Raw genomic sequence first — 67,722 nt, forward strand, 5'->3', positions numbered from 1 at the left:
GTTTTTCGCCAAAATGAGCGATTATTTTGCCAATAAGTAAGCCCTACTGGAGTAGACTACGTTAGCCAATCATAGCTGCTTATTTTCGAGGAGTAGTAGCAACGTCCTAAAAAATAAAAAATTGTTTTTGTTAAATGTTTTTTTTTTCTTAACTGTACACCATTAATGAAGTAACTTAACTTGATCCGTAACGATTGTATCAAAAGAATTGCTTCATTTTGTTTATCGCCAAATAGGGCGATAAACAAAAGAATCTAGCAACTTTTTTCAAAATATGGCGGCTGGATTTCGCTGTATTTAACGGACGGTGACAAATTGAAAACAATAACAATGAGGGTGATGCCAACTTAAAGAAAAAAATGTTTCCTTGTTGCTCTCAGCCGCATTTAAATTAATTTTTTTTTAAATGTGTATACTGTTATCAGATACATGCATTAGCTAGCCAAAGTACAGTTATGCATCTATTTAATTTCAACTTTTAAATGCATGAAAGGAAATAATGGGAAATACTCATATCCGATTCCAGCTTATCACTAAAATCTCAATATTAACATTACTCACCGCTTTCATTTCCTCTCTTTGTAGATGAAAACATGTATATTTAAAGAAGGTTTTGATTCACAATGATTTTACTGTCATGATTTTACCAAATTTTAATTATTTGTTTATTTTTTTTCTCTACGAAACTGGGGTGCATTCGGAAACGCGGATCGGTCGCCTCGGTGCAACCGCAAGCGTTCGGAAACGCTTGCGGTGGAAACCGGTGACGTCACTTAACCGCGTTCGGAAACGCTGCGGTTGTTCTCTGGCGGTCGACTTGGTAGCAACCTGTGGCACCGCTGTCTGGAAGCGGTTAGCGAGATCACAAACGTCACAAAGTCTGTGCTGGCCAATCCGGTCGTGTTTCATGTTTTGATCGTAACGCACGTGACTTGCCTATTATGAAAGTTACGCTTTGATTGGAGTGTCGTTTGCTGCTGAACTAGAACTACCGCGGTTTAACCACCAGCGTTCGGAAACACAGCTGTTCTACCGGCATTCCTAGAGAAATTCCAAATACGTCATAACCACACCGGACTAACCACGCGGTGTAACCGGTGGATCGTTTCCGAACGCAGCCCTGATTTCGAAGTTGCCAGCCATGCAAAAATAACTCTAAAATATGGCTATTGGGCTGTATTATTGTGTTTATGTTTCACGTGCAGATCTCGCCGCGTAAGTTATATTTCCATTTGTGAAAAATATAGCAAATCTGAAATTTAAGATTTATTCCAATTACCATTGTCTGGGGAAAATTACCAAAGCTATGCTTATAACTGAATAGAAGTCCATTGATGCTTATACTATTGCATTTACTTTTCAAATTTAACTTCAAGTGTCAAACATACGCAGGTGTCAATTTTGAAAAAAAAAAAAAACGTATAAAAGGAAGGAACAATGCAAATAAAACTATTATCCATCATGTAAAACTTTACAGTTATGTTGTCAAATGCGTTGTCAAAATCCTTTAACAATATTCGAACTTCTCTAGGGGAGTGCTTTCTGAATTTGAAACATTCAGAATGAAGCAATGAAAATCATGAGAACAACAATTTCTTTTCAGCTACTTAACCATACTTTCTATGTAATAATTAGTATGAAATGCCGCATTTAAATTTTTGTTCTTGTATGAACATGAGATATAATGTGTTCGCTTAAAGTCGTTTCCATTGTTATCGTTCATTTCTGCATTAAAAAAAAAGCTTTATTTTAACTTCTTGTCTTCATGCTGATATTTTTATCGTTCATTATAAAAGTTTAAAATCATCGATATTTTAATCATCTGTTCAATAGGTACATCTGTTAAAATGAAACATTTTCAATTTTTTTTAAAGCTTTATTACCGATCATTTGTTGCAAAATTTTGTATTTATTTGAAGTTTTAAGTTGAAAACAAATCGTGTTTTGTTTTCAACCTTTCAAATTAGATGGAGCTGAAGTGGTTCTTGTTGAATGAAATTCTTTTGACAACTGTAAAAGCACTTATTTTTGTGAAAATGATGAGATTTGGTTATTTTGCGAGCTGAAAATTTCGCAAATTTTATCTGAACAGAGCTGAAAGCTAAAGAAAAAAGTACTTCTCTCATTTTTGTGATAATGATGCATTCGGGAAAATTTCTGCCTCGCCAAAATGTGTGCTTTTACAGTATAACTGAATTGTTATATTGCCAATTTCAGCTCAAAGCATGTAATTTTTCCTTTTGCCCTTCCAGTACTTTGGTCTTACAGATTACCAAAGTCTTACAGGTTTACAGTACTTTGGTATTATTTAACAGGTGTATATAAAGTTTAAGGTATTGGATTATAAATGGCAAGATCATTTATTGAATCTTTTTGTACAATCACAGTGCTTCTAATTTGGGACATGCCTATATCCTGAAATTAATTTCCTCTCGGCAATGGTAGTTATCTGTATGTTCTTCAAGGAAAGTTCCAAAGTTTTGTTCAAGCCACACCAATTCATATTTCAGAGTTACTGAAAATGTTTTCTAATTATCATTCAACAAACTGAACTCTGTCTTCAAGAACAACATTTTTTGTAGAAGGCTGTAGACCATCTCACAGTTGTTGGCCATCGGCGCCCATAAGGGGGGTAAGTGGGGGCTCAAGCCCCCTCCCCCCTTAGAAATTAGAAATTCCTTGCTTTAATTACTTTTTTCTTTGCAAAAATTTAAAAAACATTTCTTCTCCAGCCAATAATGAATAAGTTATTAAATATTTTAAATTTTATCAACTCTAATCTGTACTGAAATCGGTTTCCATCAGAAAAATATCCAGATAATCCATAGGGAAAATTTCTGAGCCCCCCTTAAAATTTTGCATATGGGCACTCATAGTTGTTAGCACTCTTCAAACTACAAAAACCAAATTATATTTTAAATCCAGTTCTTGCAAAATTGCGATCAAACAACATGCTTCTTTCAAAACAATCGTTTCTACAATGCCTGATTTTGGCAACCTTAATTTTTCTTTTTTCAAATAGGTTTTGAAGTGAATACGTCCACTGATGAAAGTCAACAATCTTGAACTGAATTTTAAAAACTTAACTTGAAAATGTTACAGCTTTTTACTACGAACTTAGAAATCTCCGAAACTGACTGCAAATTTATACAACACACTTGAAATTTGATTTTCTGTGGACACTTTTCTGATATGTGTTCACCTAATATATTCAACTTTTAAGTTGTATTAAAAGTAATTTTATCTTCTATTAGTAAATAAATATTTTTTGAAATACAGTCAACTCCTGATTATTGGCGGTCGAATAATCTGCAGTTCTTTTCACATTTTTAAAAATTTATCTAACGGTCACTAAATGTTTTTTTAAACTTATGATTGTGTTGTTCGTTTTTAGCTTTTACATATGATATGTGTATTTTTTGCACTTAATGTTAGTAGATGAAATGTAGCAATGTTTTCAGCTATAGGGCACTTCCACCTTTACAGACGTAACAATCGAACTTGAAATACACATAATTTCAATTTGGTTTCATTAAAAGCTACAAAAATTTTTTCCGTTGTATAGTTTGGTATTATTTATGCTAGCAAAAATTTGGGTGCAGATTGCTTGATAACAAAAAGTAACAAAAAATTAAAACTGCCAGTTACGGACATAACGCACAAATGAGCAAAAATGTATACATTGTCATACAATTGTCAATATTCCTGTGAATTATTCATAGATTTCTAAGATTTTCTTTTAAATACTTTTTCTAGAGATTTCAAGCTTTTTAAAATCATAAAGTTTCCATGGATTTTGTGTGTAAAATTTATGATAGAAATTAATATATTTGTTGCCAACATAACAAAAAAGTTACGGACATAAGTGTCTGATATGCTAATTGTACAAAGTAAATAAAAGCTTAGATATACTAATAATTCTTATTAAGAGAGTGCAATGGTATAAATTAACACATTATTTTCACACTTGAAGTTATACCTTAATAGTTTTAAAAGATTTGGGGAGGTAGGGGCAGGGCTCCCAGCATATACCACCCATGTAAATACAGTAGAGTCTCGAAAATCCCAGTCTTGAAAGTTCGAGGTTCCACTTAATTCAATTAATTCGCAACTCCAACGAACTGTAGGGAGCACTGAAGTCACTGTCTAATGGCGGAATTGAAAACTAAAACAAACGCACATGGTAACGAAGAAAATGCTAAAAGTGTTGTGATTTTTGTTCGTACGTATGATTTTTTCGCTTTATTCTTTTTAAATTAATTTTCAAAGTCTTGTGGATATTCTGGCCCACGTAGAAAGAAATGAGAATTCAAGAAGCATTACTAAACGTCAAAGATTAATGCAAACTACGTAGTTCGTAGTTCTAAGCAGCTATTTCCATGATGTTGAATTCGATATTTATCAATTCTTGATAAAACTAAATAATAATTGTGGCCTGACAAGAACACCAATTAATGCTAGAAAATTCAATATGACATTACAAATTATTATCGAAAGAAGATGATACTTCTTTGCCTTGCTTGGCTAGCGCTTATTTGTTTTCCATTTGTAGCCGAGTTATTTCTCTCGAATTCCCGAATCGGTTCATTTAAAAATTTTCTGTTTCGATTTTTCTAATTTCTGAGTTACGATTTAATTGTGTCATGTTATGCAAATCATCAACAAAATTCTCACGGATATATGGTGGTAGTTTTCTTTTCAGTTGATTGACCATTATTTCTTTTCACTTATCGAATTCTGTAATCTTACAACCATTTTATTCCACTCATGATAAAAATTAAAAATGGTTTAACTAAAAACGCGAAATCTCGCCAAGGCTACTTTGCTCGCACAATACCAAAATTATAACCCTAAACAAATTTGGCGAAACCTTTCAGCTGAGAATAAAAGGAATAAAGTAAATTCTTTCTAGGTTAAACATTTTTCATTTTGTTCTACGATAATAAATCCAAGAAAATATTTTGCATACTGTCCATTCCAACTAAATGCTGCTGTAAAATATGATTAGTTAAATTAATTTAAGATTAAAAAAAACTCATATTCTTACAAATTCATACAAAACAATAAAAAATTTTACCTGGTATAACGTTATCCAATTTTGTTAATCCAGAGTTTTCTTGTTTACGCGTCCACCATTTAATACTTTTTTGAAAGAAATAAGGAAAACTAACATTATTTTGAGAAGCTCGAGAATATTCTTAGGGGACGAATTAATTTCTGTAGCTGAAAGCAAACTAAGACACATCGATTGCGTTAATAAATACTCAGAACAAACTGCCTGTGTTTACGTCAACAGACACACATGGAACTAAAACGTGGCAATGTTTTAGTTCCATCGGCAGTTTTGTAAATCACCGCAAGGTAGCGTATTCGAGCGCTGGAGTTCCGAATTAGTTCATTTATAATTTAAGTAAATTTTCTTAGTTCTATTAAAATTGATTTTCATTAAAACCTGAAAACAGAAATAGTTTGCAATTGTAAAACTTATTTACCACCCATATTAAATAATAAAAATACATTGAGAGGTTAATTTCAACAACACTCCCTAGGTGGCATGAAATATTAATAGACTGCAAGAAATGGATTAAGAGATGCCTCGGACATAAGATCTTGATACGTAAAATTAACTTTGATTTGCCGCAAAGAACATTTTAACATTTGTTTTGCAATATCAGATTGTAATCAAAAACGGAGGAGCACAACTTGACTCCACGGGAGTTTCATACACGGAATTTAAACCTTACTTCAGCTAACCGTTTTTGTGTTACAAACGCACGCACATTGATACAATCGTCATGACATAACTTGTCGAAATGGATCTGGGCACTGCCAAAATGCACATTTAGGTTGCCTTGCACACATAAATATGTACAAATAGCGAGAAAAACTTGAAATTAAAATTCGTTTAGACGCAATTAAAAGGAAATTAATGTTGAAATTTAAGGGATAAATTTTTCGGGAAGACAATAGTTCTTTTTCTTTTTACAAGTTAGTAAATGGTGCTCCTCATGACATTCGGATGGTGTACATTTTTAATCTGAAAGAATTTTCCGGATAATCCGATCTTTCAATAATCAGAGGTGAGGTGAGCCCCAATTACCTCGGATTTTCAAGACTCTACTGTAAATAAAAATATGTAAAAAATAAATTGGTGCATCATAAGAAGTAAAATTATCCAAGGGGAAATTAAGCAAAAGAAATGTGGAATTATTCAGTTACAAATAAATTTTTAAGATCAACATGGGGGGGGGGGGGGGCTTTTTACATGCCTAACTCTAGTAAAGTTGTTTTTTCCTTGAATCTGTGACTTGAATCTAGTTTAATTTTTAGTACTTTTAACTCTTAATCTAATGATATGCTTTTTAATTTAAGTTTTAAAACTATAAAATATTCAATGTATCAATGAAACAGTAATCTGAATATTAATTTTTTGTGGAGAGTAAATAACAATAAAGTAACTCAGAGTAACTTTGGTTTAAACCATGAAACAGGGCAAATTCATATCTATAAGTTAATTTTTAAATAAGAAGTAATATCAATTTGACTATGATAAATTGCCAAAGGAACAAAAAAGGATTTATTTTAATATTCATTTTTTTAGGAAGTAATGACAACTTTTGCTGAATTTTTGTTTCGGACATAACATTAAACTTCATTTTTTTTTTAAAATTTAAATTTCCTAATTTTATTTTGCAAAAAAAAAAAAATAAATAAAAATAAAATAAATGCATGTTATTATAGTATCATGTTTATAGTTTAAACTCTACTGCAATTAATTTTGTTAATTTTTATTTTGCTATTAGAAATAAGCGTTTGAAAATGTGGTATTTTTTTCTGATTGTTTTGAAGACCCGAATATCATACCTCCAACTTGGAAAAAAATTTATTATTTAACTTTTATTAAAAAAACAATGCAATATTCTGAAAGTACACATTTTAAGCTTTATAATGATATATAATATAGCAACATAGCTGCAATATGAAATTTTGACCTACTTTTTCACTTTTCATAGAATTGCCCTATAATTTAAATGTATGTACATGTGTTATTCATATTTTTTCTTTCTTCTATATCTAATATATATGATCTTTCTTCTATATCATTATATCATATAATATACTTATGCATGCCTGCTATTCCCCAGGAAGTAACTGGCGGAATCAAACAAAATTTGGTCCATATGTTGCCCCTAGCAGGTACAGATGCTGATTCAATTTTGGCGTCAATAGCTCAAATGGGGGTTGAGTTATAGAACGTTTTTTGTTGTCAATTGTGTGTCAAGAAATAATGAACGGGATCAAACAGAAATTTATCGACAAGTAGCCCTTAGAGGGTATAGGAGCTGATTCTATTTTAGAATCAACAGCTGAAAAGGGGATGGCATAATTGAACGTTTTTTTTTCTCCATTGTGAGTGCCATATCTCAAGAAGTAATGCTGCATTCTGGATGAAATTTGGAATAAATGTGAATCCATATGTAAACAAGCGTATGTTTACTTTTGGCGCCAATCGCTCCATGGAGGGCTGATTTTTTTTTGTGTGTGTGAATAAAAATAGCTTTATCAATGCAACAATAAGAAAGATAAATCATAACAGGCTGTCGTCTGCATATTTCTTGTGATTTTAATTGTATCGGAAATGTTATCTCGATTTAAAATTTTTAACTGTTGCCATCTTGTGCTTGTTTACAAATAAATGTCTAATTATTTTAAGCAAGGCTTTTTAATTTATATTCAATTTTCATTCTTTGCTTTGCTTTTAAAATAAATCGGGAATTGGGAAGATCATCAAGTTTTGGCGTCAGTGATTTTGTTTTTGTTGGGAATATTGCTTCCTCGTCATGCATGGGGAGGGATCAGAATTATAAGAAAGATATAGAAGAAAGTTTCGTGGTGGCCAACAACATTCTAGTTTAGCTATTGTATACAGTAGTATTGTTTTTCACCTATTTGTCGGATTATCTCCGGTTACCGTGCCACCCTATACCGTGGATAATCAGAGGTTTACTGTACCTTTTCTTCCAATACCGTAATGGGCAAAACATTATTGCAGCAGATATCAATACATACAATATCAACCTCTGGTCAGACATAAATGGTAATTCAACGTTAAAATGCCCATGGAAAGAAAATGGAGACATGTGAGGAATTTGTAATATAAACTTATTTTTTCAAAAATGCAATCTTCTTAATTCTTTTAAAGATTAGTGTAGATATATGTACTCATAAAAAAATAATTTAGTTTGGTACTGTCACTTTTTGGTTCTTCATGTTAGGAAACTCAATCAACAAGTGAAACATTTTGATTTTTTTAAATTAAAATTTGCACAACTATAACTTTGGAAATGCTGAATTTAAATTTTGCGTGATAACTTCTTTTAAGTAATTTTTGTGCTTATATCTTTAGGCATGAATCTTGGCAAGAAGAATTTTCAATGCTTCCAGTTGTCTGAATGATATCAAAATGTCTCATCGGGTAATTTTTTTAGAATTCTTTTTTTTTTTTTTTTTGGTACATTTAGGGTTAAGGTTGCTATTTTGTCCACTTTTTTATAAAAAGTCCAGGACACTGGAAGAAATTGGACAAAAATGGATGGAATGAAAAATCAACTGATTATCCATACATAAATTTATTATTATGGTGTAATAAAATTAGAATATAATTCTGATACATTATATATTATGAATTAATCATTTAATTAAAATAAAATGATTGTTAACTTTAGAATTTAGTAAATTCAAAAACAATTTTAATTACTCATTGGTGCTACTAGTTTTAGATCACAATTTACTAAAACGTGATAAAATTTAACAATGTGAATAAGCTATTAGGTGTGATTACACTGTTAAATATTACAATAGTAGAAATTAAACTCAATGGAAAAGTCAAATGAAATGATTGGAGACAGGTATGCAAAACGAAGATTTATAGCCTAAAAACATTTTACTGTTATATTTTTCGAGTTTTTATTGATGTCGCCCCATAGTAAAATATTTATGTACTCAGCATGTTTTTATGGATACGTTAATGTCATACAAATTACTATTTTAGTAGGGTTGTGGATATTCAGAACATTGTACCAGAAGAGACTAAAATGAACAAGGGGGTAGATAGATTTAATATGACCATTAATCTTCATTGTAGACTAATAAATTGACTACGAACAGCCTAGCTGGGTACAGAGCCTGTCGCTGATCATCACATTTGTATTACAAGAACAGATTCATGTCAACATTTCATTTATTAATATCAAGTAGTTTCTGTTTTATTTATTTATTTATTTATTTATTTATTTTTTAATATGATTTTTAATGTTTTGAGACTCCAACCTTTAAAACCTATTTATTTCTATTTCTATAAATACATTTATTATGGGCAATACACCTCCACATCACAGATCAACATCTTAAAATGTACAGCTGATGTGTTGGTTTTTATAAATGCTCTTACATGCATAAAACTTTTTAACACTCATTTGATTTATATACACACTTGCATAAACTTCAACTGATCTTAGTTTTTTAATTTTCACTTTGAAATATTTTTCAATTAATTGTTTATATACATATTTATGCATCCTAATTTTATATTAAAATATTACTTGAATATGAAGAATCTGTATAATTAATTTCAAACTTCAAATTTTTAGCTAAAAACTTTCAGTTAACTGAAAAAGTGGATAAAATGACATTTTGTCTGGGACGGTATAAATAGGACAACCCTGTTTAGAATAAAGTAGTCATATTTTGTCCCCGTGCCCATTTTTGTCCCTCTTAATTTCCCTTACTCTTGGCGTCGCCACCGGTGATTTTTTTTTGGGTGTAGTCAAGAACACTCTTTATTTGTGGAAGTTTCATGAGTCTAGTCTGCAGTGTTTGCTATTTGGGAACACTTATTCTGATTTTTAAAAACTTGATTTGCTGTAATACAATCAGTAGTAGAAAGTAAAAAAATAGTTTTGTAAATGAATTAAGGACAATTTAATATCTATGTGGAACTGCTATGGAACTTTATACCCTTTTGTTTCTGAACTCTTTTATTAGTAAGACCGAATACCCCCGAACATCATTTTGACTGAACTTGGCACTTTAAGCTTGGTTGGGATATCATTAATTTTTGAAAAACTATATCAAGGATTATGTTCTTATTTAATCACTTAAATGGAAAATTACATACAAACACATGATTTCCTTTTTTTTCTTTTATGGTTCCCGGGTTTTTCTTTATTAGTAATGTATATTTCGTAAACTGGGAGCTTGGTGCAATAGCCAAATTTTGAGCAGTAATCATTTGTGTCTACCACTATCAGCAAGGTCGAAATACATTAGCTCTTGGTCTTTAATTTCCACAAATTTGGCGACAATTAGGAAAACTGCTAAGATTTCCAGTTCCAATAACTATTTTTCCTTGCAATTTAAGTTTTAAACTGTTATTAAGTTTTGATTTTTTTTTTTTGGATAACCAACTATCACTTAGTTTCGAGATGAAATTTTCCTACTTGTCACTGGCTAAATTTAACATGTTGAGAAAATCACCCATATACATTTTTTTGTTGATACTCAGTGTATTTGTTGTTTTATTATAAGACCAGAAACATAAATAGCAACCGTAGAAATTATAAACCCTGGTGCATTTGAGTAAGTGTGATTCATTGGTTAAATTTTTTAATTGAACAACTGTAATATACCAGGCTCACCAAACTTTTGTGTGGGTAATGATGCAATAAAGAGTAAAAAAAGCATAACAAACCAACGGGTGTGCACAGAAATTTTGGGGCCTGTCACAAACGACTTTATAGGCCCCCCCCCCTTTATTCCTCTATATTGTTTACCCTGTGTCCCTACATATATATCGCCCCTCATTATAAACATTTCAGACCCCCTTCTGGCTTGGGCGCTGGCCAACAGATGTCCCTTCTCCCTCCCTGTGCATGTTCCTGCAAACTTTAGATATGCCCATTACTTACTTAGTCCGGTAGTTGAATTGTATCTTTGTTTAGTTTAGAATTTGAAATAAAATCCAATAAATGTTAATACTGATTTTCTTTAGGGTTGGCAACCTGGAACTGAAGTTGTTGCGAGATACAGCTTCAAAGGAAGTTCTGATGAAGATTTGGGATTTCAGAAAGGCGACATAATGACGATAGTAACTCCCACAGAGGTTTGTGATCATTAAACTGTTATCTTTTTAAGCATTTTGCTGCCATAAATGTGTAAATTTAAATATATTTTTAAATTTTTTTTAGCTTCCTTATAGTTTCCAAAATTTGCACTGTCTTGGGAAAATTTTACTTTAACCGTAAACACTGTAGTTCGTGCGCATACCTTCGAATTACCTCATCCATAATTTTGGTACAATTGGTTCAGGGAGTAGGTAGCTAGGGCTTCATATCTAGGGGAAGTTATGTTTGGACCACCCTGTACCAATTAATGTGCCTGTTGTCCCATAATTTCAACTTTTTCAAAGGGGTGTCAAGAGTAGTGGATTCAATGCATTTGTATTTAAAAAAAGAAAAACCATGGCCACATACATATAAATTTACATAATTTCTCAAATCTATAGGCTGGGAGGGATAATTGCCTCTTTTTGACTCTCTCCCTCCCCCCCCCCTAAATGATGGGCCTGTGTGCATGATTACTATAACATTTACAAGTGTTTTAAAAGTACTTTAAATAGTAATTACAAATTTGTATTTTAGGACCCTAATTGGTATCGAGCACGACATGTTGATTGTCGTGAAGGTCTTATTCCTGCCAACTATATACAAAAGAGATCTGAAGTGAAACTGAATGCAATGCCGTGAGTATCTTCATTCTTACTATCTGGCAGTTTGATTTTAGTATTAAGATAAAGATAACTTAGTGTGATGAGTTGTGTCAATATTTGCTTCATAATATTACAACTAAAACACATTTTTAATAGTCATAAAGTTTAATCAAGGACAGATCCAGAAATTTTTCAAGGGAGGGGTGATTGATTTTTATTACTTACTTTTTACTATGTATGCTGATTTAAAAATATTGATCACAAATGTTTTGGATTTTAATTCAGAAACAGTTCCAGGATAGGGTCCCAAACCCAACCCTTCTTCTCCCAACATCAATGAAACTCATCTAAATTTCCTTTTTTAACTTCAATTTCGAAAAATTACCAGTGGAGAATCTCTCGAGGGAGGGGAGATTCCCCTCCCTTGTATCTGTCCCTGAGTTTAATCAACTACAGTCATGTATGTCGTTTACAATGTATTTCTATTTGCATTGCTCTGCACTTTTAGCTGATGCTTTTTTAGAAGTAGAATTCAGTTAAATATAGTACCAAAATTGTATTATGTGTGTTTTTGTGCAGATGGTTTCATGGAAAGATTACTCGAGACGAAGCAGAAGCTCTCCTCCAGCCCAGAGAAGATGGCCTTTTTTTAGTTAGAGAAAGTACAAATTTCCCTGGAGACTATACGTTATGTGTATGTTATAAGAACAAAGTTGAACACTACAGAGTAATATACAAAGAAAATAAATTGACCATTGATGAAGAGGAGTATTTTGAGAATTTATCAAGATTAGTTGAGGTATTGTATTTTTATTATTCTGTTTAACATAATAACTGTATCAACAGAAAGCTCAACGCAATAAATGTATCAACAGTTTTCATGAAAAGTTACTTGCTTTGAAGTTTAAGATTAAGAAATCACTATCATAGTTATGTGAACAATATAAAATTGATTTTAAAAGTCAAGTTTAAATGCTTTGCAATATTCAAAAACATCTGGTCAAAAGACCTGGCACGAAACATTTATCCTAAAGTGTGGAATATAGCTTATGTTTTATTGGTGTGTGAAAAGTTGATGAAAGCATTTGTTTCTGATCTTCAATCTACACTGTGTTTCCTTTAATGAAACAAAAGTTTTGTACAATGCTTGTTGAAAATGGATATTTCACTGTACTGGTGTTTTCCATAATGAGTTTTTCTGCATTTGGTATTTTGTAATAAAATTACTTTAACAAACATTTTGAATACCTTCAGAAATAGTGAAACTTCAATAAGTAGTCGACCGTTTAAGTGGTCACTCCGCTTAAGTCGTCATTTTCCTTTGGTCCCGACAAGGTCTCATTCACAGTAATGTAAAATGATCCTCTTTTACTGGTCACCAAATTTAATTTTACCCCGGTTAACTAATCACTCAAAAATTGTTTTCTAAAATTCTCTTTTCTTATCGAATCTTAGAAAATAGCGTTAGACTTATTTGAAATGCTGTGTTATAGTCATTTTTCCTTGAAATCTCGGTTCTCACTTCTGGTCATTCAAAGCATACTTCTTGCTGCAATTCTGTCTAGTACTAATCATATGAATCAAATGCCACCCAGCAAGAAAGACAAAATAAAACCTGGAAAACGTTTGTCAGTATTTAACATTCGTTAAAGGTACAACAGACGCAGAATTTAAAGCTTGAAGCACGTTAAAAGACAGATTTATTTTCAGTAAGCAACAACTTCATCTGTCAACACTGATGGATTGTTTTAATGAACAGTAAGTACATTAAAATGAGTTATTATCATTAAGTAATGTATAAGTAACAGAAAATAAAACTAGGTAACTATAATAAGTGTTTTTCCTTCTATTTAAAGTTTCCACTAATTTATAGACATGGATTACCCAAGCTTTTTGTTTTTCTCACTGAATTCTACAGCTATTCATGAAAGTACTAGTGAGAAGTTTTTTTTTCCCTTCCTTATATCCCACTTCACATAAGTAGTCACTCCGCATAAGTGGTCAAAATGTTTTGGTCCCTCGAGTGACGACTTAACGAGGTTTTACTGTATTTGATATTGTTAATTTGTTTTTGTAAACTACTTGTTCCATACCTGAATGGTATGCTTTTTATATTTTTTTTCTTTCAGTTTGTATAAAAAATGATTTTACTTTTACTTTCTTTTCCTTGCAAAATTCGAGTTTTCTCTTCGTCCATTTCTAACCCTCATGCAACCTGTTTTTTACATCTGTAATTTTTCTGGAGATCAGTAGCTATTCAAATAAGGGTAAATTTTCGTTCTTAAACATTCAAAATAATTTAGCAGGCTTCCTACAATTAAGTTTAGATATGTTTGATTTTTTATTATTCAATATTTGAGCCTAGAAATTACTCACTTTTTAATTAAAAGCACTTTTAATGTGTTTTCAATTAGAACACTGAAATGTCATTGGATAGATGACCCCAGCAGCTATGTCTTGTTCATTTTTAATGCAAATACATGCTTTAACTGCTGGTTATTAAACCATATTTCATTTTCATAAACAACAAGTTTTTCCTTGGCCATTTTAGATTATTATGCAAATTGAAGCAATTGCGGTATTTTGGGAACAAAAGTTAAATGTTAGATGGGCACATCAGTTCTATATCTCTAAAATGGATAGTTAATAGAATGGATAGTTCATAATAAATTTATACAGTAAAACCTGTATGGTTGATCACCTTTGTAAGTTGATCATCTTTACTTGACCACTAATATGCACCAAATTTGGCTGAGAATCTCATAACAAACCCTTTGTAAGTTGACCACCTGTCTAAGTTGGCCACTAAAGTACTGCACCGCAAGCTTTGAATGCCACAGAAAGGAATTTCGTGTTGCAATTAGTGCATAGTTTATAATCTCATTTGAGTCCCAATTATTCATTAGCATGGATTTCCCTGTCCATGCCAGTGATAAATGACTCATGAAAATTTTTAAAAAAAATTTTTTTATGTGAAAATTTAAATATTTAGCTCTACTGACAACAAGTAAACTTTACAGGACTCTATTAGCTCATCCTTTTTTTTCCGCAAATTTTACTAACAATAATAAAGATTAAAAGTCTTCTATTTTGAGAATCCCCCAATATTTGTTCTTTCAAAATTTTCTGAATAAGTTTTCCTTCCTGTGTTTGAGTTACTTTGATGTGATGAAGCATATGATGCTAAACAATCTGTTCCCAAAGCAGAGGGAAAAATTCATTACAGAGCAAAACCGATCGGGAATTTCTAGTTAATCATTTTTAGCCTTACTTAGACATTTCTTATTCATAACTCATTTCATTTTACTTTAACAATGCATGATTCCATACTACAGTGAAATTTCCGTTTCAACGAACAACATTTTCAGTTCCAATATAACTTCCATTACATTATTTGAATTCCATTACAATGAAATTCCCGTTACAACGAACAAAATTTTCGGTCCCTTGAGGTTCGTTGTAAAGGGATTTCACTGTAATTTCATTTGACTGGTTTTTGAATCAAGAATTTTTCATCAATCAACCCCTTTCAAACTCGGGGCTCAGAATAATTTGTCCTAATGAGCCCATAGTCTTCTTATTCAAGACACTAAGTCTAAGTGACTTAACTTTAAGTTATGAAGTTGAGAAGATGGACCAGTATCAAATTAAGACAGTTGGGAAACATACCTTACTGATTTATTATCAATGTATATATATATATATATATATATATATATATATATATATATATATATATATATATATATATATATATATATATATATATATATATATATATATACTAGCGACCCGTCCCGATCTAGTTCAGGTTAAAAAAACTGTGTATTTTAAATAAGTATTATGCAGGTACGTTTTAGTTTAAAATTTAATAAGCAACATTTTTTATTTTAATTTATTTTGATAAATTTCGAGGCATTAGCGTTATGTGATTCTAATTGATTTGTAATGTTCAATGTTAAGAGTATGCTATATATCTTCTCCTCTGCTGCCTCAAATACATATAAAGGTTTTGACGGTTTTCATGCTACCATCGTGATATGTACTTCTTTCACGTGTTCCCAAACCTCAGCATTCAGTTCAAAGAGAACCGTCAACCATTCTGACATTACGGGTGATGCGCAATCCGGATTTGCTTTTACGTATCCGCTCTCTCTCTTTATAATAGTATATATATATATTTTGACTTAGATTGCTCTCTTAGGTATTGAGAATTAAGAGTTTATGTAAAAATAAAGTATTCATGGACCTTCCTCAATTAACTAGTTTTAGTTTATTGCTGAGAACACTTAAAAAAAAAACATACGCATAAACTCATGTTACACCAGCCAAAGCACAATCAGCTGGCATATAAGTCTGTAAGTCTTCCTCTGCATATTGTAATGAGATTCAACCATACTCCTTTATATGTTTACTATTGTTTTAATTTAAAGAGTAATATTGACTAAAACTTTGGTTAGTGTGATAATTTTTTATTTTTGCAATTTTTTTCTTTTGAAATGGTTTAATTGCATTTCGAACTTAATAATGTTTGAAAAAGATAAGGTCTTAGAGTCTTCAAATTATAAAATAATATTTAATATGTTTAAGCATTACCAAAATGATGCTGATGGCCTTTGTACAAGACTGATGCTATCTGTTCCCAAAAAAGGAGGACCTGAATTTTCAGTAGATTCTCAAGAATTTGAAAAAGCTGGTTGGACAATAAAAATGGATGATTTAAAGCTTGGAGAGGTTCTTGGAAAAGGGGAATTTGGTGGTATGAATCACGTTTTTTTGGTTTTTAGCCTACTTTCCCAGTAAAAGTCCGAGAAAGAGGAAAAAAGCATGAAAGAAGGCTTAATGCATCTTAAAAATATCCCGAAAAAACAAAAAAAAGTGAAAAATAAATAAAATAGTTAGATAAATATTGAAAAATTAAAAATTGGAAAGTAGGGTATTGAGATGGGGAAAAATGTCTGTCGGTCTGTCTGTCTGTCCCCCTCTAATAACTTTTGAATGAATAGTCCGATTCAAACAAACTTTTTTTTGTTCGAAAGATCTCGGCGAGTACACCTCATTCCCATATTTCACTTTTTGATTTGAACTATTTTTTGTTCAATTTTGAACAGTTCAAAAAAACTTAAAATTAGCGCCTACGGGGAAATTCAAGGCAATTCCGAACTGTGAGGTGAATTTGCTTCAAACAAACTTTGTAGGAAAAAACTTTTGATGAAAAACTTGTATATATAAAATATCTTTTTGATTTGAACAATTTTCCGTTCAATTTTGAACAGTTCAAATCCCTTAACATTAGCGCCTACGGGGAAACTGAAAGTTAATGTAGATTCCGTACTTGAAGGTGGATTTACTTCAAAAAAATTTTGTTGGAAACAGCTCTCGACGCCAAACTCCAGACTCGGAGAATTTAGGGGCACCTGACTCCGACTCGACTCCTGTGCCCGATAATTAATCGGACTCCGACTCCCCGACTACGACTCTGACTTCGTAGCTTTGGCAAAAATTTATACACGGAGGACAGATAACTGACTCTGATTTTTGGATATTCGACTCCGACTCCTTTATCCCAAAATGAGATTGACTCCGACTCCGCAGCTATGGTTTTAACTGTGAAATAATTATTGTTGGTATGACTTGTCTTTATTTTGAAGCTAAAGTTTTAATTTAGGCATTCAGTTTTCGGCGAATAAACTCGAAGTCATTCATGTTTCTACATAAAGATATACGCAGACGATTTTTTTTTTTTTTGACAATGAAAATTATTTCTTTAAGTTGACATTTTATTGTTTTTATTTATTTTGGTAATTGCATTAATTCATTTAAAAAATTATTTTTGGCAACAGGGGGGAAAAAGAAACGATTTTTTTATATGATGTATTTATTTTAATAAGCTTATTAATTTTAATTATTATTTTTTCGTTTTGAAAGCTGTTAAAGATTTTATGGAAAAAAGTGTATTAGATGTTTTGTTTAAAAGGTGCTGCTTTTTTTTTTAAGATGAGTGAAAAATATTTTATTCCTAGAAATCAGCTTAAAATATTTAAAAAATATATTTGAAACAATTTGCAAATTTTAGCTATTTTTGAGAATATTGATCAGGTACTAGAAAGTAGTATGGGTATATGGGAAAGTAGGCTCGTTTAGTTCTAGACAGAACTTCTTGTTCAAGGTCTTGTTTTTTAGGTTTTATCTTTGCTTAGTAAAAACTATATATTTTTAGATGTTGTACTGGGATGTTTTAGAGGTCAAAAAGTTGCCGTGAAAGTGTTAAAAGATAACAGCAAGCCTGCTCAAACCTTTTTGGCTGAAGCATCCGTCATGACGTAAGTTTTATGTTTGTTTATGAAGTATTAAAAATTTTTAGCAAATACAGTTTTTACAGTAAAAATAACAACTATGACGACCAGTAATGGCATCAGAAATTTAATGAGACGAGAAAAGATTGATAAATCAACCAATTGTCTATAAATTTTACTTTTTACTATCCCAAAGTGGAGTTTGTATTAAACTGATAGATTCTGTTGAATAAAACAGAATGTTTACACTGCTTTGTATGTTGTTTGACCTTATCATATTTCCCTATATCAAGTTTTCAGAATTTTGACTCTGCTTACCTTAAAAAGGAGTGTCTTACCTGTAATCCTCAGATCATTACCACTTTACCATTTGCATGCAAGAAAAAAAAATGTTTGATTGTAAATAATATTTTTTGAGAATTATTTTTCAAAAATTTTGATTTAAACTTCTTGAAGCATCTCTTTCTAGATATACACACATGTGTATGAGTGTGAAAACATTCTTTATGTAAAATGTGCATTAATAATTTAAGCATCCTTGTCCTCTTAATAATAATCTTGTGAAATAATAAAAGTTGAACTTGTTGACCCTGATGAAGTAAATACATTTTAAAGAAACATCTTTTGTATTATATATAAAATTGATTTGAATATTATCATTTTTTTTTAGCTCCTTGTGCCACAAAAATCTTGTACAACTTTTAGGTGTGGTCTTCAATTGGCCTTCTATATACATTGTAACTGAATACATGTCCAAAGGATCTCTAGTGGATTATCTGCGGTCAAGAGGAAGATTGCATGTAACAAAAAATGATCAAATTCATTTTGCTACGTGAGTACTAAAATGGCTCATTAGTTTTTAAAATGCTCATGCTCTGAAATGAGTTGTGCAATTTTACTGTGAAAGTCAATAATTCAATTGCAAGTGGTGATTAAAATGGAACTCATTAAGTCGCTATTATAGATTTATTAAAACCTGATTAATAGAGATGTATGTATATAAGCTTGTGATAGGAACAGGGGATCCTCGGGTGTGGTGTGGTGTATATAAGCTTTAGTTTTTTAACAAGCAAAGTGCCAAAACTGTATGATCTGGAAACCTTATTTTCATATATAAATGATTTAAAAGCAGTTTTTAAATAAAAATTCACACAAAACTGAAAAGATTCAGGAACTGAGCTTCTATACAGTGACTGATACTGGGAGTGGGTCATGACCCCCCCCCCCCCCAAACCATCAACAACAGTATCCGTCCACATTTTGTTCAAACACTTTATGCATAAAATAGAAACAAATACAGTATCTTTACAATTCATTTATTATTTTTGGCCATAAGGTCATTCTAATTCTTAAAAGGTTACTGTGAGGTGAAAAAGTATGAACCCCTGTATTATGTTATAAATAGAACCATTTTTTGGAGTCCTTAAGTTAAAAACTAGAATGGGTCAATCAGGCCCGGATCTATAAATTTTGAGCCTCCCTGCAAGAAAATCTATAGGACCCCTATTTAAAGACCAGCAGTGCATATTTTCCACATTAATAATTTTTAGTGCTAGTTTTTTTCAATTTCACGAGCCGTTGGGTCCTTTAAGGATGTCCCTCTGGGGTCTGCGGGTACGCAGATTCGGGCCTGAGTTCCATACCCTTTTGGCATTTGAAAATAGGTGCAAAAGTACCTCTCTGCCAAGTTTAGATGAGATCCAGCATAGACTGGATTTGTATCGGGAACATACCCACACATTCTCTGTTTCATTTACATAGAATTATCACCATTTTAATAATTTCAAATGATAATTGCTGTCTTTTCATTTTTCACCTGCATATTTAAAAAAAAAAAAAAAAAAAACATGCACACACACACACACACTTAATTGGCTTTATATATTTATGAATACTTAATACTATAAGGGTTTTTTCTGCTTGTTGTTTCATATTTAAATTACAGTAGACTCCCGATTATCCGCGAGCGGTTTATCCGCGGGGCGGATTATCCGCGAATCAATCAACAATCACGAACATGTATTTTTGCAGTAAAAAGCAAATACCAGTGGCTGTTTTTTTTTTTTTTTTTTTTGAAAAATTGTAAATTTACACTCAGTTGTTTTTGCTTGATTGATTGATTTAATTTAATTTTATTACTATTGTTATTATTTTTGTGCGTTCTTCATCGTACATACACTTGTTTGTTATTGATGTTACGTTCGGTTGTGCAAAAATACAAAGCATTTGTACTATACTCCATATATATTTTCACTGTTTGCAGAAAGTGTTATGCATCAATACAGTTAAGAATGCGAGATAGGACAATTTTTACCTGATTTGTCCCCCATTTTAGTCTTTTTGCGGTTATCCGCGATTTTTATTATCCGCGGCACTTGTGCCACCCAATTCCGCGGATAATCGGGAGTTTACTGTAGTTTATAGTACAGTATTGTGGCAATTAATTGGGAAATGCCTTTTTTTTTTTTTCAAAAATATCAGTTTTATTCTAGTTTTACATGAATGCATTTGAAACTAATGATTAATATGACCTCCCCAAGACTTAATAACATCACAGACACATTTTGACAGGAAATGTACTAGATTGGCACATATAGTTTTAATTCTAATGTCTTAAAACCATATGTCAATAACAGACAAAATTAGCTTTTCCATCGCAGTACTGTCAAACTTATGAAGACTTTTTTTAACGATAGCCCGTGAAATTTCAATCAAATTTAAGTGGGTGAGTTTCTGGGCCAATCCAGTAGAGTAAGTTTGTTTTTAGAGCAATTTGCTTTGATGTGAGACATCTCCTGCCGTCGTGTTGAAAAACACCATCTCCGTTCGACCTAAGTTTAGAAATGGTTGGAAGCACCTTTTGGGTCAGTATTGGTTTGTAGCTGGCACTCTTCATCATTCCATCTACAGGAACAAGGTATTCTGTCCCTGAAATACAGAAACAACCCCAAAACATCCTTTTGGGCGGATACTTTGGCGCTTGATTAATGTGGTGTGGACAAAGAGGTTCTCCTTTGCTCCTTCTCATGAACCTGGGCTCTAAATCCCTGAACCACAAAATGTATTTTGTCATAAAATAAAACCTATTTCCAGTCTTTCTCAGTCCATGTTTTATATTTCCGTGCCCATTCTAACCTTTTCTTCTTCATGTAAGGCATGAGAAGCTGCTTCTTGTATGGTCGATTTGCTTTCCACCCACGTTCTAAAAGCCTATGTCTCACTGTTGAAGGTGCAATGTCAACACCAGCTGCCACCATGGACTTGGACAGTTCAAAACTAATTAATCGAGGATTCATAACACTCATTTGATGTAAATTTTTGTCATGCGCCAAAATTGATCTTTTTTGGTTTCAGCATTCCCTGTTGTCTTAAACCGCTGCCATATCCTCCCGACACTTGATTTACTCACTCATATTTTGCCTATTTCTTCTAAAGTTTTAGAAGTGTGTTCTCTAAGTGCAATCACTTCAGCATGTGTTTCAGGGCTGATATCCGTGACTCTAATTACTCCCACAACAAGCAAGCAATTAACACTGCCAACTTCTAGCCTCTTGGCAGAAGAATTTATATGCCTGCTACTTACCTGATGCGTACAAACAGCTACTAGTTTGACAATAACTGCCATTTGAACTCTGAGCTGAATTTGAGTGCTTATTCGTTTGCTTACATGTGATAAAACAAAAAAAAAAAAAAAAAAAAAATCCAAATTAACTGCCACAATACTGTAGGAAAGTTGTTGTAATGTGTTATAATTTTAAAGAAAAATTGAAAAGCTACAATATTTAAATTTTACATCTGAGTGCTTTCTCTGTAAAGGTCAAGATTTACGGTCGCCAAATTTGAAATTGAAAACTGAGTCGCCACGTGGCGACTCGGTTTTCAAAATTGGCGACCCCAAAAAATTTCTACAGTCGCCAACTTTTTTTGGGGGTTATTTTTACTTTAGATCCCAAGAAAAGAATTCACTCTACAGATGCAGCAGTTCAATAAGGATTCCCCGATAGAGACCGTACTCCGATTGAATGTTGTTTATTTTACAAAGCTTGCATGTACTTTATCTCTGCTTGCCTGTATGTTGGTTATTTTACGTTGCTTGAATGTTCCTCTTACGCGATTCAGGCCATGTAAAAAAAGCAAGAATACAGTGAATTAGGAAACTATTTGCACAAGATCAGAGCGTTTGCTCCTCTGTCTTGACTCTTTGTTTTTCAAGTAATTAGCGTACTATATTTTAGATTATATTTCAGATAAATTTTGATTATACCTTCAAAGTAATTACTTTTCACGTTTTTAGTTTAGTTGCTCAAATGGTATATTGAATTCAAACTTTTATTTTTTTACATCGTATTATACACTGCCTCAGATTATACGAAGCTTTTTTTTCCCCTTCAGGCCCATTTTAGAACCTGCAGATTATAGACCGCCCGCCGATAATACGCAGGAAAATATGGTTATTAAATTACAGGGTTCGTAAGCTCCGGGAAAACCTGTAATTGTCAGGGAAAATGACATAGTTAAAAATGTTAGTGAAATTTCAAATTTTGCCCCAAAAATGTTTTTTCTAATTTTTTCCCAAGGAATTTTGTACCTTGAGTTCTAATCTTCGTTTTTATCGATGTTTCCTAAAAAAAATAAAAGTTTTGAGTCAAAATGACGCTGGCAATAAAATAAAAACGGCGACCCCTCGAAAAAAACTTCCGAGGACGCCATTTTTGCCCCTCAATAGTTCCAAAGAAGAAAATTCCTAGGGTGAACGGGAATTATGCAAATTTAACGGGAGAAGAACATTTTTTTGCATCTAAAGCACAAGCCTGCGGATGGTAGGGTCAATTGGAAAAATCGTTTTTAATCGAAAAGTCTATTCAGCTACGAATGAAACTTAGTCACCATTTTTGGTCATTCATAAGATGGAAATAGATTTGATGCTTAAATGCCTAAGTTTCCGAAAACAAAGCAGAATTGGATGTTTCCTTTAAGTGCAAACTAATGAAAACAATGCAAAATGTGCTGCAACTTGTTTTTTTTTTAATTTTATTTTAAATATGTAATTTTCTTGAGAAATGAAAATTTTTGTTCTTAAAATTTAATCTTATCCTCATTGCCTTGGACTCAAATGTGCTAAAAACTTTTCAACTGAATTGTAGTTTCATGAAGATTTATTATTTTTAAATTGTTTTCATGCTACAAATTAAAAAAATTATTTCTTAATTTTTGTCGTAGCCGCCATATTTGGTCGTTCCCGAGATGGTAGTACACAAGACGTTTTAAGTGCCTAAGTTTCCGAAAATGGCATTGGATATTTATTGCAATGCAAACTATTGATAACGATGCAAAATGTGCCCTTTTTCCCCGGGTAATTCATAATTATTTTCTGGAAAAATGCGAAATTTTATCTCCAGAACATTTTTTTTAATTCTGATTTAGATGCTTATGTGCTAAAAACTGTCTCTCTCGCTAAAAAATCTCATAATTGTAGTTTTTTAAGGGAAAATTATTATTTATAACTACTTTTATGCTACAAATTCAAAAATCTTAAATTTTTTTACTTAATCGCCATATTTGGTCGTTTGCGAGATGGAAGATAAAAATTTACAAAAACATAATTATATGTTTATCTCAATGTCTATTGAAAGTCTATTGAAAGAAATGTCTATTGAAAGTAAATGTGCAAAAAAGAAAATTTTTAATTTTAATGCAAAAATCCTTTATATGCAATCGGGGGGGGGGGGGACTGATTATTGGCATTGACCTATGATCGACGGATGTTGACTTTGGTTAGAATGCATTATATGGTATGCCCATCGATGCAACAAGTTAATCATATTTATACTGAAAACTAGCTTATAAAAGCTTTGTACTTTGCTCAATATGTTTTGTGCTACATACTAATAAGAAAATAAAAAGAAGAATCATAAACCAAAAGCGGAGAAAGATTGCTGCCGATTAAAGCAAAACGCTAATATGAATGGCATGTGGCATCAAAAAAAAAACGTTAAAATAAGTTGAAAGTACTTTGTTTTTAACAAATAGTAAAACAATATTGAACAAAATGTTTTAAAAAAAATTTTAAAAACTTAAATTGTAACAGAAATTGTTTTTTAAAAATCCAAGGTTTTTTTTTTTTTTCAAGTGGGAAAGTTTTAATTCTTATGCATTGCTACTTTGAACAATTTTGACAATTTTGAAAATATTGTTACTTACTTAATTTTGAATGAAGCGAGTAACCTGGAATTTTCTAAAAAATAACCTCGAAAAGTCGGGGATTTTTTTTAAAACCAAAAGTGTAGGAACCCTGTACTTTTTTTCAAATTCTCTTTCTAAAACAATTTTATGTTTTGCTTTAAATCTTGTTCTGAAAGTATGAAAAAAAAAAAAAAAACACCATAATGTATGTTTTTTTACATAAACCCTCGAAGGTCGTTTCGATCCTATTTGATTCCCAATTAACTCAAACAGCCTTTATTCTGAAAATTGTTAAAATAAGAAAACAAATTAGATAATTTAAAACTTGAAAAGGCAACTTGTTTTTGACTGCACAAAGCACCCCCCACCATGCTCCCCGTTTTATCATTTGCCATAGCCAATGTTTCATGTTGTCCCTTAAATCCTGTATTTCATTAAAAATCCTATACATCATTAAAAACAGAAAGAAAAAAAACTTTTCTTCTATAAACTGCATCTTATATTTCTGCTGTCATGTGGACGCTAATACTCGTGATCGATTGGGAATACGTTCCATTGAAAATTGTTTAAACAACAGGGGCTAGTTTCTATTTATTCAAATAACTGTTGTAATTTTTTAATCTTCAATCACATCAGATTGAAATATAAGCCAAATAGCCAGTCCTTTGATCGTTTTCTCTTCATAGTCATCCTAACATGGCGACGCTGCATATGGAACGTAGTCGCCATGTTTGGTCATACTCTTAGTTCAAATAATGCAAAAATAATGTTTTTTTTTTTTTTTTTTGAAAATATATTCTTGATAAATGCCAAATTGTATATTACTGGAGGAGGTTTGTAGTTAAAAAATTTTATACAAAAAAAAAAAAAAAAAAAAACTAATAACCTTAATTATTGAAAAAATTCAAATCATATGTTTATCTAATATTTTTTTCTATTCCCTTCGTGCTAATTTTCTTACAATTAATTCTTTTCATTAAACTAGTTAACTGAAAAGTGCATGTTGATTTTTACTGCCATGGCGTTTGCAATGATTTACAAAAATATTTTAAGGGAATTTGTTGTTTTTATGGGAAATTCTTTTTTTTTTTTTCACTGTAGGACCATGGTATTGTGTACACTACTTTATTTTTGGTTTAATGATTTTTTTTTCTTACGAAACTTTAAAATGGGTGGAATAAACCATTTGCTTCAGGAGCTCCTAACCTTCACCCAATGCCTCTTATATTTCCATGATTAATATAATTTATATTTCTTGTTAGTATTCCTTTAGCATCACTTTCATAATATTTGTTTCAAAAAATACAAATTGAAATCCCCCACCCCCATTCTCCTACTAGAGCGCTGTTTTTGAAACCCGGTAAAACTGGTGGCCACCAAGTTTTTTGAGTCTGGTGGCCATTGGCCACTTGAAAATTTTCTAAATCTTGAGGTCTATTTCTCTGACATTTAAATTACATTTGAAAGTTGTAATATTAGTTGTACTATGGTATAATACTTTGACTTTCATTTATTGTACAAAAAAAAAAGTTTGTTTACCAATTGTTGAATATTTACATTTGAGTATCATCTGAATGTTAAAGTATTCTGCCGAACTGAATTTTCTGTTTGTCTGCCAAATAGCCGAATGCCAAATAATCTTTAGAGTCATGATCTAGTAAATAACCATCGATACAACTGTAATGTAAATAACTATTAATGTAACCAAAACTTGTATAAATAACCTTCTTTTAATTTGTTTTAAAACTAGAGACACTTGTGCTGGCATGGAATATCTAGAATCTCGCCAGGTAATTCATCGAGACTTGGCAGCTCGCAATGTCTTGATATCTGATGACAGTGTAGCCAAGGTTTGTAAATTTTAATGATATTGCCAACAAATATTATATTGATTTAGGTTTTTAGAACTTTTACTTATCATTTAATAATTCTCTTATTTATTCATTCATTCACTTATTATCTTATTCATTCACCTTTTTATTAACTGATTTGTTTTTCTCATTTACTAACTTATTCATTTGTTTATTTTCTTTTTCATTTAATCATTCATTCTTGTATTTACGCATTTATTTGATCAAAACTATCTATACATATAATAAAGCAAGATGTTTATGTGTGTGTTTCTTTCGAGCATCCAGGGAAAGTGGTAAGGTCTAGAAAGATGAAATTTGGTATACAGGGGCAACTTTTGCCGACAAAGTGCACCTTGGGCTTTGATTTTTGGTATTTTAATTTTAAAAAAAATTATTGAATGTTTCATGTGATTTTTAGCAGTTTTTAGCTCTTTTTACGCCACAGAACCCGAACCAATTGTGCCAGAAAAATATTTTTTGTACTAAAATGCAGCAGATCTAATTCCTAACATGATGAGAAAAACATTAAAGCAGATTGACCGATTTTTGTAATTTTTTTTTATGAATTTTTGAAAAAACCTTTATTTTGCCCTTTTTTGGGGGGTTTCATTTTTTGCTTAACCCATCCCTCAAAAAGCATTGAAGCCTCTTTTCTAAAATTTAACTGCATAATAATCAAAACATTTGTCCCTCTTCAGAAGAATTTTTTTTCAAAAATATGCAATAGTTTTTTTTTCTACAATTTTTTTAATGCAAAACAACATCATCAAATCTTCACGCATCAGTCGAATCGGTTGAAAAAAAAACCATTCTTTTCTTATCTGATAGAGCTCGACCGATGGCATTTTTTGGCCGATGGGCCGATGCCGATTGTTGGCAGATTGTTCAAAGATGGCCGATGGCCGATTGTTTTCCTGCAAATGGCCGATTGCCGATGCCGTTGGCCGATGGCAAAAAAAAAAAAAAAACCATAGAAATAAATTGATAACAATGTCAGGGATTTAAAAGATCATTGATTTATTTCACTTTACTTCCTTTCTACGAATAAGGAATTGTAATCACAAAAAAAAAAAAAAAAAAAATCAGATTTCGATCTAAATTTCTATTTTACGACCACCCAATTGAAACTTCACAAGTTTTTTCGGCACATTTGTACATGCATATGTACCTAAGAACATATAGATGATCGAAATATCCATTTTGAACGCCTCCTTAGTTAATTATCGTAAATTCTCTTGTGACGTCTTCATGCGCGTAAACTTGCGTCACTCAAAAACGTTATGAAATCGTAAGTTGAAAACTCATACGAGGGCAAGTTGCATAAAACTTTACCCTGAATAGTTCACATTACCGAAGTACATCTATCTACAAAATAGTCACCTTGAACGACTATGCACTTCTGCCAACGTTCGTATAGCTTTTAGGAGGACTCCTGGAAGACATTTATCGCAACCTCTTGCGCTGCTGCTTTAACTTCATCGTGGGGAAGAAGGCGACTTTCATGTTGAGGATGCACGGTTCGATTGGTCAATACTCTGATATGACAAACAAATAACATAACGTTTTATCGGACTTAGCTCCGTGCGACTTGTACCTGTTCCCAGCAAAAAAAAAAAAAAACATTTGCATGGACGCCGCTTTCTTCCGTCAGGAGAAGGTAAAGCAGCATCACAGAATGTAGCGAAAAATGGCTTCCAGGAGTGTTTCCAAAAGTTATATGAACACTGGCAGAAGTACATAGTAGTTCAAGGGTAACCTTTTGAAGGTGGATGTGCTTCGGTAATGTGAACTATTCTGGGTAGGGTTTTATACAGCTTGTCCCCAAATTTTTGGATCGTACTACGTACAATCTGTATAGGGTGTAGTTATACTTCTCCTTTTTTGACTGCTGTATGATGGAAGACAAAGAACAACAGCTATAAAATTTAAAAAAATAAAAATAAAATAAAAAGAAAAAGAAGAAGAAAAACAAAGAGGCTGTTTAATAACCAACTGATTTGTTTTTTTTTTAATTGAACATATAACTAAGATTTCAGTAATATTATAATAATGTATGGATTTAGGTACACTGAATATAGTTAAAAAACATTAAATTATATTGTTTAATTATTCGAAAAGTGAATAAATAAATAAGAATAAAACTATGAAACCGTCAACAAATTACGCAATTAAAGTGGAAAGATTGCACGTAGACATTTTTTAGTCATCAAATTAAACAAAAAAGGTAACAGATAAATTACAATATTAAATCATAATAGTTATATTTTTATACTTATTTAAAAGTTATGAACTGAAAAGTTTGCATTTTTCATAAAAGCTATAAACAGTGACATAAATTTTGCGAAAAAAAGAAATAGCCATGAAAAGAGCGAGGTTCTTAAAACGCAGCCACAATAAACAAACTCAATATTTAGACCAAGTTAATAACTGAATACATATACTACTCGATCTGATGTTTGCACACGTAATATTGAACAATTTGATTGTTTAATCTCTTATGAAGCACTACAAACAAGTTCAAATTAAATTTTTCAATTTAACAATAATTTTCTGAAATTCAAAAATTTGCATAATAGAAAATCCTTCAAACTTTTCTATAACATATTATTAGAAATATGATGAAAACGAAAATAACTTATTCATTGATTTTATATAAATACATAAAAATAGTTACTTACAACAGAACAAAAAATCGATCGCTATTAATGATGCCAAAAAGATAGCGCATTACGAAATATAGGTGAAACAAGTATAAGAAATACGCAAAATGATATTTCTTGATCAAAATAAATAATTGCTAAATATTCAAGAAATGCTTGAAACGACGAGTGTGGGTTAGGGGGGCCACCCTCTGATTTTGGAGTAACTCACAACATTAAACTTCGGCCCCAACTTCGGCCTCGTTTATTTTAGTACAGAACCGCTACTACCAACGCCTAGAAAAGTTTCTGAAGCTACTCCAGCACTTCCGAAGAAAAAAATTCAAAAGTCCCTTTGATTTCCAAGTTATGCTACCATTGAAAACGTCTTTAATCAATTTCTTACATTAATGCTCTGAATTCTTCCTAAACAATAGATAAAGCTTGAAAAGAAACTCTAATTTTATGGATGGTGTTAGTTTTAAGCAACTCAGAAGAACAACTAGAGTTTAATTTCAGAAACTGGGATTTGGAGGAGGGGCTCGCAAGTTTTCTCGGAAATACAAAAAATAGTCGTAAAAAATAGAGTTTAAAATAATCATAAACATTGAGTAGAAATACCCTTTTAAAACTTGCACCCGAGTTTGTTTTGACGTGCAGTGGCGGATTTAAAATATAGCAAATGTTGCAATTGCGCGTGAGGCCCCATAACCATACTGGAACCGTAGGAGTTACAACAATGCTTATGATAAATGTTTTACAACTTCTGTGATAGAGAAATAGGGCCCCAAAATGTATTTCGACGGGCCCCAAACTTGTAGCTCCGCCGAAGCGATACAGAAAAGATTGCATTACTGTGATTCATAATACAAATATAGAAAAATTAAAAATTACCTTCCGTTCAACGGGAACCTAACAAAATGAAACAAAACCGGTTTCGACATCTCATATTTGTTTCCATAGTCTCCAATTCGGCAATATATCACCAAATGATCGTCAGTCTGAGACGCTATATGAGTTTTGCATTGAAATAAGTAATTAATAGCCACAAAAAATGAGTAAATAGGATTTTTAGAACATCCGATCGAAATCAAAAAGGGAAGTGCACAACTGGAACGTACGCACATCCCACATGCGAAAATTTAGCCTTCTACAGCTTACCATTTTTGAGTTATGACTTAGAAGAGATACATACGTACATTCATCCGCAAGAAACAACGCAATAATTAACTTGTTTGGTACCTGAATGCAGTATTAAAAACTCTTCCAGTTGTGACTAAAATAGAAATTCATACTGAAATTTAAGTAAACAATTTATATAAAAACAATAACTCCCTTTACTTTTTATTAAAAAGTAAAACAACAAAGGTCCTTTTTTTTTCAAAAACATCGGCCAATTCCATCGGCTTTTCGATGTTTTTTAAGGCCGATGGGCCGATGTTTCCTGCAAGTTAGCATCGGCCGCCGATGCCGATGCCGATGGCTAAATTGTTGAACCATCGGCGCCGATGCATCGGCCAGGCCGATGCATCGGTCGAGTCCTATTATCTGAGACATCAGACCCTGGATTTCGATTCAGTACTGTGGATCGCTACAATGTTTATCTTTTTTTTTTTTTTTTTGATCTTCCAGCAGCACTTGCTTTTTTTATTTTATTTAGGGATTGCCCCCCTTTATTTCTTTTTTCTCTCCCCCTCACCCACCTGGCTGTAGGTTTTGCTGTATCAATACTACGTTACATAGTTGTGCACATTTGATTCAATTAAAACAGTGAGTTTTTTTTCTTTTCTTTGGCAAACTCTACTTTTTGCACACTACGGGAATAAAGTAGAGAACATTTTTTGCGCTATTTAATTAAATAAAAACAGCGGTTTTCGGAGGGATCTTTATTTTTATTATGGAATAGGCGGGGAGGATAAAATCAATAGAGATGGATGGTAGATAGCCACCGAAGGTGGCAATCTTGGTGTAAAAAGATGAATGTCACAAAACACAACTGGAAATAGATATAGAAAATACTTGATTCAAATTAATATTGAAAAAGACTGATATAAATTGATTAAAACCGCTGCCAAATTTATTTAAACAGCCACTGCAGGCGGCAAGCTTGGCATAAAAAGGTGACTGATAGGTTTGCCAAACAGCCGCCGTAGGTGTCTGCTTGCATAAGGCGAATGGTGTAAAAAAGAGAACTAGCTGGTTGACGCAGGCGGCTAGTCTTTAATAATCAAGTAGAAAATATTTCATTAGAAAAATATTTTATTTTTCGCTTTGCACCATGAAGAAAAGAAGCAGTGGCGGCGCGTCACTATGGGCTGGGTGGGCCAGGCCCACCCAGAAAAATTGTACACCACTAAATAGATCATGTCAAAATAACGTTTAGTATTTCGCTAAAAAAATTTTAAAAAAGAAAACAACAAACAAACAACGAATTGGGGACATGAAACACATTTTAAATCTCTAACACTCTGCATATCGCTTCTAAAATGTTAGCGTTTCGCTTGCAAGCTCTGAGAATGATTCATGGAGCTGCGACTGGTTTGCCCCTCGATTGACTTGCCACACCTCCGCTCTTAACCAATCACAACGATTCAATCAGACACCAAAACGGCAAGTCCGTGTCACTCCGATTTCTGCTGTGTGGGTTCCCGCTCCCTAGCCCTCCGAAAAATAGCTTTACCCCCAACAGCAGTAGAAGGGCAATGGCAGGTGGGGAAGGATTTGACACACGTCACTTGTACGAAACAACAGTTCAAAAAAGGGCAAAAAATGATTAGCCCACTGAATGAAAGAAAGTACTCTTATCGTTTTCCACCGTCCTTCTTTTATATTTGTCTTTAATCTTAAATTTCTGTTAGTATCTGGAACTGGCATTTACCATTTTATGGGTTCCCTCCGATTCTACCGCATCGCATCGTGAGCGTATTTTTATTTATTTATTTTTCTGTTTGGAACTAATATGATCGAAATTTCTGAATGAAGAGTTTGTTTTCGTATAGTTGGTTTTGAGTGTGAAAAGTTCTGAATTGGTCAGAAACTTTTACAAAAAAACTTCAATTGGACGAGATCTATTCAATTTTCTTTTTTGTTCTGATATTTGGCGAAAATAATAAGTATTAATCGTACAATAGGTCTTATTGATATGTGTTTTCTATTCTGTAGTACTCTAAGGCGGAACAAACCTAATTTATTTCAATTTGATCCAGTACATCGCTTTAAATCCTTAAAGGCGTAGGGCCACATAACCTCAAAAATGACCAAACTATTCGATTTTTTTATTTTTTGTTTTAAAACTTCAGATTGTTTCAAACTTTATGAAAAAGAGTTTCAACGCTTAGTTTAATTATTTAAAAAGTTATTGGCTTTAGGTCACTCACACTAGGTGCGCTTTTTCTTGATTTCCAACTGTTTTTGAGCAATCATGAATTGCTTATTGTTTTCACTTGACCGTTGAACGACGTATGCTTTTGATTTTAGTTTTCTATTCTTATACTATTGGCCATACTTAAACGAATACCGTCGGTTCCAAGAAATATTCGATTAAGCTGGAAAATTTTATTTATCTTTCCTCGTTGACAACTTTTGCTTAAAACGTAATAACAAATCAATATCTAAGTAATAGAAAAAAAAATGTTTTTGATTAAAAAGCGTTTTAAATAAGCTAAGTAATCAACAAAATAGTATAATAACTAAGTATATATAATACAAGTACATATGAAAATTATAAATATGCAACTTACAACTTGAGGTATTAAATCTTTGCTTTGACACCTTTTTTCAGTTCATATTTTTTGGAGAAATTCCATAATAGTGGATTCCTTGCTCAGGGTATTTGTGAACACTTTTCTAAATTCAATTACCGCGTTTTACGTAATCAGTAATTATCAATTTCTTATTTTCTGCAATGTTAATATTTTGTTGTGTTTTTTAATTTATTTATCGACTGTCTGTTGGTAATGGCATTGGTAACTATAAGAGAAACTAGATAGAATAATGGAAATGTTTTGATGTAAAATTAATGTTTTTTCGCCCGTCGTTTGCCGAAAAATGCTATTTTAAATTTTTATGTCAATAATTGCTCTTATTTAATTTATTTTTAACGTATTCAAAAATTTTGTTTAGCAAAAATATATGTGAAAGCTGATTACTATTATTCGATTTTCCGAAGAAATTATTCGATAAAGCGGGGATTTCTAACATTACATCTATAAGGGGGATCTCTAACATTACATCTATAGGGGGGATCTCTAACATTACATCTATAAATTTGGTTCCTAGAGATTTTACCCGATTAAGCGGGGCTGACAGTAATGCAGGCATTCATGTGCCTCGGAATCGAATTATTTATTAACGACCTTCTGGACTTTACACAATCCTTTTTACGCGAAAATAATATCCAGCACATAATATCCAGCCCCAGGCATTCATTTGAATTTTGACGTCAGGAATTCAAACTATGGTTGCGATAAAAGCCATTAGTAGAAAAAAGAAATTCCTCCTATTGCAATTCGCGATAGTGAAAAGCATTATTTGAATTCAAGATCTCAAAATTTAAACTTTTAAAAAACTGAAATATTCTTCAGTGTTTTGATTTTATGAAAGGGCATGAAAAATAATTATTGGTTAATAAGTAAGCGCATACAAAGATTTCAAAGAATTACATATTTTAATGAAATGTTTCAAAAAATGCTATTAATGTGATGACCCCTAGGTATTGTGATGTAGTTTCACACAATAAAAATTGAAGTTAATTATAATTTCGATATATGAAGAATATACTAGCGATTGAGGAAACGGCTTCTAAAAAAATAGTTACCAATTTCGTAATTTGATATACGGAAGCATGCTAAAACGAAAGTTAATGCTTTTGTGTGATCATGTGCTCGTGTTGGCATCAAGAGTGTAATGTAGTAGTTTGATTAATGCGGTGCGTTATTTATTATTAGTTGGGCATGGGATGGGTGTCTTATCTTTAAATTTAGGTTGTTTACCTTAAATTTTCAAAAAATGCTCAAGTGGATATTTTTCTAAAACAATTTCAACTTTGAAGTAGAAGAGAAGTTAGAAATGAAGCAACTGCAATAAAGACTATCTTATATTGTTCAGCATTACCAACTGCAGTCCTCTCCATTGTATCTGTATAAATATTGAGAAAACTTTATACAGCGAGCCCACCCGCTAAATTAAGGCACGAGCCGCCACTGAAAAGAAGTGAAATTCCGCCTTTTTTTGGAGGTACAAATTTACAGCCAAAAATAAAAAATAATGTTTCAAGGCAAGTTTTATTTTTAAATGTCATTCTTTATGCACCATAATTTTCAGAACAAATTTTGAACTTCTTCATTTTGAAGAAGTAAGTAATCTTAACTATTTCACTTTGCCCTTACATTCCCCTACTTGCTTTAAAAATGAAACATGGGGGACAAAATTTAGTTTGTATGCTAAGCATTATAATTTTATTTTTAAATATGAATTTTTTCTGCAGGGTTCGTACGGGTCATGGAAATTCTGGAAAGTCATAGGAAAAAAATAAGCAAATTTCAGACCTAGAAAAGTCATGGAAAATTTAAATTTTCATTCAAAGTCGAATTTATTTAAGGTAATGTAAAAATCATGGGCAAAGAGAAAGTAACTGTATCTAAAAGAGCAAATCTTGAGTGATTTAACAGTATTGCACATAAAAGCTATTAAAACTGGAAAATTGAACGATCCCAAAAACAATTCTGAATTTTGAAATCTCATTGCATCCACTTCTGTTACAGCCACTCGTCATTTTTGGCAATGTAATTTTATTTCTTGCACATCACTGATTTTGAATTTACCATTATTTTCAACACTTCTTACATTTTTTATTCTGTAGTAGCGAACTTGCACATTCTTCATTTTGCCAAGCCCACTCAAAAATGCAATTCGATTGCATCCGAGTTCGTTTCCATCACTAGTAAAAACTTTATTATTAAATTTATCAGAGTTTATTGTAATTTCTTGAAGGTTTTAGAAAATAAAGATCTTTAGTCAGGCGATAGCATACAGAAATAGGGGGATTCTAATACTCTAAAGCAGTAGTGCCCAACATATGACCTGCAAAACTCAATGTCAGGAGTCAAAACACCATGTTCTAGAATTTTTAAACCTATTAATTAGTATGCATTTTAATATGTGCAAATAAAAGTACATTTATATCAGAAAATCTATTCACTACTAAATTTATTTATTTTTTTAATAAATATCTGGCTTAGAAACATTAATTTACTACAGAATGTGACTTTACTTTAAAGAACCAAAATACTGTTATGTGGATGATTAAATGCATTGTTGATACTAAGGAAACTTTTGAAGCAAATTTATTGAAACTTATTAATGAGTCATTCAACCTTTATCCCATTCATTATCATTCTGCCTGTTTACAAAAAAAAAAAAAAGTTAGACATTAAACATCATTATATTCCATTCACTGTATTTTTACTTAAATTTATGTGATGAAGACAAATAAGAATAGCTTAAGTTTTCTAGTGAACACTGATATTTTTTCAATCACAAGTAAGTACTTCAATGAGGTCATGGCATTCATGTAAAAGTTTTGCTGATGCTCATTTCTAAGAAAAAATTGGCAGGCTTGATATTAAATTGTACTATTCTCTTCATGTAACAAGGTCATGAAAATTTTTATGAAGTCATGAAAAAGTTTTATAAAAGTCATGGAATTTTTTCATCCAAATAGAGTATGAACTTTGTATAAATCTCTTTGAATTGATTTCAACTTAGCATGACCATTTTTTGGTCAAAATATGGTTTGGATTCAATTATACTTCAATTATGTGGACATTGTACAAGACATAGCTGCTGTGGACATCCCTGCTAATGAATTCTCAGACTTTTAATTCTGTTAATTTAAAGCATTGTTAATTGAAAATTTAGTAATTTTTTGGTTCAAATAACAAATGAAAAAATCATATTTAATGATTAAAAAATTCTAGAAACCTGCCAAATTAGTTTGAATATGTTTATGGACAAACTTATTCAAACTAATTTGGTTCTCCCTTAGTTTGAGAATCTCCTTAGAATTTTCAGCAATCTACTGTCAACGTTGGGCTGAATTGTACAAAATACTAGATGTTGACATGGTGACTTTGTTGAATATAGAGTGTTAATATTTTTGTATAATTTTTTAGGTTTGTGACTTTGGTTTAGCTCGAGAACAGTCATTTAATCTTGAAGGAGGAAAGTTTCCAATAAAGTGGACTGCTCCAGAAGCACTACGGCACAGTGTATGATATTTTCAATTGTTTATATTAATTTTTGGCTTTTTTTTGCCCAATTTTTTTTATTTGTGAAAATTATTCTTTGCAGAACTTCTCAAACAAATCTGACATGTGGAGTTTTGGAATTTTGTTGTGGGAAATTTATTCTTTTGGTCGAGTGCCTTACCCTAGAATTGTAAGTATAAAAATTACGTTATTTCATCCACTATATGTTTTATTTGTTTAAAACATTGAACTGGTATGAAAATCAGGCATGTTTAAAATTATTTTTATCATAAATTTGTTAACTTAGAAACTCCTTGTTTAAGATTCATGTTCATGATAAAATGATCCACTTATGCTATTATTTCTCTAGTTAGGTAGATTATATTACAAATTTCTTAAATCCTTCTCATTAGCGAAACAAATTAATGTAAAATGAGGCAATTGAAAGTATCCTTTGATAAAGCTTGCATTGCAAGATTTGTTTTACATTACTTTTTCCTGTTTTGTCTTGCATTATTTTCCTGTTTTGTCTTAATTTGATTATATAGTTTTTTTTTAATTATAAACTTACATTATAAATAATAGTATTTACTCTTTCTTTTTTTCTGTAATTTCTTTTTTTTTTTAAATATTTTCTCATTCTCATCCTGGCAGTAAATCATAATTTAAGAAATAATGAAATCCTCAATGCTTCAAAGCATATTTAGCATTCTAGAGGCCATTTGAAACAATTAATTTAAAGTTTAATTGAATTCACTCATTGAGTGAGATGAAGGAAAAAATTTGTAAGTTAATGTTTTCTTGTTCCAATGAAAGAGCTTATGTTGACATCTCTACATAGTATGAAATAAAGTCTCTAAAAAGCGTCTGTGTGTTTGAACTCGCAACACTCGAGAACTACCTGGCCGATTTCGCTGAAATTTTCAGTTTATTCCTTTACATCCTGAAAAGGTTTGCAGACCAGTTCGAAAAAAATTCGATGAATAGTTATTTTTTATCCCAATTTAGGCCCAATTTTCACATAAATTCCTGAATATGGGGGTTAAAAATTACTTGCCCATATTACTATTATGTATCGTAAAGAGTAGAATTTCCCACATTCCACGCAATTTGTTTCAATGTTCTAACCTACTTACGATGGGAGTTATTTGCTTTTTTGGCTGAATTTTGTTTAGGCTTAGCTGAAATTTAGGCACTACTTTCTTCATTAAATCTACTAGTAAAAAGTAAAGGAATGGGGTCGTTTCCAAAATTGCTTGAAAGTCTGATAACTTGCTTGAAAGGTTACACATTAGAAAAGATTAGCTTTTATCTGACTTTCTTGAATGGGTACTCACTCATTTTTAATGGGGTCGTTTCCAAAATTTTAAAAGTATTTTTTCTGAAAGAGCATGCTTAAAAACATAGGATTTGACAATTTTTTAAATAATTTCACCAAGTCTAATATTTTTAAAAAATTACTTTAATTGGTCCGCTTTTATTGTTTAACGCTTCTGCCGATGACATCACAAATGTTGAAATGCCATTCACTGTTGTCATTCAGAAGAGCACATTATTTAATTCGCATCTTTACTAACGTGTATTAGCAACGATGTGGTTGATAGCGAAGGTAGAGGCAATTTTTCATTCGCTGCTTGATTATCAAACGTGGAAACGCAGTGAAAAATGCGCCAAAGGACATCATTTGTGACGTCATAAAGACCATGCCTTGTTTGAAAAATTGGGCATCAAAAAAAAAAATTAATTAAAAAATAACTGTTGGGAAAATGGAAGTATTTTCTTTGTCCATGTTATTTTTTTTTGTCTCAGTTTTCTTTTTGACACCATTGAAAAAAACGACTTTTTTTACTCCAGATCTAACTCAACCTATGGTCGAAAGTTTAACCCTCTCGACCTATGGTAAAAAAACTAAGCTTCTGTCTCAAAAGGAGAAAAAGTTAGAAGCCTTTTTAAATCAAGTTCGAAAAATCTCATCTCCATTCAAGTGGTTAACCATTTTATTTTCGCGTTTCTATGGTTACTCTTTTTGAATCCATTGTTTCTTTTCATCTTTCTCTTTTATTTTGTGTTTTCATGGTTACGCTTTTCAAATCCATCTTTCTCATTTTTTAAAAGTATTTTAATATCTGTCATCATTGTTTGGAAGGGAAATTTTGTATGATGTCTTTCTTTTCTTTTATTTAGTCCTGATTGTTAAATATACATCACTTGACACAATTTTTTTTTCAAGGTAGACCGGGCAAAGCGGGGCAACGCAGCTAGTGTTTATATATGTGTATAACATTAAAAGCAAAATCAAACATTTTACTCAAATGGTATTTTTTATTTTTTTAGCCACTTGCAGATGTTGTAAAGCATGTAGAAAAAGGTTATCGCATGGAGGCCCCGGAAGGCTGTCCGACAGACATTTATGACATCATGAAGCAAGCATGGGACCTTGAACCAGAGAATAGGCCAACATTTTCTGAAGTTTTGAAAAGACTAGAACATTTAAGAGCTCTTACTGATTGAAAAATATGTGAATATGTAAAAATTAGCAATGTGAGTTTATTTTCTGGGAACTATGTTCACTCTCACAGATATTGTTATTCATTCTTTATATTTAATCATAATGCTTCAAATTAAAATAGTTTAACCCTTTTCCTTACCATGAACTGTATGAAAATTTCCCTGAGAAATGTCTACTAAGAAATAACAGTCAAGTATTTTTTGTAAGAGTACAGTAAAATAGTCTCGTATAAATCGAGAGATTTAGTACAAAAAATAAGGTTAAAAGTTAGGGGGTCGACTTATACACTGCACTGAATTTCTGAAAATTTTTCCCAACGGATTCTTGAAAAAAAGCTCAAAAAACGTGAATATTTTCCCTATTTTTGTCCAACCGTATTAAACAGATGCTAAAAAGTAAATACTTACATATTCTGCTATGATTTTTCCTAGTCTGACTATCAAATAAAGAATAAATAATTACAGTAAAATACCGACTATGTGAGAAATGCAGGAATTACCATATTCACGAATTTCCCCGGTAATAACCAATTAATGCTCATTAAAAAAAAAATGTGATGTAACTACAGCACAAAATTTAATTGATAATAATTCAAAGAAAAGCAGCAAGTAACACAACAGTGAAGTCAAAAACCTTTACATAAAACAGTCACAAAAATAAACCCTTTTTGTGCAAAAGAATACAAATCGGACATTCTTTAACATGTGTGTTTATTACATTTCAGTCTCCAATTTATAACAGTCATATCATTTTATAGCGGCAAAACATTCCTAATTTTTCAGAAAGTAGGGTTTTTGACTATGCGTTGGTTTTCAATTTTTCTCTGATTTTCCTCCCAAAAGTTGGACAAGGGGGAATCCAGAAATTGTTCAAGGAGTGAGCGATAGATTTTTTCAATTACCTCTGCTACATATCTAGTTTAAACATGCTTGGGGGAGGGGGGGGGGGCTTTCAGGTCATTTTAAACAAATACAACTAAAATTTAAAAAATTGTCCAAGGATGTCCCCATACCTATTCCTTTCCTTTTCTGTAGAAAGTGGTATTCTAAAGTTGAGTTTTAGAACTTCAATTTTGTAGTAATTCTCGGGGAATTTTTCAAAACACCCTCCCACTAACCTGAACAAAGGTCATCTAAAATCAGGGTTCGTATGCTCCCTGAAAACCTGGAATTGTCAGTTAAAATGAAGCAGTTAAAAATGTCAGGGAAAAGTCGGGGAATTTTCTAAATTTGCCCCCCAATTTTTTTTTCCAATTTTTTCCCAGGGAATTTTGTTTCTTGAGATCTAATCTTCATATTTGTCAATGTTTCCTTAAAAAAAATTAAATTTTGAGGCAAAATGATGCTGGCAATAGCAATAGTGGCGACCCAAAAAAACATCTGCAACCGATATTTTTGACTATCAATAGTTCCCTAGAAAATAATACCTCGGGTGAACAGGAATGTCCAACTAAGGGGGGGGGGGGAGATCTGAGAAAATTGTTTTTTTGATCAGAAAGTCTTTTCAGCTACGTGTGAAATGTAGTGTGAATGACCAAACCATTTTTGGTCATTCACAAGATGGAAGTAGACACAATCCTTTCAGAAGTCTCCAGGATTTTTCACATGGTCCGCTTTTTGTGAAAAATGAATTAATTTCGTGAAAAGTCAAATAATATTGCAAAAAAAAAAAAAAATGTTAAAACAAAATTTTAGAATTTAGAGATGGCATAAACTGCATCATTTAAACTTAAAGTTGAATGTTTTCCTCTTCTATGCTGATAATATCATTCTGGGGTGTTTTTCTAGTATTTGGCCAGAGTGGGGGGGGGGGGGGCATTCTGCATTACGATAAATTATTACTAGAAATATTTCTGTATAGTATTGAAAATAATTGTAACAAAAAAAATTAAAATTCAGACAAGGGTTCAGCATTTAACTTTTTGACCCAAGACACTCTTAAAAAGCACAGAATTTCGTTTGAAACTTCACAAATTCCTTGATTTTAATAAAAATAAAAAGATATTTTATTTGTTTACCTCTTGACAAAGTGTACTAAACTTCGAAAATTTGGAAAATAGGATTCCCATAGCGGATGCAAAGAGATCGCAATTCTCAAAGTGAAGGCATCAAAAGTATAAAAACGGCTTGTAAAAGAAATATTTTTGATAAAAATTATATTTATTTAATTTTAGAGTCCTATGATAAACAAATCATTAATATCTGTGGGCACAGTTGAAGCGAATTAAAAAAAAAACCATTGATTCAGTATCTTAATTTTTGACTCATAAAAGAAAATGGAATTTTGCTTTAAAAACTTGAAATGAGCATTCTTACAAAAATAAAGAGACTTTTCATTTATTTGCATCCCAATAAAGTAAAGTTAGCTTGAAAAAAGAACAAAATATGATTCTCATATAGGATGTTAAAAGATTGTATTTTTCAAAATGTAAACATCTAAAGGGGAAAAAATGGAAAGTAAAAGAGTTTATTTAAAGTTAATCATCCTTGTTAGCATCGAAAAATCAAACCCATATAATTTTCTCCCAAAATAACAGTTAAACATCGCACCACACTGTAAAAACGCAAATGTTGATAAGCTGGTGAAATGATGAGAATATTTTCTAATCAAGTCATTATAAAGGTTTAACAGTAGACTCAAAGTGGCGATATTTTTGAAGTTGGTGACCCTATCTGAAGCGATCATATTTTTTCCCCACCCTTACTATCCCTTTGCAGTTCTAAGTTCATTTCTCTGATATATATTATTATTATTATTATTGTTTATTAAATAATGAGCGGGAGAGGGGTGAGAGTAGTGCTCACCAACGCCTTTTCAGGAAAGTTTGCAACAACACCGCTGCTAATTAGCTGTGATAAAACAAATACATACATCCTACTTTACGACTTTTATCCCTGTGCTTCAATTCTTCACCTTCTTTGGCAATATATTCACTGTTAAGAAGGGGAGATAATGCTGAAAATTAAGTAGGCGATGTACTAAATAACTGCCAACCCTCTTGAGTTTTGATGACTTCTCCTGAACTTCGTAAATCAATTGAATATCTCCTTAATTTTCTTCAAAATCAAGAACATTCCTAAAAAAAAGGATTTAAAAAGTTTAAAAAAGTACTGTCAAACTTTAAAATTTACTTTACATTGAGAAAAAAGGAAATGTTTAGGCAGTGTGAAAATATGCTCTGAATCTGACTTATTATAATTGAGTTTACAACAAAAGAAAGAAAAAAGTATTACCCTGAATTGAGTGGGCTGTTGATTTCTCAAGCAAAAGAAATTTGCCTGTTAGTTTGTTTATTTTACCTTACTTTGTATGAACGTTTTTCTTTCCTACTTTTAAAGAAATGCTTTATTTAATAAAATATTTTTTTGAATTCTTTTTATTTTCTTTTACATAGTAGAGGAAGTGAATTTTAGAAAAATGATCCCCTCAAATTTCAGCCTAAATTTCCATTTTACTCATCTCTGAAATGTTGAGTGTTTTTCTTTTTCAAGACGACTACGCTTGCATATATGCCTAAGAGCACATGGATGCCCAATATATCTATTTTGACAATCCCCCAGTTAGTAACCACAAGTTTTCTCGTGGCGTCTGTATGTACTTGTGTACAGTAACTTTGATTTAACGATACCCGATGTAATGATTTCCCCAATTTAATGATGCATTTTGCTGGTCTGGGTTTGACTGTATTAAATGTTTACACTCTTCTATTTAACGATAACTTTTTACAGTCCCTTGACAAACATTAAATGGAGGTTATACTGTATGTAGTTATGTATGTCCAAAAGGGGTCCTTTATGCCTTTTTTGGGGAAAATCAGTGTTAATATCAATGCAAACTCAAGTAATGTTGTAATTTGGTGAACACTTGGCAATATATCGCGAAGCTTTGGTTGCCAAGTTTTATTGCCAACTTGTTTTTTATTTGCATATTGTTCTGTATATTTTATATGAAAATATAACTCCCAACTTATGATTTCCTTTTATTCTAGATCTCGTATTGAACTCTGAAGTATGAAAATGTAGATTTGCAGTGCCTTCAGATTGTGTTTTAAGAGTGTCTAGTGTCTGCAAGATAATAATTAATGCTTAAAGACATTCAAGTTTGGATATTTTTTTCTCCAACTGTAAACAGGACTTCCAAATAACTTTTGGGAGCTACTGCAATAAGTGAAGGAAGTTTGCCTGCAGATACTCAGTTCATTATTGTACATTAAAAATATATAGTATATTTAAGTTAAATTATGTCCTATCTCATCTGATGTAAAATCTTCTCATTGAACTCTACCGAGCCATTGTGTTACTTGGCCAGAATATTTTTCATATTGTTTATAATGTTATAGAATTTGATATGCACATTGAGTGTCTTATACAAGTTGTTATATTGCAAATGAATGAAAATTGTAATATGCCGTCGTATGTGACTTGTTGCTAAGTTATTGTGGCTTGAAATTTCTGTATTTGTACTGTGTAAAATAATAAGATACAGTGGAATCTTGTTGCAATGAATTTCTAGAAATCTCAGAAAAAAACGTTATGCCAAATTCAGTTAGCATAAATAAATAAGGATAGTGGAAATTCTGCAACAAAGTTCAGAGCAAGTGTAGGACAGTAGCGTGATGGTTTAAATGTTTGAAACATTGAAATCCATGTAAGAAAATCTTCTCTTGGCAAATTGTAAATAAGTAGTTACTGATATGGTTTAGATGGGTTTTAAATGCAAAATTTTGTTCACATATAAATATTTTAATTAGTCCAAAAATTTAAAATGTACTTAACAAATATGAATTATTATCGTGTTATGACCATCCGCTCGCTCTCTTATGCATTTATGTTGGATTCTGTGACATTCACTGATATGAACAGTTTCTGTTGCAGAAGATGAACATGTTTGCTACTGTTGTCACGTCTGACTGCTGCTGTATGAATCAATGAAACGAGTGCCACTGATGCCAAATAATTTTAGAAGAATTAATTTAGGTTGAGCTTTTAAATTGAAAAGGAATTGAAAAATTAATTTACACTAGATTGATGTTCTTGTCCCGAAAATCATTTTGTGAATAAAAGTTGATTCAGTACTGTGAAATTTTCATCAGATTGGCATAAGATAATTTAAAATTATTTTTCCTATTTAAAAAAATTCATTTAAATGAGATTCTGCTGTAGGAATTATTTTATGTTTATTTTGCCTGAAGAGATCTAAGCTCATCAGATTTTATAAAAAATACTTCCAAATTTTATATTTATTTGTACCATTACTATGCATTGAATTAATAATGAATATGCAAGAAAAATATTTTTTCATGCCAATTCTCTTTAGTATCATTTTAGGCCTGTCCATTAAATGCATGAGTTCAATTGAATAATTTGAAAAAATATTTTTTTCATTGTCATTTGTGTACAGACATTTGTAGAGAACGCTAGTCATCCTAAAATGACTACCATTTTTAAAATTTGTTATCTAACATTTTGTACTTAAAAAATGTGCTTAATATGAGTCATAAGTTTAGGAAAGACTGTGCCTTATATATTACTTTGGGCTTTTGTATCTAAACCTTTTAATGCAAATGTTTTTAAGGAGCCTTTTATTCATAGTTCTAAAATTTTTGATTTTAACTCATCATGTCAGAACAACTCAAAGAAAAAACGCCAAATTATCTGCTCAATTCAGGAATTGTTGCAGTAAAAAGTGCACATAAATGCATTCAATGATTTTAGAATGAGCTGCTGTACTTTTTGAAAAATACAAGGAAAAAAATGATTTTATCATTTTTGTTTCCTTTATGTTATTTCTTAAGAAAACTGATGTGCTGTAAATTGCATAGTTATATATTTTTTGTGAACTATTTGAACTATTTTTAAAAGAAAATTTTTATATGTTTAATAGATATTTGCCTAAAGTAGTTCATGATTCTATTTATTGTACAAAAGTGATTTATTTTTAAATGAACATTAAGATTTTTTAACATTGTTTTGCTCTTTATCTCTCATCTTTTTTTATCACACAAAAATTTGATTAAAGAGTAATTATGTTGTCCAATAGAAAAATTATACGTTTCAACAAGTTCCTTACAGCCTGAGTTTATTTTGCTAACAGTGGAAAAGTGTTTTTGAAAAATTTTATTGAAAATATAAAAAGCCTCATTTCCAGCCTCATTTGAGGTCACAAGCCTCATTAAGTTCAAGAACATACACTATAACAACTTTTGTTTTTTTATTATAGTGCATTACATTTTATTTTATAGGTTGAAAACTAGTATTGAAACTTATAAGGTATGTTTTGTAGCATTTAGAAAGTTTGATCAAGGCACTTATGAACAAATTTTTAATAAAATTGCTGATCATTATTTTGAGGCATCAAGGATTCCTATTTACCAGCAGAACTCATAACTCATGAAAAACTACTCTAAGTTTTCAACCTCTTTTAATTCAGTGAAACACATTCTGTAACAAATATTTTAATTGATCTGAAAAACATTCTTTTTTGCATTAATTATAGAAACTAAATACATAAATTGTTCCCAGTCCCAAATAGAGTTACAACATAGATACATATCAACTTAAGAGAGACTGTCTGTTGACTTCTTAACACCCTCAACCCTGAAGTGTTATGGTTTTTGTGCTAGAAATACTGGTCCTCAGAAAAAAATTGAAACTTAAAACCCTTTCTACTGCAACTAATTAAAATGTTTGCAACATAACGAGAGAAAGAAAATGTGAGTTTAATTAATCATGTGGGCAGGGTCTGATTACTGAATTGGCCATGATCTACAGTCCCCACTTTTTAGGGGCCCCCAAACGGCTAATATTTTTTAACCAATAGCTGAAACTGCTTTCGGCAATGGTTAAAATTACAAGGGTTGACAGCACAGGGGTTCCGAAAAAGTATGTTTCCTAGGTTCCCCTGATATCTTAATCAGGCCTTGCATGTATGCATAGATTTTATAAACAAAAGTCTTTTATGAATTTCTTTCGTAGTGGGTTGTGTCCCCAATTGTTCATGCCATCCACCGCGGGGCCCCACCCCTCACTCCATGTTTTTGTGTTCAAAAATGAATTTGAATCTTTTGCAAAAATAGGATTGAATACCTCAAAGAGAATGAAGAAAAATGATTGACTGCTTTATCCTAAATTAAGTTGCTTTAAATGTTACAAAAATTCCTATTTTTGAGTTAATAAATTGATGTAATGTAAACAAAATGTTGGAGGCAGTAGAAAAAAATCTATGTTTGTAGTGCTGCCATCTATGATCATTATGGTAGAACAAAATAATTTTTGTTGCAATTTTTGTGTTTTTAAAGACATTTTTTTTTTCTTTTGACCTCCATGCTGGAAAGGCTTCAAATAAAACTATGGATTTTGACACTGTTAATGTTTCAGTATTTTATGTCTTACTAGTTCTAGAAAATTTTTAAGTCTGTGGGCAAGCAGTTAAGTGTCATATCTTGACTTCCATGAAGCAAAATACTTCTGGTACAAGTGCCATGCTACCTTTGTGATCTGCGAGTCATTTTCACTTTTGCATTGAAAAAGACTTAAATTCACTAGAAATGTGTTATTGCAAATACTGCTTCTAAAAATCTTTCCTTCAACATGAAGCCTAAGAGGAGATACACAATTTGTACCTACCATTTTAGCTTCATGAATGCCCCCCCCCCCCCGCCCAACTATGGGGATTCATTCATATATATTGTGAAAGTACGCCATCATTATATAAATATGGGATTCTAGTAGCAAATGTGACAGAGAAAAAAAATAGTTTTGCGTTAAATGTGTTTAACGATAACATCCTAGGTAGGCTTTCATTGATTTTTTTTTCTAAATCATGCTGTATAGCAGCAACTACCAAGGCTACTAGTACCATCTCTTGCCCCAAGACAGAGGAGAGATTCACCTACCATGTGTACTGGTTATCTCCAAATTTTTAATTTTGTCACTTACATCCCTTTGCTTCTCACTGCCCCATATGTAACTGTAGATCAGGCATTGCTGCAAGTTATGAAGGCTTAGGCTTTTCTCCAATTTTCAACCCCATGTTTGAAGAACATGATCAGATGTGAACTTGATGAAACCTGATAATGGGTCTAAAGTGGATTTCTCTACATGACCTCATTTTGTCCAATGTCTGTGAGCATAATTTCTAAGATGCATGATATATTTTCTCATATGCACATTGACTTCCAATGTAAAATTGTTAGTGTTTAATTTTTATACTGGTATTCCAAGAATATGTCCTGTTTCAAGGTAAAATAACCCCTTTTTTTCTGATAATTTTGAATGCTTTATTGTGCAGGTGTGACTGGGGTGGATACAGAAAACCATTTTATGGGGGTCATGCTGAAGAATGCCCTTCCCCCTCCCCACATGAACGAACCTATGGTTTTGGGTACAAGAAAGTTCTGAAACTGATTGGAGGTCGGTAAAAGGCAACGAATCCGTCAGAAATAAGGCATCTTATTGTGGATTAACGTTGCAAATTAATTTCATAAGCAATGAAACGAGGTAGTTGTTCAAATATTTACTTTAAAAATAATGAGTTGAAAAAATACTGTAGTTGTATATTTTATGCATAAAATATTTGAACCCAATGGATGGACACTGTTGTCGACAGTTGACGGGGGGGGGGGGGGGGCGATCCCCTTTACCCTCCCTTGGTATCCACCACTGGGTGTGGCAGTAATTTGTTTCTGTGTCTGATTGCTTAAGTAATTGCTTGTTCCAAAATGCTTTAATCAACAGAAATAGCTTTTTATGGCAATTAAATGTTTTCTCAGAACTGCTGTTTTTAATGATGCCTATTGTTCCTTCTCTGCAGATGCTACGTATGTATGATGTTGTATTTGGCTTGTGCAACCAAATATTTCATTCGAGTGCATATAAATGTTTTTAATTCTTCAAAAATTACCAGTTTTAAATGCCAGCAATCAAGAGCGGTTATTGTTCCTCATAGAAAATTTTAACTGCAGGAATTTTTGATATTCACAAGTTGAAAATTTCTGAAAGTCCACAATTTTTAGTGAATCCAGTCTTGCCATGCATATTTATACTTTTTCTTTCTAATCCAAAAGAAAAATAAAATACTATAAGTGCTGCAAAAGTGCAATTTTACTTCCTTTTTAACAATGCCTGTCAAGAGAAATGTGGAAGCTAGTGTGGAGTGGATTGACTTCTTTGTTATAGGAAAGGAAAGAGGTTATAAGAGATTCATAATAGTGTACAGAGACTCAGGAGTAAGTTCTTGACATGAAGCAGACTTTGCTCCAGGCCTGCTATTTCAAGGTTATATGATGGGGTAGGCATAGGGGTAAAGTGTATAAACTGCATTAGCATTTTAATTGGAAAAGTGAAGAATTCTTACTAAAACGCATAATATCTTTCTTTCTAAAATCAAGGGGAAGAGGCATTTCTCTCCCCCCCTCCCATGCTTGATCTTCCAATTGACAGGTCTGCTCGATTCTTTTGAAGGTCACACTATCAGTGAAGGACTTAAGTGTCTGATACTGTCACGTTAACGAATACGCGAAGTAAAACACTGCGCAAATATTGTAACTGTGTAAAAACTTGAGTAAAATTTACGTAGGGCGAGTTACGTAATTACGAGTGGTTTATGGAGGTTTTTTTTTTCATTTCAATATTTGTAATTTGAAAAATTCGCTAAAGATTGGAATGACAAGGAATAAAATCCAATTTTAAGGAAATTTTTTAGTATGCTTTACATTAGTTCGCGTTGGAAACCCCTATGCAAAATAAAAACAGACATACAGTCGAACTTCCATATATTGAATTTTCACATATCAAAATTTTCTATATATCGAAATCCCAGCAAATTTCCATGTCCATTACATCGAAAAATTGTTATCGAAAAACATCTCTATATATATCAAAAAAGATTTCGAGATATTTGTAGATTTTTCCCCCACTTTACACTTTTTCTCATGAAAAATGAAGTATAGTACATATGAAGTAAGTTTAGTACATATGAAATTATATGTACTAAAAATTGCTACAAAACTCACAAGGAATCTGGAGTTGAGGATTGTGTAGATAGGTTGTTGTTCCGTTCTGGAGCTTCTTTAGTTTATTTCAAATTGGCAACATTACAGTAAAATCAGTTTCTAGTTATTCCTATTGTCTGTTGATTTTCATTCTTAGTCCTTTCAGCTGCAGTGAAAATCATTCAAGTTAAGTAGATTGAATTTTTACTTTTCTCTCGATTACATTGTGAAAACAAAAATTCTCCAATGCTGCAGATCAAGTTGAATTTCGGATGAATATAGATGTATGAATGCGCAAAAAATATCATTTCTGGTAAATTAAGTATTTCCACAAGCAGAGTGCCTGCTATTATTAGAAACTGGAAAGCCGTAAGAAAAGTACTGAAACTTACATAAACTTTCACTCAAAAACATGAAACGGCAATACAGTTGGCGAAAATTACCTTTAATTTTAATGTTTTAGGAGATTTTTATGATAAACTAAGATCGTTTCTATATATTGAACTTTCTATGTATTGAATTTTTTTCTGGCAATTTGCTACTTCGATATATGGAGGTCTGACTGTAGTTTGTTTTGTATTGACTATTAAGATTTGTGTAGTTAAAATTTAATCATTTTGATTTGCAGAAACATTAATTTACTAAATTATGTTTAACTCTTTAAGGCTTTAAAGCTACTCTCCGTATATTTAAACTTGGGGCCACTCTGAGGATTTTTTGAACTATTGTTTTTTGTAAAAAATCTCAGTACAAATGCTGTACCTGTTATAACAGCAGAATTGAATTATTTTTTTTATTTAACTGATTTTTTAAGAATTTCTGTTGCTGTTGTTGTCTAATTTATTAAGAAATGAAATGTCAGAAGCAAAATTTTTTGAAATAATCAAAATTGGGTTCTCACCAGTGGAATTTATTATCTTCTATTCACTTTTGGTATTTGAAACATTTATGCTGTAGGATTTTATCAAACTTATGATTATATTTCGACTTAATTTCTTCAGTCATATTTATTTATTATTCCTTAAATTTTTAAAAGTATTTGCAAGCATACTTGCTCATTAACAGTAACTTTGAAGAGAATTAGTATTATAAAGTGCTAAAACAACAATTCAGTAAGTTACCTCCCTAAAGCCAGGGCGAAAGCAGAAATACATGAAATACATTGCCAGCTAAGTCAATTACTGAATAAACCTCCCTTGCCTTCAATATTCGAGTTGAACCGAATCATTTCTTCGGTCACTCGTCTGGTGAGTGCTAATTCTGTATTAGCTACCAGTTTGTTTGGCACTCTAGGCTTCCTTAAGAGGTTTTCCACCTCCAGCTCAGTCACTCCTATGCCGAGCTGATGAGTGCTAATTAGCACAAAACTGCAGTCTTCAGCTGGACATGACTGAGCTGGTGGTGTATTTCATGCTAAAACAACGTTTTTATTTCTATTTTAAACATAGTATGCAATTTTCTAATGTAAAACTATCATTTCTATGAAGAGATTTTGTTTTTCATATTTATTTGCCATTGTTAAATCTGAAATTTTACTTATACACACTTAACATTTAATCACTTAACAACACTTTTAACACTTAACAACATTTAAATCTATACATAATTAAGTGGTCAGGCAGCATTTTAATGCATTGATTTCAAATCCAATGAGTTTTAAGAACAGAATTTGTGTTAAATCTTTTTTACCTGATTTTCGTTAAGATAGTAATTTCTTGAAAGCTAAAAGTACTGTAGTTTTTATATTTTAATCTAAGTGAAGGAAATTTTAAATATTTGTGATGTACCATTGCCATTCTTCTTGAACTTATCATTTATAATGTCAAAGTAAAACATTAAACATATCATCAATTCATTATTAAAGTTTTATTATCCTCAAAATTCACTGGTCTGTATTCTTGTGTTTTGATTTTTTAATATCTCTGGGGTTTGAAAATCAGTGGGGATGCTCCTTCTGTTGAAGTGCAAAATGAAGGGAAAGGAGCATTGGAGAAGGGATTAGCTATAATTTAATCTCCTGAGGTACCTTAGGGGTACCGCGAGGTGTCCACGGTTTTAATGCATATATACATATAACGGATAGAATAGGATGCCGTGAGAAAATTAATTCTTCTAAGGGTGCTACGAATCGGAAGTGTTTGGGAACCCCTACTTCAGATGATATATAAGGCAATGAGAAGCAAAGGAATGTAAATGGACATTTTCAAGTTTTGAGTAAAACGCGTTTAAAGATAACATCCTAGGTAGGCTTTCATTGAAATTTTTTTCTAAATCATGCTGTATAGCAGCAACTACCAGGGCTACTAGTACCATCTCTTGCCCCAAGACCAAAGGAGAGGTTCACCTATCATGTGTACTGGTTATTTCCAAATTTTTAATTTTGCCACTTACATTCCTTTGCTTCTCACTACCTCATATGTAATTATTTTTTGAAAATTTGGGAAAACTTTTTTGGTTCTGCATCAGGTTTTTGGGAGGATGAAACGAAAAAAATTGCCTTAGCACTGTTAATGTGCCCAACCAGTGAACAAACGCAGCATTATCTAGTCTAGCAGATGTACAATATTAAGTGATTGTGTTAAAAAAACAATTGTTTAGCAAATCGCAGTTATGATATTGTAAAATGAGTCATCCACAACTGATGTCATGCCTCGAGGGGAGAGACGGGTTCATGAAATTGTGACAAAGGGAAGAGAGAGGGTGACAAAAAGTAACATCACGCAGTTATTATAACAATATGTTTTTAAGAATATGATGTGACGATAGGAGGAGTAAGATAGAGTGTGACACTTTGACAAAGGTGGAGGGGGTCAAAAATGTTGAAAAAAAAGTGTGACATCATTCAAGGACAGCCCTTTAGTACTCCTTCAAAATCTAATTTTACTCCTTCAAAACTCCTCCAAAACTTCTTCATTTTATTTCTGAAATTCAGTACGAACCTTGATGGAATATGGCCTCAAAATTCGGAGCGAGTGTAAACCGTAGACTTTTCCCTTCTAATAATTCAAAATTCGGTTCGAATGAAATAACATGAGACAAGTCCATTGATTTGAAATTTTTTGTTTTATTTTCGTGATATAAATTAATTTACCTTGTAAAAAATCATTTTGCAATCTATCACTATTGTTAAAAACTCTGAAAAGTGAAGGGGCAAGGCTCTATTACTTTTGGAAGCGACAAAGAAGATAGAAAAGGAAGTGGGGGACAGCTGTTACCTTTTGGTGCGAGCCTTCTATAATTTCTAGTCCTTTTCTTTCTGAAAATTTGTTGAAAAAGGTTACTATTGTCAGTTCACCTAAAAAAAAAAAAAAGCTTTGAAATTCAATTTTTTAAAAAATATTACGAGGTGTTCACTTACTCGGGTGTTTGTGATCCGAAAATTTTTGGTTGCTGTTTCCGAAAGTTTGGGGCTGACAACACATTCTATAACTGAAAAATTATTTAAAAAAAAGAAAGAAAACTTGATTATTTTTTTCCCCAATGATTTCATTGATTTTTGTATGCATATTTGAAGAGTTTTTACAAGGGGAGGGGGCGGTTCGGGAACTGATAGTTATATAATCAACTTGCATTAATTGTATGCCTTAAAAATCGGACAAAAATTGCTGAAAAAAAAAGTGCCGAGTTGAATTAAACTACAGTTAGAATCAAGGATCTAAATTTTGGGCCCTCCTGCAAAATAAAACAGTTGAGACTCCCACCGCCCCCCAAGAGAAAAAACTTAGTGGTTGTAGTTTTTTTTTTAACTGCTTCAATTTTTCTGAACGCACAATTACTTTTACGATATTGCTATTAATTTTGAACTTGATTGTTCAAGCTTAAAGGTCGAACTTCCTCATAGTTTCCGAGAATTTCACACAATCTTCAGAAAAGTTTACTTGAATCCACACCACTCCTGGACTTACTGATCAGTCTACCCTACAACGTAATGCGCAGGAAATGTAGAAATTTGAAATTATTTCTATCTTTTTGGATTATTCTGTTCCGTTATTTGGTTGGGACTTCTGAAAATCGTCTTTCAACCGAGAGAGACTCAAAAATATAAAATAGGTGATGTAATAGGGGACAGATTACTAAATATTTTCTCTAATGATGTTCTAAAAACGTTTCTGAAAGTAAGTTTAATTGAAAACGTGAAATTTTGCCACAGCTGGTGTTGGCATACTTCAACTGAAAAATAATGAAAAGGAATCTGAAACATTAAAGTTTATTTTGTGGGGTTTCCAGGGGTGTGCACAGGTGGGGGGGGGGGACTTGTTGGCTTGGGTCCGAGCCTGAAGAGGGCCCAAGATTTTTAAAATGACGGGTGAAATTATATTTAGAGACGCAGGAGTAAGCAATATAGAGGGGGCTCAGGGCCAGCTTTAGTAGTTCTGCCGCCTTAGGCGAAATTGACAGGTGCCACTCACCCACCTCGTTGAATTTTTATAATAATAATATAAAATAATACATTAATAAAATAAAAATAATAGTAAAGTGCTTAAAACAAAAGTGAGTTTCTAGTTAAATTCCAAACTGACTTTTGCTCTATCCAAGCACTGGTACACTCTAAATTATTATTATTATTATTTTAGCATTGAAGCAGTGCATCTCATGGCGCTGAAACAGATATTCATACTAAAAAAAAAGAAAAAAAAATTAGTTTCAACTTCAAAATTTGCCGCCCTTAAACTCTGCCGCTAGGTCGCCTACCCCAGGTGCCGGACCTGGACGGGCCCCAAAATTACTTATCACGTCCTTGGGGGGTTCCACTAAAAGCTTCCACTTTCACAAGTATTCTAATAGATAAACCAATTTTTCCACCAGAAATTACGAAATTTCAATGTATTCCAACTTGACTTGGACTTCCCAACCCGTTTTGCGCTTCACTGAGTGTTGGATTTTACCTTGTAGCTGTCAGAGATAATAGATTCAATGGATTGAAAAACTAAGACTTTGAAGATTTCTTAATTCCTGGCGGAATTGAAAGAAGTACTAATCTGTTCTCTACTTCCTTCAGCCGTTCGTTAATAGTTTTTAATCGTGTAAAGATGATTAAGTTTTGTTGGAGAATAAATATTAGGGAGCAATAATGAGGAGATGGTCGACATCGTTGGATTCTGCAACCAGCTCACAGCGCGTTTTGTGGATTACAGTCGTTGCACTTCCTCCGCGATATCACGGATAGGGAATGTGTTCTTCGAATGTGTGACACAGTAGTAGAGCGCGCAGGCTCTTTTTACTAGTATCAATTTTTTAATAAATTCAAATGTAGAGTTAAGTTGATTTGATAGCTACATAATCAGGGACGTGCGTTAATTGTACGCTATAAAAATCAGCAAAATCTAGTTGAAAAAAAGTGCCGGGTAAAACAAAACTGCAATTAAACTCAAGCCTGGAACTAAATTTGGGCCCTCCAGCAAAAAATCAGCAGGTGCACCGCTCCCCCTTCCCAGAAAAAAATCTTAGTGACTGTTGTTTGTTTTCAACTGCTTCAATTTTCCTGAACGCACAAATACTTTTATGAAATTATAACAAATTTTGAACTTTATTGTTTCTTTTTGAAAAAGCTAACGGATTAGTTGAAAATAATCAGAAATAGTTGTCGAGCCGAACCCAAAGTATCTACCAAACATAGTATAAAATGAAATTTCCAAAAAGCATCTGTTTGAACGTGCATAGGTCGGGTTGTTTCTTTTACTACTTACTGGAAAAGCTTTGAGACCAGTTCGAAAAATGTTTGATAGATAGTTCGTTTTTTATTCCGATTCAAGAGAATTTTGGCACAAATTTATAGGGTGAAATAAATTGAATGGGGATATTAAGGGGGGAAAATACACATGCACATATTACCATTATTATACATCAATCGAAAGATCAAACTCTTCTGCATAAAATTGGTTTTGTTCTAGGTAATCTTCCATCAACATAATTACAGAGGAACAGTTTTAAGAGCTTTTAGTTTGCTACATTTTATATTTTTCTTTTTTCAAGTAATGAGGACAGTTAAAATAGTAATTTTTTCTCATAATTATACTGAATCCAAATTGAGACATATTTGAATATGCATTTTGAACGTAATTCTTTTAATGCATTTACGCATTAGCCGGTCGATTATTGCCTCTAAAACAAAATCAAATTTCAGAACTAACATGAACAGGTGAAAAAAAAGCACGTGAATAATATTTTTTCACAATTTATATAATTGTAAAAAAAGAAAGTAAAATCCAAAGTCTTTTAAAATTTTTGCAGCATGTTAGAGAATTTTTTCTTCGTATTTTTACCGATTCAATTGTAGCGACTGTTGAAATCCTGAAAGAAACCCATTTACCTTTCAAAATGAGTCCAAGTTTGACGAGTTTTAAAGTTGTGCAAAAAATTCCCATAAACATGAGAAATGTCACACCTTTTTGATTGTTACAGCCCATTAAAGCATGAAAAATCGCATACAATTAAAAGAAGACTTTCGTGCCTCTCATAGTAATTAGAAAATAACTATAGTATTTGTGTTTAAAGCTATTTAAAAATTATGGAAAATTTTTACTTCACTGCTTGAATTACGAGCGATTAAGTAACTCATGTATACTCAAGTTCGTTCTCAAATAATCTTGACGCTAAAAGGATACTTTCTTGGCTCCTTTTTGAAAAAAAACTAAGATTTTCGTAAGCACTTTTTTTTAGACTTAAATTTCAAATTATGGTAGTTATGATGCAGCTCAAATTCAATTGCTAACATATTGGAAGTTATAATGGGCAAAACAACCTTTAAAGTAGCAGTTTGTTCTCGGTCGAATCCCTTTTTCTTAGCTGTTTTTTGACAAAACTTTACGGGGAGATTTTCTGTAACGGTGATGTCTGACACAATTTTTGAAATGACACCGATTTTCTCCCTCATTATACATTTTTATACATGTAAGTTATCCACTAGCACAGCCAGGATATAAGTACAAACGCTTACTATTTTGCATTGAAAAGAGGTTCCCTGAAACCTCGAAACAAGTGTATGCAGTTATCTGCTAATTTTGTGCGATAAAACGTTGTTGATTTCATATTTAACCGACTTCTAGAAAGGAGGTTATGATTTCGTCTTGCAGCTTTTTATGTATGTTTTCCGCAATGTTGCTAGATTGGGGGAAATTTCCCCATTTTGGAGAAAGCTGGTGATCTCTGGGGAAATTTTGGGGAAATGAGTTTTGAGGGGAATTCTTTGGGGAAAAAAAATTTCTTGGGAAAAACCTGGGGAAATAAAAAATCTCGGGGAAAAAAGAAATTTTTTCGTATTGAGATTCAGGACAAGAAGTAGAAGTTACATTGTTTGTATCAAACAGCGTTGGTTTAGCTTTGATCAACTTTATGGAATATTATGCTACGGAATTCGCATCAATGTTCTGCGTGAGTAACTAATTGATACGTGAAACAGGTGTAAAATAAGTGTGATGAAGAATGTTCTTGGATAAATATATAAAAAAAAATCATAGTTTAAATGTACATACAGAAGCAGAGTAGTAAATGCAAGTAGAAAAAAAAAAACATTTGACTATTTCTTATCTTTCAGTCAGGCGCTTGTATTTATGACTAGCGGTACCACACGGCTTTGCCCTCAGTAGAAAATTAAAAGGTGTTTTGGTTCTCCTGTACATTTACAAATAATGCATGATTAATTTCTCGCCAATTGGCTTGCCCATGTTACGGTTCCACGTTATCATAGCTTGGTAATTTACTCTTCCATCTTATGATAATTTTGTTCTTAAAATTGGAATAGAAAAAGAACAAAATCGAATTTTCGAAAAATCGCCTCGAGGTGCACACCCCTATGCTACAAACTAATTTTGTGCCAAATTTCATGAAAATCGGCTTAACGGTCTAGGCGCTATGTGCGTCACAGAGATCCTGACAGACAGAAAGACTTTCAGCTTTATTATTAGTAAAGATGATAAAGAAAGATAAAGAAGACAAAAAAAAAAAAAGTGAAAATGGGAAGAAAAAAAAAAGTTGGGGAATTTTATAAGAAAATTTCGCAATTTGGGGGAAATTTTTTTTTTCAAGAGTTAAAAATATTAAAGGAAGTCGATTCATTTTATGAAAATATTAGTGGAAAAATAATTTTTGAATTTGGGGAATTTTGATAGAAAACATCGCTTTTTGGGGAAAAGTAGGAAGGGAATTCGGGAAATCTGGATTTGACCATCGGGCAACACTGTTTTCGTATTACTCCAAGAATACTGGAGCGATTTGAAAAATTATTATTATTTTTTGTTTGGAAGGGTATACTTCCCAGATGGTCCCACGGTAATTTGTTCTGGATCTGGATGATTAATTTTCGCAACGCTGCACCGCCTGTTATTTTTTTTATTATAGGTGTTACTAATGTATTTATTACTACGTAGCAAAGCAGTAAATTAAATATATTTTGCTACTTTAATAGTTGAATCAATTACCTTAATATTTTATTCACTAATAAATAACTTCATTTAGGCACTAAAATGTAAAGTTCTTTATTTAATATTCCATTTTTTTAATGTATTTAGTGATCAATTCAGGAGGAATTGAATACCGAACACTCCTCTCCCACAATTTTATTTATATTCTTTAATAATATACATTATAACTGGTGTCTGATTTCTGAAGCTTGACCAATATTCTAAATTTACTATTTCATGATGCCGCCAGTTTAATTTGAAATTAGGGTTATACTAATTAGCAAGCTTCAAAAAAAAAAGGGGGCCCAATATTTTTAAAACTAGTGGTGAAATATAGGGGTAAACAATATGGAGAGGGACCCGGAAAATTAGGTTTAGTTTTAAATACTAACTGAGTAGGTTTAGTTTTAAATACTAATTTCGCGTTTAGTTAAGTTAGTGTTTAATTCCGGATTCGGTGGGTTGTCAGTTACGTTAGGTAGTAGTTTATAGGAGGCCCTGAGTTCAAAAGGTTATTAAAAATTAAGAGATCGTATTTAATTAATTAGGTATTTAAAATAATTCATCGTGTAGTAACTAAAATTGGTGTTTATTTTATAATTCGGTGTTTAGTTTTGTTGACTTTTGTCTTGGAGTTGTAAAATAAATTTCCTTTCTAAGTTTGGGTAGGATATAGTATGTAAGTGTAATTAGTTATTTTTGCTTTTTAGTTCCTTGGTGTTCTTTGAAGGCGGTTTTTTCTTTTTATTTAAAAGTAATTTATTACTTCTCTGCACTAATGTATTTATTTAGTTCCTATCTTTGGGTGAATTAAGGAGGATTTAACAGGTTCATTATGCTTTTCATTGATGGTTTAAACAAGTCTATATGAATATGGGAAAGGAGGAAAAATGATGTGCGTGCTTCGTTCATTTCAATGTGACTCTGCTTCATTTAAAGGAACAATGAAGGAACAACACAGCGGAAGAAAAAATGGCATCCTAAAAACTAATAGATGAGTCCATTTCCATTTGTAAGCCGGATGTTCGCTTTTCTATCCATCGGGCGTCAGATTGTAAATGTGCTGACGTATCAGGCATTTTTCATAAGCTTTTTCATCGTTTATAAAAGCTACGGTTACCAGAGCGAAGTCTTGAAACATTGTCATGCATCGTCAACATGCTGAAAGTTTAAATACCAAAGAAAACACGTATGTGTCTGCCATACTGAATCAGTGGATCAAATTTTTGCGTTTCAAATAGAAAAAAAAGAAAGAAAACAGCCTTTTTAGAGTACAGTCGAATCCCGCTACAACGTGATTCGATCTACGCGAAAAGGCTATAACGCGATTTTTTCACCAGTAAATAATTTTAGACCTAACGTGAATTCCCCGCCCGCAACATGAACATTTTCAGAAGGAAATCGTGGTGTGAAAGTATCGGCTTGTTATTGGCTACTAAAAAATTTTTTTTTTCGTAAATGGATCTTCATCCCGTATACAAATAACTACTCCACTACTTCGCATTTACCATACTTTTTTTCATTCTAAATGCGAAAGTTGATGAAATATAATGTTAACTAAAAGCACTGTTCCATCTAAAGTTTCTGAATACAGAAAGAAGCCTCTGCGGCCTCCATTTGTCACTGTCGATTGTCGATGTAAAGTCCCTCACTGGCAACTAACTGCTAAAAGCATATTTTTTCCCCGGAAAAATATGTTTTATTAATTAACGAAGAAGATATGTCCCCCCCCTCTTTATTACCCTCCTTCGTTTGTTGTTCGTTTATTGAAAGTCGCCCTTCAAGGTATGACGGGTGAACCTTCTACTATTTTACATTTGAGCGAAGCCAATACCTGTTTGGTGATATTTTGATAGTTGAAATTATAACCCTAACTCCAGTGGATTAACCCTGAACTCCAGTAGGTAGCGTTCATTGTTGACCATTTTTTCGTTTCTTCATTCTATGAAATGGCACAGTCTTACCAGTAAAACAGTTAAGTTACCGGATCGAGTTCAGCCTTGTCACAATAAAGACTTTCCCTGCATGTTAAACATTATCAAACATATTATCAAATTATCATGCCGTGGCGCGAGTTCCATTGTTGAAACTCGCGGGTTGCTCGATTATTGGCTATTATATATATGAGGATGTTCAAATTTAGTAACATTACCAATTTTTTCAATTCGAAAAATTAAAAATGGTTCTTTAAAAACTTTTTTTTTAAACTTTAGTTTTATTTATTTACTAGTGGCACCCGCACGGCTTTGCCGTAGTAGAAAATTAAAAGGTCTTTTGGATCGCCTGTAAATTTGAATAATGATGAATTTATCGCCAATTGGCTTGCCCATGTTACGGTTCTACGTTATGATAACTTGGTAATTTACTCGTCCATCTTATGATAATTTTGCTCAGGAAATTGTTCTTAAAATTGTAAGGGAAAAAGAACAAAATCGAATTTTTGAAAAATCGCTTCGAGGTGCACACCCTCATGCTACAAACTAATTCTGTGCCAAATTTTATGAAAGTCGGCCGCGAACGTTCTAGACGCTATGCGCGTCGCAGAGATCCTGACAGACAGAGATCCTGACAGAGAGTAGAGGGTGACAATGTCGTTCTTTCTAATGATCCGTTCATCAGAGGACATTCATTCTTTTGATCCGTTCATTTAACTCATTCATTCGAATGACTTCGTTCATTTAAAAAAGTTGCAGGCAATCTCTCTCTGCACGATGTACTCACGTACATTTAAAATGTTTCACTCGACCAGTATTATTCTTAAAAGAAAAATAACTAAAATGATCTAAAAGAAAATATGCCAATGGAAAATGAATCAAAAGAACTTTATTCAAGTTTAGATGTATATAGCAATTCTAGTTCATTTTATAAGATATTTTTCAGTTGCCGAATGGTAAGATATGTTTTCCTACAGGGTTGGCAAGAATTTGCCACGGGTGGAAAAAAACTATGGAAAAAACCGCAGCTTTTTCCACTTGGCAAAAATGGGTTTTAGCCAGTTTTTGCCAAAGTGCAAAGATATAATTGACTGACTACTTAAAGACGCAGTTTTTCATTTTTTTTTCCTTTTCAAGTTAAGAAATAAAAAATTTTTAATTTTTACTAATTTGTCTTCCGGTTAAAAATAGTTTATTGTTTACTTTGTTTTGAATTTTAAAAGTTAAATACTTTGAAAACTTTTATTTTTAATTCTTTTTGAAATTGAGAAAAATAGGTCGTTGGTCCAATGGATCAGTAGCTACAAAATTTCACTGGTTCGTACTTTTAGAAGTCCATTCTTGTATCCTGGGTTTAAATAATAAAAAAATAAAGAAAAGAGACTAAAATATGTAAAACAAAATTAACATGACAAATGAAGTCAATTAGCAGTTTTCAGAAACTATAGACATGTCTGAGCGACTGGGGAAGAGAAGGAAACAACAAGCATCTTGTTTTCACCAGTACTGGTAAAGGAATTAAGACAATAAAATCTTATCAATGGTTTATGGGAAGATGGTTCTAGAGTGACCATAACAATAAGTTATAATGCTGATGAAATTTTTTAATCTGTCTCTTCTTGCAAAGCAAACTTGAACATTGTAATTTAAAATGTAAACTTTCTCTCAAAAGTTTAAATTTTTGAAATGAAAACAGGAAAAACATTTCACTGGTCCCATGGGCTACTAAAATCTATGTTCTGCTGGTCCGGTGGATGCTTTTGTGGCTAATGTCGAGCCCTAATTAGTATTTAAGACAGAAAAATAATTTTTAACTTATAATGTAAAGGTGATTGATTCTTTTATAGAACTATATTTTTACAGGTAGTTTTTCTGTCCTTTTTGATTACTTTTCTCAGATATTAATTCTCTGGTAATAAAGCGAAAAAATATTCCCTTTTTTTTAACGAGGGAAAAAAGTCCTAATATTTCTCTATATTAGTCGACATTTTCTATCAACAAGTTTAAACATCTTAGTGGAATCAGGAAAAAAATTCTAAACAGTTTCACAATTTTTAATAAATTTACTAATCTAAAAGGTATTATTTGTTTAAAAATCAAAGAGCTGGAGCTGGGCTCATAAGCTGCAACATGTTAGAACGGATTTAAAATCACTTGCTATTTCTTTTTGATTTTTTTTCTTCAATTTTTAAATTAATATAATGAATAATAACAATTATGATGTAAATTTTTTTCTACAATGTATTATGTTGTTATCTTCCTCAATTAACATAATGCAACTCATCTTAGTTTGTAATTGAGTTTTTGCAATTTTTGCCATTGTTCTTTCCAATCTCCCGCCAAAAATAACTTTTGCCGGCAAAGTTACGTACCCTGGTTTTCTATTTAAAAAATCGTGTGTTCCTTCTTATCATGTCAAAAAATTAAGTTATTAAATTTTTTCAGCTACAGCACTGTATATATAATTATAGTACTGTCAATAGAATATGTATAACGAAAAAATGACAACAAATATATCGGTAGCTCAACCGGAATAACGGAAATCTTAATTTTACTCACTTATTAAGACTCACCTAAAAATATTAGGGAACTTCAAAATTTTTCCAGGAAAAAAACGCAACACTTTTTTAAATGGATAAAAAAATTGGACAGTAAAAATCAGTATAAAATACAGATGGTAGTTGATAGGGATAGGGATATTATAGAAGACAAAAGGTTTGTCAGAAAAGTGATAGAAAAATTTTTTAAGGAACAATTTTGGCGACAAAAAGCGTGAGAAGGATTTTAGCAGGTGCATGGGACGAGAAGTGGAATATCCAAACATTTTGTTAGTAGCCCAAACAAGTTACACACAAAACATTACTAATGGATACATTGGAAAATTGCAAATGCACTACAACGATTAAAGAAAAATGATGAATAAAGCAGAAATTAAAAAGGTTAGAATGAATTGTTTGTACTGCACTGAGAAAAGGAAAATTGAGATTGATTGTGAGCTAAATTTGAAGATGAGTTTAATTTTTTTAAACAACATCAATGCAATGTTCCAAACTGCTCACCGTTCAAAAGAACGGTTGTTCATTTTTTAAGTGAACGAATGGATCCGTTCATTTTAAAGATTCGTTCTTTTTGACCCGTTCGTTCATGAACGACACATCCCTAACAGAGAGAGATTCAGACAGAGAGATTTTCAGCTTTATTATTAGTAAAGATTTAATTAGTTGTTTACTTTTGCACATATTACAAAACTGTCTTTTGCATATGTGCATATGTAATCTCTAATTTTGGCCCCTTTTAACGTTTAGGGGATATAAATACATAAAAACGTTGTTTTTTTAATGCAAAAAATGCAAATGCATATGCATTTTTCACAAGAAATTTCTCCACTTCTTTGTTTACGTAAGTTAGAAAAAAAAATATTATTTCGTTTTTAGAGCATATTTTTTAGTTTTTAGAGAATATTTTAAATATTTTTAGTGCATATAGATGCATGCATTTTTTCATGATTTTTTAGTGCACATAATCCAGGCTCTAATCATTTTCCTTGTCTTTTTTTTTCCTGTGAAACTTTGTGAGAGTTATTTTTCTTCACCATTTGCAATTTTTATTTTATTACATGCTATTTTCAGTTTTAAGAATAATAAGACAATTTAACGAAAACAAATTTGTCTTTAGAAGGAACAATTCAACGAATATTTGGTTCTGTAAATGTGCTTAGTTTCAAATAATTTTATTACATGATATTCATGCTTCGTTGCGTATGTTATAAATTTAAAAGTTTCCTATGCATTTACAGTGTGACAGAGGAACGTCAACATGAAACTAGATGATATTTTTCTCGCTTAGAGTGATTTGTGTATATTTTAATAATTAAGAAATGTTTTCATTATTATTGTATTTATTTATTTTTTTTTTTTTTGTATTTTCCAATAAAAATTTGTGTTTTTCATAATACTGCAGTACTGTTCATCAGTCTTTTGATCTCTTACATTTTTATGGGAACGATATAATAAACCAGGTGTGTTTTTTAAATGTCATATCGTCCCGCCCGCGGGCGCATACAGGGATTTATTTGAGGAGTCGCGGGCAAGCCAAGCATGAAGGCAACTTCACAAATCGATGCCATAAAATTATTCAGAGTTTGTAATTTTGAATTTATTTCTTGGGGAAGGGGGGAGGGGTTGTCCACCTTTTTAAATACGCTCTCGAACCTCCGAACTCTTAAAGTGCCCCGTCCCCTTTGCGCTCTCGCCCCCCCCCCCCAACTTTCAAAGTGCCCCGCCCCCCCTGGAGCAAAAGGTCTGAAAGAAACATGGCTTCAAAGATGTTAGGGTAGAAACCATGTCAATTCACCAGGGAGTAACCTTGATGGTCTCAGTTTTTCTTTCTTTTTTTTTTTCTTTTAATTGAATCTATGCTAAAATTTATAAAAAAAAGTTAGAAATACGTGTTTTTTGATTTTTCCCCCAAAAATTCCTGGGCCTAGATAGAGGCTGCCAAAGATGGCGACCCTGTCATCATTTCTCACTTGCAATTTTCGACAAAATCTTTAAAATACATTATCTCAGGAAAGGTACAACATATTTTGTTGCGGTTTATTCTATTAAAAGGTTTTTTTTTCTTGTTAAAAAACATATGTAACATTTTGAAACATGTGTTTCAGTTTTCTTTACACAGTCTTTTGAAAAAGTAATTTTAAAATCACTTTTTTGATTTTTCTCAAAAATACCAATTTTAAAAATTTTCATTTTTTACTCTTCATTAGTATTTTACTGAGCACTACATGCCTTGAAAAGGAGCGCTTCTACTTTTTCGTTTAACAGGTTTTAGAAGTATTTGTAAAAACGAGGGTTATTAAGGACCTCTTTACGCAAGGGCAGACCTAAAAATTCAAAATTTAATTTTGCAGCTAATGTCCTGAAAACCCTTATAATTTTGTTATACAGCGAAATTTTCATTTTGAGTCTCCATTTTATTCCGGATATTGAATTTAGTGAGAACAAAATGGCACACTACGCTAAGCGATTCTTTATTTGATTCCTCGCTGAAAGGTTGCGTGGGGAAAAGCACCGAATCGGCTGGAGACTGCGTTCCTTTTTGCATAAAAATAAAATTCATGGATAAAGTGGAGACTCAAAATGAACACTTCGGTATGTAACTAAACTGAAAGGGTTTTCTGGCCACTTGCTATTAAATCAAAGTTTGAATTTTCAGGATTACTTTTACGTAAAAAGTTCCTTGAAAACCTTCATCTTTTCAAATGTCTCTAAAACATGTCAAACGAAAAAGTGGGAGCTTTTCTTTGCAGGGAATGTAGTGCTCTGTGGTGCAAATAAACAGTAAAAAATGGAAGTTTTCGAATCTGGTATTTTTTTGAGATAAATCAAAAAAATGATTTCAATATTATTTTTTCAAAAGACTGTGGAAAGAAAACTGAGATAAAGAACTTTAAAGATTTTGTTGAAACTCGCAAGTGTGAAATGATGACTGGGTCGCCACCTTTGGCTGCCTGTATCTAGGCCCAGGAATTTTTTTGAGCAAAACCAAAAAACATGTACTTTTTACTTTTTTATGATTTTTAACATATGTTAAATTCAAACAAATCTGAGACCATCAAGGTAACCCCCTGGTTGAATTGACAGGGACCTGAGGTAAAATTAGGTTAGGGGGTTCTACTCCAGGAAATTTGAAATCTTAATCCTAAAAATTCAGTTGACCATCTTTGATGACATTAGGTGAAAAAAATAGGGTTATGTGCATTTCCCCGAAAGTTTTAGAAATATCAGTTTTGAAAATGCAAAGTTAGACCGTCTTTTAGTAACGTTAGAGAGATTCGAAGCTCAAATGCTTTCACCTGAAATGTTTTTGAAATTAAAATCCTACTATAGGCTATATAGGCTTTAGGGGAAGGGGTGGGGTTTGGAGCCCTATCCAGGAAATTAGTCGAAATTGGATGCCCTAAATAAATTACGATTTTGGGCCGCCTTTGATAATTTCAGGGGGAGAGATGAAGTTTGGTACTCCCCTCTAGGATTTTTTAAAAATTGAAATTTTTTAAAACGCAATTTCAGAGTATCGTTGTTGACGTTAGAGAAAGGGACTTTGGGGACTTCCCCTCTAGAATTTTACTTTTTTAGCGTAATTTTATAGATAGAGCATTAGTTACAAAAGGTAGGGCAGTGCTCCATAATGTCACCCCCACGCTACTGACCTGAAGCCATGCAGTGGACATACATTGCTTGGGGCTGTAAATTTAAAGTTAGCCTGTTTTACTTAAAACAAACTTTTAAGTCCACCAAACTCCCTCTTCATATTTGACGCACCGCAAAGCAGTCCTCTTAAATCCTGAGAAGGTAAATCTAGGTGAACGAGGACATCTTTTAGTATATTAAATAGAGTCTTTGCCTTAACATTTAGAATTTCATAAAGACCTGCAAATTTCTCAAAAAGGTCACAATTCTCATCGACACTCGTTAAGCAAATATAAACTTGTCTTCAAGTAAAGCACTCCTCAAGCAAAAGCTCTCACCACTTCCTCTAAAAAATGACATACATAAACACAAATTATTGGGGGGGGGGGAGGGGGCAAGGCCCCCATGGAGTTGGCGCTAGTGGATGGTGCAATTTGTAAAGAAAATATCTCCACTGTTATCATCTGATAATGCAAGACCGCACTGCTCAAGACGAACTCTCAATTGATGAGCTGTGGTGGGCTGCTTTGTTCACTATACTCACCTGAAATTGCACCGTCTGATTTCTTTTTTCCAATCTATATGTGACAAATGCCATATCCAGATATTTTGAACAAAAACCGATAAACTTCTAGGTATTCGGAATTGAAAATTTGCGCACTGCATGGCAAAAGGTTGTTAATAACAAGATTAATTACATCGTTGATAAAAAAAAAAAAAAAAAAAAAAAAAAAAAAAAAAAAAAACTTTTAAATATTTATTCGATTGAAAAAAAAATCAACATTACATTCCGGTTTCTTCTTTACTAATAATAAAGCTGAAAGTCTGTATATCTGGATCTCTGGATATCTGGATCTCTGTATGTTTGTTATACGCATAGCGCATAAAACGTACGGCCGATTTTCATGAAATTTGGCACAAAATTATTTCTTAGCATAGGGATGAGCACCTCGAAGCGATTTTTCAAAAACTCGATTGTGTTCTTTTTCTATTCCAATTTTAAGAGCAATTTATCGAGCAAATTGTCATAACGTGGACGAGTAAATTACTAAATTATCATAACGAGGAACCGTAACATGGGCGAACAAACTAACATAGCAAATTGGAGAGAAATTCATCATCCATTATTTGTACAGGTGAACCAAATGACCTTTTGGTACTTTTTTTACAGTCAACTCTCAATTACTCGAATCTCCACGGGACCGGCTAAAATGTTCGAGTTATTGGTAGTTTGAGTTATTTATAGTTTGAGTTATAGGAAGTTTTTACATTAATCCGAAGAGTTTGGACCCAATAAAAACTTCGAGAAGAAAGGAATATTCGAGTTATTAGCTTCGAGTTATCGAGATTCGACTGAATCTCCATTCCGACATTAATTGTTGTGAGCATCGCCAAAAAAGCGATATCACGCCAAAAGAAGAAGACGGCACAAACACGCGCTCTGATCCAAAATGGCGGATTTGGCAACTTATCCATATTCAGCATCTCCAACCAACAGTATCCTATGTTCATTGATTGATCGGCATAATACGGAGTGTAAAGATTTCATTATGAACATTATTCAGTTAGCTAAGATGAATTAAATTTTAGATTGGAGTAAGATAATTACAGAGATATATTAAAAAGTCAGATTTCTCATTATCAACCAGTCATCGTCGTTAAACCTCTAGATTTCTAACACTGATAGGGACACACTGAAAATCTATAACTTTTAATTTTCTAGGAAGAGTTTACACCGTCGAGAGATTTTCTCGATTCGAAGCTGTCAGGAAATGCCAAGATACGCAGGGGTGGGTACAGACGGGGGGGGGGGGGGGGGGGGGGGGAGGGGGTATGTTGAAGACTTTATATTGAGATTCAAAAAATTTCTTTAACTTTATTAAATTTTGAGTGTAAATGAAAAGCCAGAAATAAGGCGTAAACTCAATCAATTTCTTAACAAATTAATCAATTTTGAAAATTAGCTTAGTTGAAAATTGATTTTCAAAGTGATTGATTAACTTATAGAAAAAAAAATTATTTAAATTTTTCTTTTAATCTCGACGGTTCCGTCGGCCAAAGAAAAACTCGTTTCTTTTTTTTTGCTCAAGTTGTGGCAGAATTTCTTACATTTGACGAAATACTGTCCACGGATTGTGAGGGGTCATGACCCCCATGACTTTCCTCCTGTATCGCCCCTGAATACACGTATGGTCGGTCACCATATGCATGCCGTGCTTGTTTCTTCTTTCCCTCAAAAGATACATTATTTTCCGGTAGTAATATCTAATATGTGTATTAAAACAACTAATTAGTATATTTTTCAGTGAATAAATGATCACGTACAAATCAAGAACGCAATTGTTTTATTACTTCGGAAGAACAAATTTACTAAGTGCTATTATTAGGTGGTGTTGATTTTAAATAAGAATGAAATTCTCAATACAATAGTGGCCGCCGCTTAAATGAATCACGTTTGCTCCAAACAGTTTTGATTCCACAAAGCGGCTGTTGCAATGAAGCGGCTAATTCAATAAAACTGGATTTTGTTCTGTTTTTGACGATTTGATTCACGAAAGCGATTCATTCAGTTAACCACTGATTCAATTAACCGGTGTCCACTGTATTGCTTTCAGGGCCCTCATTTAAAACCGTTTAAGGGGGCGAAGATTATACGCGCAAAGTGTGTTGCATTAAAAAAAAAAAAAAAACATACGCTTCTGTATATAAATAC

The 67,722-nt window shown here is 32.2% G+C and overlaps 1 protein-coding gene across 1 annotated transcript; it reads left to right on the top strand.

Moving 5' to 3' along the window:
- The first annotated feature begins 1,120 nt into the window (after positions 1–1,120).
- On the top strand, positions 1,121–44,328 carry LOC129217186 (tyrosine-protein kinase CSK-like). The gene is made up of 13 exons (XM_054851449.1): positions 1,121–1,215; positions 8,408–8,476; positions 11,051–11,161; positions 11,700–11,800; positions 12,347–12,566; positions 16,358–16,526; positions 17,988–18,090; positions 18,734–18,895; positions 25,997–26,096; positions 35,911–36,006; positions 36,089–36,175; positions 38,320–38,526; positions 42,483–44,328. Exons 2-12 carry the CDS (start codon positions 8,465–8,467, stop codon positions 38,494–38,496), a joined length of 1,338 nt encoding a protein of 445 aa, XP_054707424.1. The 5' UTR covers positions 1,121–1,215; positions 8,408–8,464; the 3' UTR covers positions 38,497–38,526; positions 42,483–44,328.
- The last annotated feature ends 23,394 nt before the right edge of the window (positions 44,329–67,722 follow it).

This window comes from Uloborus diversus, chromosome 2, assembly GCF_026930045.1.
Source record: "Uloborus diversus isolate 005 chromosome 2, Udiv.v.3.1, whole genome shotgun sequence".
Classification (NCBI taxonomy): domain Eukaryota; kingdom Metazoa; phylum Arthropoda; class Arachnida; order Araneae; family Uloboridae; genus Uloborus; species Uloborus diversus.

What these genes read in the sequence shown, in the direction of transcription:
- LOC129217186 (XM_054851449.1), top strand. An exon ending in ATTTATCAAGATTAGTTGAG is followed by an intron (nt 12,567 to 16,357) that starts GTATTGTATTTT and finishes AATATGTTTAAG; the next exon opens with CATTACCAAAATGATGCTGA. An exon ending in TGGAAAAGGGGAATTTGGTG is followed by an intron (nt 16,527 to 17,987) that starts GTATGAATCACG and finishes ATATATTTTTAG; the next exon opens with ATGTTGTACTGGGATGTTTT.